Genomic DNA, 72,089 nt, shown 5'->3' with positions numbered 1-72,089 from the left:
TTTGCTGTCTTCCTGATATTTCAGTGTAGTTTACAAACAGTATATCACAAGATCTGTAAAGCCACCTTTTCTCTGGCCCTCTATGTTTTAGCAAAGAATATAGGATGGTGCACATGAACACATGATGCCATCAACAGCAACATGCCTGGAGGTTTCCAATGGTTTCGGCATGATGGCATTTTCCTTTGGCATCTGATGGTTTTGGAGCTTGGTCATTGGCAGTTCGGGTGAGCAGGTTGGTCACCTTCTGCCCACTACCTAGTGTGTGCTCCAGGTTGGTGTGCATTGTTCTATATGCATGTGGGGCAAGCAGTTGGCTTGGGTATGGTGAAGAAGAGCGAGACAGGGTGGAAGTTCGTGGCATGTCGGTGATTAAGGAGGCTGCCTTGCTTGCTTTGCGGTGATGTGTTCATCATTGTTTCAGTACTTGCTTTGGTATTTCTAATGCTGCCATCAAGATTGGAGTTGTTTGATGCATCCTGCCCGTTTGAGCTTGCTTCGTGAGCAATCTCAGCACTTGTGTTTTGGTTCTTGTGAACGAGGAGAAAATTATACCAAATTTTGTATGTTTCCAATGCATTCATGTCCATTAAATAACAGTATTGACGAGTAAAATGGAAGCAATCATCAGTGTGGCTGGAGGAATATGGATACACAGCGAGGAGCAGTATCATATAGCTTTCTTTCTGTAGACCTGTGACCTGGAAGGCTGGAACTAGAATCTCATGGCTGTAAAGTACGGCTCAAGCTCAACTTGAAGCAATCATGGAGTTCAGACCAGCCCAGCTCAGTGAAGCATCTCCCTACACTGTTGAAGATTCACTTTTGTGATAATAATGCAGAAGCAGCTGACCAAAATTCTGATCATGTTGTGAGACAAAAATTTGCAGAGAAACTCGTGGCCACATTCTAGAACTGAAGTACTGAACTCGTGGCAAATTTGCACTATACTTTAAGCAATGAAAAATCGAAGGTATCATCTGTTCTCAAAGGGATGAATGAAAACTAGGATCAGCTTCCCATTTTCCAGCTTGGAAAATGCTTAGGACTGAATTGCAGTGAGGAACTAATCACACAAAAGAAGTGCTCACATTCAGTTCTTTTAGATGTCACATTTCAGTAAGGAACTAATCACACTCCAAAAGAAATAAAAGGAAGAAGAAACGAAGATCTCTATACACAGAGCAAATATAAGTCTGCATCAATGCACAGCACCGACTGGAGCGGCGTCAATGCTCCTCTGTCCCGGGAGCGCGAGCATGGCGGTGTGGTCGAGGAAGTCCTTGAGCTTGGCGACGGCCTCGATGACCGCCCTGAGCTCCTCGGCGCGCGCGAACCCGCGGGCTCCCGCGGTCCGGACGGCGTAGACGTAGAAGGTGACGCAGCCCTTGCGGAACTTGAAGCGCGCCATCTCCGGCGCGCCCGGGGCGGCGCGGAGGAGGCGCTTGCCGACGTCCCCGAGCGGCAGGACCTGCGGCCAGGCGGCGTCGGCGGCGGCCTTCATGGCGGCGGACTCGAAGACGAAGACGGCGGCCTTGGAGTTCTTGGTGCCGAGGCCGAGCGTGAGGGTGTGCCACGCGTGGTGCGCCAGGATGGCGAAGTTGGTCGGGATGTACGCCGTCGTGGTCGGCGCGAACGACAGCTGCGGCCGCGGCTTGCTCTTGTGCTGCTGCTTCTGCTCGGCGTCGGGGACGGCGACGCGGAGCAGGTGCGGCAGCTCGAGCGGCGCGGCGCGGCGCACGGTGAGCGCGCGCGTGACGAGCTGCGCGCCGAAGCGGAGGCCCGTCACGTCCGCGCACGGCTTGAAGTGCGCGTCCAGCGACGGCGCGGCGGGCGCGGCCGTGGCGTCGGCCTTCGCCTTGGCCGCCTTCTTGGTGGACGCGTCGTCGTTGGCCTGGTGTTTCTTGGACTTGGACGACTTGCTCTTGCCAGTCTTTGGCTCCGCCATTGCTGACGATTGCCAAGGAGAGAGGGAGAGAGGGGTTTTGCCCGCGCTTAGGAAGATCAGTGAGGACGACGAGGAGGAGATGGAAGGAGGTTTGGGGTTGGTCAGAGTTTCAGCGAGGAGTTGAGGACAGGGCATGGCACCATTTCTTGTCTCTTTTATTCCATCTCCTGTGATTCTCCCAATTTTTTATATCTGATGTGATCATATCGTGTGAGCTGTTTGTTACAATTCTTTATACTTTTGTCTTTGCTATTTCTGGTAGAATCGAATTCGAGTGTGCAGTGAAAAGGGTGGCTGGAGATTCCAACTACGACAAGTTTTTCTTTCTTGTCGGCGACCTGGCGGCTTTGGTGGGCCACCGTGTGTGGCAGGTTGCCATCGCTGGCACCTGCAACCATGGTAGGGGTGTGCCATGGCGTTTGGACGGTGGCGCGGCGGCGCCGCTCTTCTGGTGGTCGGGTTGCTGTCCGGCGCCCCGCGGCGGGTGACGAGTCGACATGAGGTGTTTGCTCTGCTGCTGCGCGTGAAGGCAGGAGCGGCGGCTCCGGGACATGGAGGTTCTGCCCTGGCCGTGCGGGCGGCAGGGCACGACTGCGTGGCGGCCGTGCGTCGCGTCCTGGAGCACCGTGGCTTTGTGGCACGGTTGGCTTCGTGTGGCGGCGGCGAGCTGCGACGCGGGCGCTTTTTCTTCGTCTTCGTGGATAGGCTTCTATGACTTGGGTTTTGGTGAACTCCGCGCGAAAGCACTGCATCCACTTCGGTTGCTGCCGGTGATGTCGGCGTCCTCGGACGTCGTTCCCCTCGTTGGAGGCATTGTCGAGGAGCTCCTTCACCTCCCTCGTCGTGTGAAGTTTCATACTCTCCGGGTGAAAACCCGAGCTTTGGCTTCCGCTAGAGTGGGCATCGGCGGCGTCATCGTCATCTCCCCCTTGGGGGCGATGTCTTGGAGGTATGGTACTCCGCTAGGCAAGTTTTGGTTTGCTTTGCGTGGCAGCTGCTTCGCCGGCCAGGCGGGTGCGCGGTCTCGGGACCGGTATGGACGTCGGAGTGGCGGCTTCGAAACTTCTGTGTCTTTGAGTGTTGTCCCTTCTTGCGTGGGCTGAAGTGTCGTCGGCTCGTAGCGTGTGCGGCCTCGGGGCCGGTGTGTTGTGTTTTGGGTTGTTTTTCCGGTTGTCGCCAGTGTGCGCGGTCTCGGGACCGGTGTGGATGTCGGAGCGGCGGCTCCGAGAGCTTTATGTTTTGAGTGATGCCTCTTGCTAGGGCGGAAGTGTCGTCGGCTCGTGTTGTGCGCGGCCTCGGGGCCGGCGTGTGGAGTTTGAGTTGTACGGTTTTCGGTCAGTTTCCCTTATAAACTGACCAAATTTTCCTCTTTTTAATGAATCGGCAGTGCTCCTGCCGGTTGCTCAAAAAAAAGTTTTTCTTTCTTTCTGAGGGAATATAAACATCTTCTTCTTTGGAATGGAAAAGAAACATCTTCTTTCGTATAATTCCAAGTCTCTGAACAATCTGAATTTCCATCCGAAGTTCAGTACTTGCTCGAAATTAGAATTGGTAATATCCCTTTCCCTACACCTGTGGATCACCACGACGATCAGTCGAGCCATGCATTTCACGAAGCTTCAGTCGTCCCTGTGGGTGATCACGGTAGCAACCAGATCTGGAAGGGACGTGCAGATTCGCAATGCCAGAGAAGATGGCTGAACTGCATGGGAGGATCGAGCTGGTGGGTAGCACCAGTATACAGGACAGGGATTCAGTGACATTACAACAGCATGGCACGCTGTGCCATGATCTCCCATCCACCCTACACTTTCCATCTAACGGCTGTAATCAAGCGATCAGAAATTTTGCTAAATTTGTTTTTTTTGCTGCATTCAAAATACAAAGTATTTTCGATTGAAACTTTCCGTACTTACAACATGATTCGTTGGCAACATGTACATTTTTTGTTTTGAATTTTTTGTTGGCGGCGCTTCTATTGGGCTTGAAACTGCGCCTACGCTTTTTGGGGCGCGATGGTGTGAGCCTATTTTCGATGTGTCCCCAAAATGCTATCGAGGCGCCGATGAAGATGCTCTTAGTTAAGTCATATACCATTTAATTGCATCGTGATTTGTGCATATGAGTTGTAAGTTGGGTTGTAATTGAGTTTCTTTCGGTTGCAAGTGCAGTTGCAGCTGAGACTTTTTCACCTACAAGTGGAGATACAACTAAAAAAAAATCCAGACAATTACATTAGATTGGTGATTCGTGCTAGTTATTAGTTACAAGATAAAATCATGTAATTGAGAATGAAATTAATTTTTGATCGACTGAGAAATAGCCTCACTCTTTTTCTTTAAAGTTTGGTCAAATTTTACTTACCTCTAACCTTGATTTTAAAAACAAGCTTTATTAATTGTAACGGAGGAAGTACACTAAAAAGAAATAAGACGCTCTAGGCCTTGTGATCCGCAAACAAATTATGGGCGCGCACATGACGGCGGCAGCCAAGCTCGAGCAGTGGCACATGGGGACGAAGGCGCACATGAAACCGCACTGATTAACGCAACGCAACGCCACCACGGGTAGGGCATCTCGTGGATTATCATACTGCTGCCACTGTAATGTCACTGAATCCCTGTCCTGTATACTGCCACCACGGGTAGGGCCTCGATAGCATTTTGGGGGCACATCGAAAATAGGCTCACACCATCGCGCCCCAAAAAGCGTAGGCGCAGTTTCAAGCCCAATAGAAGCGCCGCCAACCCCGTGTCGGCCCCTTCACAACAGGCGCGAATCAGGCGCGCCAGCGCCTCACGCAACAAATAATATTGGGCGTGGAAATCGCCTGTCAGCCACACATCCCAAAAGTATACATCCTTTCCCTCAAAACCTCTTCCCTACCGCCGCTCATTTCTCCCGCCCGCCGCTCCATCTCCCATCCAGACTCCAACCCGAAAAACCCTCGCCGCCGCAACTGCCGAAGAAAAAGGCTCCGGTGAAGGCAGCGAAGGCGCCGCCGAAGCTAGGCATCGTGGCGCCGAAGATGAAGCCGACGAACATGTCGTAGGAGGCATGGGAGGAGGAGAAACGCCGCTGCTCCACGATGATGGCCGACCATAAAAGGCGCCGCATCGCCGCTCTCGAAGCCTCGAAAGCGGCAGCTGCTGCCGAAGTGTGCTTCAGCTTGGGCGACGGTTAGCCCGAAGGGAGCCAGCAACTCGCCGGACGGCAACTTTGGCAACGGGTTATCGAGCTCACCCTCGTCGCCGGGGTACTACGCGGAGGGGCCGGTGCTCTTGCAGATGCATCTGTCGCAGATAGACGGTCGCGCCCGCTACTCCCCCACGTACGCCGACAGTGACATGACCTTCGACCCCAACACGTCGTTCTCGCCGGATTCAGCACCGAGGGGAAGCAGCGCCTTTCGCTTCCCCGTCGACCTGAACTCGTCGCCTGATCTGTGCCACCCTGGAAGCATCGATGGCCATGTGACTACGGTGTTAGACTTTGTATAGCTGCTCTTGTATTATACGTGTATATGTACGTTGTACCCCTGTATATATATGAGATATGCCACCCCTAGAGGGTTGAGCAAGTTCCCCATAAACATTGTTTTACATGGTATCAGCCTAACTCCCGATCCGCCTACCCTAACCCTAGCCGCGCCGCGCCGCCAGCCCTAACCCTAGCGCCGCGCCACCGCCTCTCCCACCATGACCGCTTCCGCCTCGGGCACCACCAGCTCCGGGATCCTTCCCGCGTCGCTTGCTGCCCTCCTCAACGCACCACCATCCCCGCTTGCTCCTCAGATGCCGCAGTTTTTCGGCACCACCGCCGTCGGTTCCATGTACTCGGCTCCGCCTCCACCGCCGAGCACTGCCACGGCCACTCTCCTCGCCGCGCTACCTGCGGCCACCACGGTGTCCCACGATGTCGCCTCGGCGGGCTCACCCACCTCTACTCTCTCCGTCGTCACAACGGTCTCGGGGGAAACCACTGCCTCGGTCACGCCCATGGTGCAGCCTCCCCCACCCACGCCCGTGGCCTTGGCGCCGGCTGCAATGGCCCCTGCCCTGCCCGCGGTCCCTTCATCCGCTGCGGTGGTGGCGGCGGCACCGTTCCACTTCGCCAATCAGATCACGATCCGCCTCACCCCGGACAACTATCACGTTGCGGCGCGCTAAGGTGTTGCCGTTGCTACGTAGCCATGAGCTTCTTGGGTATGTTGATGGTTCTCTTCCATGTCCTCCTCAGGTGATCATGACAATGTAAGGACCGGCCATCAATCCGGAACACCGCGTGTGGGTGCAGCAGGATCAGGCGATCCTTTCGGCCATCCAGGGCTCCCTAGGTGAGGGTGTCGCTGGCCTCGTCCTCTTCGCCGCCACCTCCATGGACGCGTGGACAACCCTGGAGCATGCTTTTACCACCGTCTCCACCTCTCGCACCATGGCCCTCCGTCGGCAACTTGGCGAGATCAAGAAGCTCGACTCCTCCGCCTCCACCTACTTCAACAAGATCAAGGTGGTGGCGGACACGCTGGCCTCCCTTGGTCAGCCGCTCCGCGATGAGGAGTTCGCCGGCTTCATCCTCCAGGGGCTGGACTCCGACTACGACAACCTGGCTGAGGCTGTCAATGGCGCCACAATGCCAATGCCTCCCCACGAGCTTTACTCGCGCCTCCAGTTCACGGAGCAGCGTGTCGAGGCCCGCCGCGCCACCGGCGTCATCACCGACCAGGCTGCGGCGCACTGGGCCAGCCGTGGCCAGCGCCCGCCCGCACCCCCCGGCGCTGTCTCGGCGCCACCGGCGCCCAAACCCGCCTCACCCTCTACACCGACCACGGGTGGCGGGCGTGCTGGCAACACCCGCGTCTGCCAGCTGTGCGGCCGCCCGGGGCACCTCGCCTCGAAGTGTCACCGTCGCTTTCAGCGCAGCTTCTTGGGCATCGGCAACAACGGGCAGGGCAATGAATGCCAAGCCCAGCTCGCCGACTTTCGTCCGCCTCCAGCTGCTCCTGCTGCCTTCGCCTTCGCCGCGGCCAAGGGCAAGGAGACTGTCCAGGGGTCTACTCCGTCTTACCCCATCGATCCTGCATGGTACATGGATACTGGCGCCACGGATCATCTGACCAGTGAGCTTCACAAGCTTACCACCCACCAGCCCTACTATGGGCACGATAAGGTTCACACCGCCAATGGTGCAGGTATGCCCATCTCTCATATTGGCCAAGCATCTCTCTTGACTAGTCATCCTAGTAGGCAGCTTCATCTTCGTAATATTTTACGTGTTCCCTCGGTCACTCGTAATTTGTTATCCTGTTCCGAAACTTACACTTGATAATAATGTCCTATGTGAATTTCACCCGTTTGATCTTCTTATTAAGGACCGAGCCACCCGGGACGTTACGCTTAGTGGTCGCCTCGGCCAAGGTCCGTACCGCCTGGAGGATCCTACACTCTCTCGTGTCTTCAGCGGGATTCGGGTGTCGTCTTCACAGTGGCACTCTCGCCTTGGTCACCCTGCCACTCCCATAGTCCGCCATGTTCTCCACCGTCATGAGCTGCCACTAGAGTCCAGCAATAAAGAGTTAAGTGTTTGTGATGCCTGTCAGTGATACGTCCAATTTGCATCACTATTTTATATCATAATTTGCTGTTATTCATTGATATATTTCATACTGGGACACAATACTTATGTTATTTCATCTATTTTGCATGTTTCATCATTATTGGAGGATCGAACACCGGAGCCGGATTCTCGCTGGAAAAAGCACCGTCAGAACGCAATATTTCGGAAGATCAACTGTGGAAGGAAATTATACCAAAAATCCTATTTTTCAAGATGACGAAGGAAGCCAGGAGGAGGAGCCAGGGTGGGCCCACACCCTAGGGCGGCGCGGCCCAGGCCCTGGCCGCGCCGCCATGTGGTGTGAGGGGCCCACGACCCCTTTCGCCTCCTTTTCTTCGCGAAACCCTTCGTCCCGAAGACCTAAGCCACGAGGGGTACCTCACGAAGAGTTACAGCCGCCTCTGCGGGGCGGAGAACACCGAGAGAGAAAGAGCTCTCCGGCGGGCAGGAATCCGCCGGGGAAATTCCCTCCGGGAGGGGAAATCGACGCCATCGTCACCGTCATCGAGCTGGACATCATCTCCATCACCATCATCATCATCTCCACCATCATCACCGCCATCTCCTCCGCAGCACCTCGTCACCGCCGTAGCAATTTGGGTTTGATCTTGATTGTTTGATAGGGGAAACTCTCCCGGTATCTATTCATACTTGTTGTTGATGCTATCGAGTGAAACCATTGAACCAAGTTTATGTTCAGATTGTTATTCATCATCATATCCCCTATGATCATGTTCCATATGATGTCTCGTGAGTAGTTCGTTTAGTTCTTGAGGACATGGGTGAAGTCTAAATGTTAGTAGTGAACTATGGTTGAGTAATATTCAATGGTGTGATATTTAAGTTGTGGTGTTATTCTTCTAGTGGTGTCATGTGAACGTCGACTACATGACACTTCACCATTTATGGGCCTAGGGGAATGCATCTTGTATTCGTTTGCTAATTGCGGGGTTGCCGGAGTGACAGAAACCTAAACCCCCGTTGGTATATCGATGCAGGAGGGATCGCGGGATCTCAGAGTTTAAGGCTGTGGTTAGATTTATTCTTAATTACTTTCTTGTAGTTGCGGATGCTTGCAAGGGGTATAATCACAAGTATGTATTTAGTCCTAGGAAGGGCGGTACATTAGCATAGGTTCACCCACACAACACTTATCATAACAATGAAGATTATTTAGCCGTATGTAGCGAAAGCACTAGACTAAAATCCCATGTGTCCTCGAGAACGTTTGGTCATTATAAGTAAACAAACCGGCTTGTCCTTTGTGCTAAAAAGGATTGGGCCACTCGCTGCAATTATTTCTCTCGTACTTTACATACTCGTACTTTATTCAACTGTTACATCAAAACCCCCTGAATACTTGTCTGTGAGCATTTACAGTGAATCCTTCATCGAAACTGCTTGTCAACACCTTCTGCTCCTCGTTGGGATCGACATTCTTACTTATCGAAGATACTACGATACACCCCCTATACTTGTGGGTCATCAGTCAGCAAGGCAAGAGTCATCAGCTCCCATTTGTTTCCTCTACTAGAGAAGTAAAGCATCCTCTTGAGATTGTGTTTTCAGATGTATGGGGCCCTGCCCAAACCTCTGTTAGTGGTCACAACTATTATGTGAGTTTCATTGATGCATATAGTCGATTTACTTGGCTTTATCTCATTAAGCGTAAGTCTGATGTGTTTGATATATTTGTTCAGTTTCAAAAGCATGTCGAACGCCTTCTCCAGCATAAAATCATTCATGTTCAGTCCGATTGGGGGGGGGGGGTGAATACCGCAACCTCAATACATTCTTTAATAAGCTTGGAGTATCTCATCGCTTGTCCTGCCCACATACACATCAGCAGAACGGTGCCGTTGAGCGTAAACATCGGCACATAGTTGAGACTGGACTCACTCTTCTTGCTCATGCCTCTGTATCTTTTCGGTTTTGGAGTGATGCATTTGCTACCGCATGCTTTCGTATTAACCGTCTACCTACACGAGTGCTTCATATGAAAACTCCTATTGAGCTTCTCTTGCATGAAATTCCTGACTACACTTTTCTCAAAGTGTTTGGGTGTGCTTGTTGGCCTCATCTTTGCCCCTACAATAGTCGCAAACTTGAGTTTCGGTCTAAAAAATGTGTATTCCTTGGGTATAGTTTTCTTCACAAAGGTTATAAGTGCCTTCATGTACCAAAAAATCGTGTCTACATATCGCGTGATGTTGTTTTTGATGAGAACAGCTTCCCATTCTCTACCATGCCACAACCATCTACCAGTGATCCACCATTGCATTCATCTTCCATTCTGCCTGGCCAATTTGAAGATGTTGCATATGCGCCTGTATTGTTGCCTAATCATGGTGCAGGTATTGGTCGCGGTGCCCGCCTTGAGCTTCTCCCGGACAGCGCCCCCACGCCGGCGTCTCACGTCGATCCGGCCATGCATGTGCATGCCCCGGGATCTGTGCCTGACGTGGCGCGCTCGCCTCCTGCCGACTCTCCGCCGGTCACGCCCACGGCCTCGGCACGCACGGCCAGGCCCGTATCGCCCCCGGCCCGCGTCGCCTCTGCATCGCCTGGGTCGTCCCCGGCCTCTTCGTCGCCCGAGCCTCGCTCGCCTGGGTCTGGGCGCTCGTCGCCTTAGACGTCCACACCGCCTGCATCGCCCAGGTCTGCGACGCCTGGGCATTCCACCTCGCCGCCTCCCACTGCGCCGGGCTCCACGTCGGCGTCTTCACCACCGGCTGCTCCGCCTCCGCCCGTACCTGCTGCTTCGCGTCCTCATACACGCAGTCGCAGTGGCATTGTTTGCCCTAAGGAGCGCACCGACGGCACCGTTGCTTGGCTGGCAGCTTGCATGGCCCATGCTGTGGATGATCCCACTACTGAACCTCGCAGTTATCAAGCCACCATGACCATCCCACATTGGCGGGCTGCTATGGAGCAGGAGTATCAGGCTCTTCTCCAGAATGAGAGCAGGAGTATCATTGACTCGAAGTGGATCTTCAAGGTGAAGAAACATGCTGACGGCTCTATCGAGCGCTACAAAGCTCGTCTTGTCGCCAAGGGGTTCAAACAGCGTCATGGGCTTGACTATGAGGACACCTTCAGTCCTGTTATCAAGCCTACCACCATTCGGCTCCTTCTGTCTTTGGCGGTCTCCCGAGGTTGGTGTCTTCGACAGCTGGATGTCCAGAATGCATTCCTTCATGGTCTTCTCGAGGAAGAGGTCTACATGCGGCAGCCCCCAGGATTTGTTAGTCCTGATCAGCCACATCATCTGTGTCGACTGACTAAGGCTCTGTATGGATTGAAGCAAGCACCGCGTGCTTGGCATGCTCGTCTGGCTTCTGCTCTTCATACTCATGGCTTCATCCCCTCGAAGGCCGACACATCGCTGTTTCTGTTTCAGCGATCCCGTGTGACTATGTACCCTGCTGGTCTATGTCGATGATATTATCTTGGTCGGTTCTTCACCGACAGTGCTACTCGCTCTCATTTCTCGCTCTTGGTGCTGATTTTGCTTTGTCAAAGATTTGGGTCGGTTGCACTTCTTCTTGGGTATTAAGGTTGCTCATCGGTCTACGGTCCGGCTCTCACTCGGAAGAAGTATTCTCTGGATCTCTTGCGCCGTGCTCGGTATGCTCAAGTGCATGATGTCGCCCACACCCATGTCCTCTACCGACAAACTCTCGACCAGCGATGGTGTTCTCTTATCTTCCGAGGATGCAACGGAGTATCGCAGTATTGTTGGTGGCTTGCGGTACTCGACCATCACACGTCCGGACTTGTCCTATGCTCGTCAACGAGTGTGCCGGTATTTTCATGCTCCCACCGATGTACATTGGACTGCTGTCAAACGCATCTTGCGTTATGTCGATCCACACGTCATCGTTTGGTCTTCATCTCCGGGCTAGTTCATCGAGTGTTACGTCCGCGTTCTCTGATGCTGATTGGGCTGGGTGTCCAGACGACAGGCGATCCACGAGGGGTTATGTTGTGTTCCTAGGTCCTAATTTGATCGCCTGGAGAGCACGCAAGCAAGCCACCGTTTCTCGCAGCAGTACCGAAGCCGAATATAAGGCTGTTGCCGATGCCACTGCTGAGCTCATATGGGTTGAGTCCCTTCTTCAGGAATTGGGTATCTCTCAACCTCGTCCACCGGTCCTTTGGTGTGACAACATCGGTGCCATGTTTCTTTCATCTAATCCGGTGTTTCATGCACGGACCAAGCACATAGAAATTGATTTTCATTTTGTGAGGGAACGTGTCTCGAAGAAGCTACTACAAATCAAGTTCATCTCTTCAAAGGATCAACTTGCAGACATCTTCACCAAGCCTCTACCTTTGCCTATGTTTGAGGTCTGTAGGCGCAATCTCAACCTTCATGCTACACCAGGAGTGAGTTGAGATTGAGGGGGGGTGTTAGACTTTGTATAGCTGCTCTTGTATTATACGTGTATATGTACGTTGTACCCCTATATATATATGAGATATGCCACCCCTAGAGGGTTGAGCAAGTTCCCCATAAACATTGTTTTACATACGGCACCGGCCTCCCCCGCACCCTCTTCATCGATGAGAGCCGGGGCGCCCACCAGGTGTTCGATAGTGCGTCCGGCGTGTCCATGGGCGATGACATCGTGAGTTTTACTTCTTTTTATGTGTTATGTGCATGGTAGACACCGTTGTGGGTGGGGAGCCCCTTGGACCTGGTATTTATGAGGTTATTGTGAATGTTGCCATTAAAAGGGATACTATTCTGCCATATCAGTACGAGGATTTACTATACATTAGCTATGATGTCACAAGGTCCATTGCATGGCTATCTAGCAAGGTAATTACCATACATGCTTGTGTGTTTTATGCACATCCTTAGTTGTTTCTGTTATGCTCACTTGTGATAGTTTTGGTAGATGAAGCCCTACAAACCAGCTGTGTCTGGCTCATCTCGCCACTGAGATTTTTCAGTTCAAAATCAGTTTCGAAGATATCAACTGAAGATGATGTGAGTAAAACTTATATACTTGTGTTCTTTATTCTCATCCGGCCTGTAGTATTAGTTTAACAACATAGCATTTTTAAAAATGAAGATACACTGCTGAAAACTGAAGTTGTAGCCTAAGCTATCATCACATCTAATCTATACTGGTATTACTTTATTTTTCCATTCAACCGCTACCATCACATCTAATCTATACTGGTATTACTTTATTTTTCAATTCAACCGCTGCCATCACTAATGCATGAAGAAAATTAAGTCACTGTACCAAGTAAAAGTACTACTTGGTAAACCCACTACCTGAATCTTAAACAGATATGTACTTTGAACAAAACTTATGCACATGTGTGGGTGCAATAGTATTTTGATGGCCGAGCCTTTCGTTTTTTATTTTCAATTCAAAGTAAGAAGAGATGAAGATTAAAGAAAACATACTACTATCCTTTTCTTTAATGTAAGAAAACATACATACAATATTTCACCTCTTTGCTTTGTAACTGCGATTTATCATGTATCAAGTAGCGATGGGACCATTGTGAGTAGATCAGCCTCCTTATTCTTCAGAGAAAGCTGAGTCTCCGTTACTCGCTAACGATTATACCTTGCAATGGATATTGTTTGGTGGGTATTGCCGTATACCTGATGAGAATGAGTCCCTGTTTTGCGTATACCTAATGAGAATGAGTCTCTATTTTGCCTTGATAAACTAGCAGCTGCTATTATTGGTCATTTTCGATGGTGGACGTTATTCTGTTTTCAGATTAATTAATGTGGCTCTGCGGGGAAAACACACAATTCTACATCCTTTTGTTCTCAAAAACGTTATTCAGCCAATGGTGTTATAAGGAATGATAAAAATTGTCACTTCTTCCAACTTTTTGTCTTTTTTTTTGTCATTTGAGAGTTGTCTTCTTTGATCGCCCCCGTAAACAATTTTCCTGCCGCCGCCGTTGGCTGCTGGCCATGTAGCTGTTCTGTGATGCCGTCCATTGTCTGTCTTCTAGTGCCTGCTAATTTTGGGTCGAACATATGGCTAAGAGTAGGGTGCCTGCTTGTATTTGTTTTTGCACCCTATCTATTTGTACTAGTTTTTCCAAACTGAGAATGTATGTAACAACGTAATCTTATATGTTTGTACTTGTTTGTGTAGGTATCCCCTTCAAATATGAATTATCATGCTAAACATTTCCCGTGGACCACCAAGTACCTGGATGTTTCCCATCAACAGAATGAATTGTGTAATGGAGCAAACTTGGTCATTGGTAGTCATTGGCTTCCATTTTGTAAACCTGCTTATATGCGGTGAAAACTTATCTATGTTATGTTGACTATGTTTTAATCATATGAGAACATATGAACAATCGGTATTGTAAGAGTTGAATCCATATCAGAGTCATGTGTACTATTATTTCTGTGATATGCATTTATGATTGTGTGGAATATGGGAATATAGTGAATCTTTCCATTCATATATCTAAACTACTGAAGTGTTGGTCAGCAGAAGAAACACCGACTGACTGCTAGAAAGGAGCATTCTCTGGTACGTGCCAACGGAAAGTTGGTCGGTAAAACTTACCTCGTCCGAAGTTCGGTCGGGAAACCATTGTCGATCGGGAAAGTTGGGGGAATGGTGTTGAACCGTCGGTCGGCAAACCTATGTTGGTCGGGACAGGCCTTTGCCGACCGGACTTACGGGTCGGTCGATAAAACTAATCCCCGATCGACTTTCTGACCAACTTAACGGTTGGGGTTCTAGTGTTGTGGTGTAGGGTGAAGTGTTGACGGTGCATGCTGTCGTCACATGGGCGTGGGATTCAGAAGGGTGGATTCCCGCTTGTTTTTTTTTTGTTGCATTCGAGGTTCAAGGTAGGTATGTGCTATACGAATTAATGATCTCGTTTTGTTAGGTTTGGTTGAAACTTGACGCGAGCTGCTCAAATGGAGCTTCTAGGGGCTCGCATGGAGTACTGAGTAGGTGAAGTGCAGGGTTTATGGTTGGCTGTCGGTCCCAAATGTATGCGCACTACTCCATCCAAACCTTAACTTAGACAACAAATTTATAGGCCCTTTTGATTGGTTGATTGGAGTAGTGAAGCGTGTAGGAATAAGAAAACAGTGAGGGCTCCTTTGATTTGAAGGATAGGAAAAACATAGGAATAGGAAAGGTATAGGATTGGAATGGCATGTCTACTTGAATCCTATAGGAAGATGAAGTTTGTTTGATTGTAGCAAAGGAATTTTTCCATGAGGTATGAGCTAATGTTTTTTTCCTATAGGAATTACACTACAAGATTCCTATAGGAATTTTTCCTATAGGCTATGTTCCTATGAATCAAACAACATGTATAGGAAATTTTCCCATAGGAACCAAATCCTACACAATTCCTATGCAAATCCTTTGAATCAAAGGAGCCCTGAAGTTTGATAGAAAACAGAAATGCAAAGTATGGATAAATTACAGCAACAGTCGGTCGATAGAATATATACACCTGAAGAAAAGCCCTCAACAAGTTGAAGCCCATTTTCTTTTTCTTTTGCAGTAGCTATTTTATCATGCCCTTCGATGCACTTCGTGGCATGCAGGCGTACGTGTGTCATTTTCCTGGAGCATGCAAAATGACAGGTTCAAAATTGTGCATCCGATCGATCACCCACCTTTTGGTAGGCGATGGACGCCCCCCTGCCCCAGCTGCACCGCTTCGTTCTTGGAGCAAACTTTGTAAACACGATTCTTTTTCTGGTGCAGTATATATAAACAAGCACGCACCGATCGAGGACCGAGCAGCAGCATATATACACACGCACGGTAGCACAATGCACGAGATCAGGCCGGCTGGTGTGCTCATCCTCCTCCTCGCCGATCTTCTCCTCGCGGCGTCCGCCTCTCTGGACGTCGGTGCGTACAGCGGGCGGGTCGTCATCAGCAACGCCGCGGCGAAGGGAACGAGGGCTCGCGCTCGTCTCCATACGGATACGGCGTCGGCGACGCAGACGATGCGGCTTGAGGACGAGGTGGCGCCGGAGCTGAGCTGGGCTGCCAGCGACCTGGGGGCAGGCGGCGGTGGTCTCGGTTACGGTGCCCTAGAACCGAACAAGCAAGTGTGCCCGCGGAACGGCCCATGCACCCCGCCAGGAGGCTCCTACGTCCGCCAGTGCATTTACAAGGACCTCTGCCGTGGCAAAGGACCATGAACGCTGTGTGTGCCAGCCGATTATATGGAGGCGACACAAATGGGTTGTGAATAAGCGGAAGATTCATCACTGTAGTGCAATGCAAGTGTTATCCCTGAATGGAATGCGATCAAAGTGTGCCACCCCTGTAACTTGTCAGCACAATCTTCGCACAAGCATACTCAAGTACTATTAAGAATGCAAGTGCAACATTATTATTTGAGTGGACCAAAGGACGTCGGTTGATGACACTCAATTTTCAGTCAACTAAAATTATACAATCAGTTTTTTTCATAATGAATTATGATCATCATGCATCTCTTGGCTCTTGGTAAAGATTATATCTATCTAGAATCTAAGGTTCGAAACTAGTATCCGGTGGAACAAGATCCACAAACTTTGCTTCAACGTATCTATGCAAATGCACACAGTGACATGAAGCTAAAAAGTTGTGAACTGTGCCAATGCCGGCATGGCAGAGATCCCTTGACATAGTGTACGCACTAATAGAAAACAGGCCTTTCGTTTGGGCCTTTAGTCCCGGCCGTGTCCTGGACTGGGATAATGGTAAGACACGTCGCACCGAAACCGTTCCATGGTGCGGTAAGCATTAATCCCGGTTTGTATGGGTCTTTAGTCCCGTCCGGTGACACGAGCCGGGACTAAAGCCCCTGCGCCTACTGGCACCCCCTTTAGTACCGGCTGGTGACACGAGCAGGGACTGAAGTCAAACTGTTCGGTTCCCGCGTGGAAACCGATCGTCGTCACCATTACTGAGACGCGTGGAATCGATCGTCGCACGCCGGCCGGCCACGAGAATTTGCATCGCTGGCGCCGGCGGCCGACCACGGGAATGGATCACCCCGTGGCAGGCCCGTTCACCTCCCTCACCTATATATGCATCTTCATATTTTCCATTTGCCACATATTCACATCCTCCATTGGCCATCTCTCTCAAAAAGCTCTCTCCCATCCCAGCCCCAATGGAGCAGCTTGCGTGCGCCCCGGCTCCTCGATCTCGGGTGTACTACCTCACGACCGAAGGGATGCACTTCAAGATCACAGTCACTCTCAGTTTATCAAGGGTGGAGAGGTGGATCCATGCCGTCAAGAAGCATTTTCTCGACGCCGCACCAATCAAGTGTGTGGGCTTGGACTGCGAGTTCACCAACACTCGCGAGGGTAGATATAATCAGCGCGCCGCCGTCCTTCAACTCTTGGTGGCGACCGAGAGTTTGGTCTTCCAAATTTGTTGGGCTGATGATGTGCCACAACTTCTCAAGGATTTCTTGCAGGATAAGACCATCAGATTCTGCGGCGCGGCTATCGGAAAAGATGTGGAAATGCTGAGTTCCTACGGGATTGATATTCCGTTTGCGTTCGACCTCCAAAAGATAATCCCGAACCCCACCAAAAATCTCATTCCGAGTCTATATGATCTGGCAAATTATACTATTGGGACAAAACTTGGGAAGAAGAAGAGGAAGAGGGATAAGAAGAGGAACAAGAACAAAGACGACGAGGAAGAAGAAGAAGAAGAACTGATTTTTGGATGGGGCAATGTTCAATTGAGCTATGAGCAAGTGCATTATGTCGCTCTAGACGCTCTCCTGGGTTTCGAGATGCCTAGGAGGTATTGGAGGCTATACTTGGCTATAACAACCAGGTTGATCGTCTCAATATTATTGATGATGAGTAGATGGTGGTGTGGTGTGTGGTGTGTGCCTTCTATATTTGTATGAACCTATGAATCGTCTCGATATATCGAATATTTCTATTGTTATTCAAATTCATTCAATAATGGATATATTATTTCATATTCAAATTTCTCACATTTTTCTAAAAATAATGGATATATTATTTGTCCAATTGCGATTTACAGATTTAAAGATATTAATTATGCCATATTCTATGAATAATGCATATATTATTTGATAGTAATAAAAATGAATAAAAACAAAAATTATTTCATATTAAAATTCCTCACATTTGTCTAATAATAATGGATATATTATTTTTCCAATTGAGATTTACAGGTTTAAAGATATTAATTATTTGGCCATATTATACGAATAATGCATATATTATTTGATAATAATAATAAAAATGAATAAAACAAAATTATTTTATATTAAAATTCCTCACATTTGTCTAATAATAATTGATATATTATTTTTCCAATTGAGATTTACAGGTTTAAAGATATTAATTATTTGGTCATATCATATGAATAATGCATATATTATTTAATATAATAATAAATTACTTTTATTACTTATTTTATTTTAATTGGAATTCAATATTATTATCTTATTCATTGTTGTTTACTTAAATAATTGTTTTTGGTTTTAAAAAATATAGAAATGTGACACAATGATATAAGAGTTAATAGGATTGATATGGTAGTATTTACAACAAGGTACATTCACATTCGCGGGAGCACACCGACCGAGATGTGACCAAATCTTAAATTTGACTAAAGATTAAGTGTAATTAGTGTTAAATATGGTCTAAGTGAGAGAGTAACGAGTCAAACAATTAGGAAAATGAAAAATGAAATTAGAAAAAAGAAAAACAATTTTGGAAAATGATATCTAGTCCCGGTTGGCATATGAGCCGGGACTAAATGTGCTCTAGCCCAAACGCTGTATCGCAGCCACGTGGAGGGACATTTATCCCGACTGTTAACCGGATCGAGACTAAGGGTTCGCCTTTAGTCCCGCCTGGCTGGTCCTGGTTAGCCAACCGAGACTAAAACCCCTCATCGACCGAGACAGAAGGGCCTGTCTCCACTAGTGACGTGACGTGACTTGCTGACCCGTGGGTCTGCCAGAAGTGGGGCCCACATGCCAGCTACACCACACCACAGTGTAGTATGTTATAGGACACATGTCTACGCCTAGATGGTAGAACAATGATGCATGATACTCCGGCAGATTGGATCTTGAAATTGACGAAGTCACCACAGGCGCCTCGTTGTCGACGGGAACATCGCCTCCTACTGAATAAATAAGCCGTCTTTATGAGACACACAGATGTCAAATCTGGAATTTAAACTTTGATGGACTGGGGATACAACCATCGTCCTAACCACCCAACCTCAAGTTTGTTCTCTGGCAAGACGTTTTCAAACACTATACACTGGAACATCTTAAGTCCGTGCATTCGCAATTCCTTGCTTTTCAAATACTATACATTGGACGTGAGATCAACTGCCATGCTCGGTGACAGCTAGTGCCATTTTGTCATGTCTCGGTTAAATCGGAGCATGCAAACGGCCAGTCTTGTTTTTCTTTTCTTTTGGGAGGGATAGGTGTGATTATAACCAGAGTGTGGAGATGATTTCCCCTCTCTGGTGAGCTTTGTGAAACGGCGTTTTTCTAGCGCACACGAATGGTGGCCTAGGGGCTGGTGACGCACACGTGGATCCGCGATCTTTGAGCTGGACTATCGATGTCGTCCATGGTCCAATATCTTGAGCTTTGGAACACAATTTCTGCAATCCAACTCTTTGACAAGGTGGTAGAATCTTTGGAGTTGATTTGGTGGAAAGTGTTAGAGATAGAGTTGTAATAGGTTTTGATTAGGAAACCTAGTTGCATACGATGTAAATAACACCGCCTTGTACTACTATATAAAGAACAGAACCAGGGCACGGAGATTATCCGAGTAGCCTGTATCTACCTGATCAATAAACAGTATCAATCTATCTTGTTTTACATGGTATCAAGCCGGCTCTTCCGCCGATAAACCCTAGCGAGACAAGCTCCGTCGCCGCCGTCGACCTTCTGTCGGACATGGCGTCTTCTTCGTCCAATACTGCGCAGATCAACCTTGGTCTGCCGCCGCGCGAGCTCCTCACGCGCGACAACTACCCGCTATGGCGCTCGCAAGTACTGCCCGCGATTCGCGGTGCTCAACTCCTCGGTCTCCTCGACGGAACCGACAGCGCCCCTCCGTCCCAGATCGTCGATGTCGAAGCTGACAAGACCACGGACACACCGGCAAAGATGAAGGCCAATCCCGACTACGCGGAGTGGCTCTCGCGTGACCAGATCGTCTTGGCCTACCTCTTTCAGTCGCTCTCCCGGGAGATCCTTCCCCATGTGCATCGACTTGAGACGTCTGCCGGTGTCTGGCGCGCCGTAGATGAGATGTTCGCCGCCCAGAGCGAGGCGAAAGTCACAAACCTCCTGATCGCCCTTGCCAGTACCAAGAAATTGCAGCCGACCACCTCTGAGTTCTTGTCCAAGATGCAGGGCCTCGCTGATGATCTGATCGCTGCTGGCCATCCCCTGCTTGACAAACAGCTAGTCTCATATATTTTGGCTGGTCTTGGCTCTGACTACAACGCTCTCGTGGCTGCCCTTGGCGTGGTGACCACGCCAATCTCTCTCGCCCAGCTGTACTCTCACATATATGCCTACGACCAGCGCCAACTCATGCTGCAAGGTCCGCCTGCTCCAGAATTTGAGACCTCTGCCAACGCTGCTTCCCGACAGTGGCGTTCCCGTGCTACTTCTGATGGCAACTACGGGCGCAACCGCGGTGACCGTGGTGATCGCGGTGACCGCCGTGACGAGCGCCGTGATGGGTGCCGTGATGATCGCTCGTTCTACCAGGGACGTGGTGGCGGTCGTGGCAATCAAGCTGGTGGCCGTGGCCGTGGGCGTGGCCGTCGCCGCACCACCCCGTGGGTTGATGCAACCTGCCAGATTTGCAACAAGGAGGGGCACTATGCCAAGGATTGCTGGTCCAGATACTCCAATGATGATGATTATGGTGACAAGGAGGTGCATGCCGTGTATGGTGTTGATACCAATTGGTACCAAGATTCTGGTGCTACACACCACATTACTGGAGAACTCAACAATCTGACGATGCGGGATGCGTACAAGGGGCATGACAAGGTTAACACCGCTAATGGGCAAGGTATGGGTATTTCACATATTGGTCACTCTATAATTCGTAGCCCTTCTAAAATTTTTGAACTCCGTAATGTTCTTCATGTTCCCAATGCATCCAAGAATTTGCTTTCCGTTCATCGCTTCACATACGATAACCATGTCTTCATAGAGTTTCACCCCTTTTTCTTTTTGATCAAGGATCAGGTCACCCGGAGAATCATTCATAGAGGGCGGTGTGTTGGCGGCCTTTATCCCTTGATTTCATCCTTGGCATCCTCAAGGTCCCTGAAGCATGCCTTCCTCGCCGCCAAGCCGTCCCAGTTCCAATGGCACAGTCGTTTAGGACATCCCTCTCTAGTTATTGTTAGGCAAATTATTAGCAAAAATAAACTTCCCTGTATTAGGGATGATAGCAGTACATCAGTTTGTGATCCGTGTCAACAGGCTAAGAGTCATCAGCTTCCCTATCCTATCTCCACCAGTGTTTCTACAGTTCCCCTACAATTAGTGTTTTCTGATGTGTGGGGTCCTGCACCTACCTCTGTTGGTCGTCATGATTATTATATAAGCTTCATTGATGATTATAGTAAATTTACCTGGATCTACTTACTTAAGAAAAAGTCTGATGCCTTTGATGCCTTTGTTAACTTTCAAAAACTAGTTGAACGCAAGTTTGACAGGAAAATTCTTACTGTGCAATCTGACTGGGGAGGTGAATATGTCAAATTAAATTCTCTTTTTCAAACACAAGGGATATCTCATCATGTCTCCTGTCCACATGCTCATCAACAAAACGGCTCTGCTGAACGTAAACATCGTCACATTGTTGAAGTTGGTCTTGCTCTTCTTGCACATGCTGGTATGCCATTGAAATTTTGGGATGAAGCGTTTCTTACAGCCACATATCTCATTAATATGCTTCCTACTCCTATCCTTAACAATGACACTCCTGTTCATCGTCTTCTTGGCACTCGTCCAAACTACTCCTCTCTTCGTGTTTTTGGCTGTGCATGTTGGCCTAATCTTCGCCCATACAACAAACGCAAACTTGCTTTCCGCTCCAAACAATGTGTCTTTCTTGGTTATAGCCCACGTCACAAAGGTGTTAAGTGTCTTGAAGTTGCCACTGGTCGAGTCTATATCTCTCGTGACGTTGTTTTTGATGAAGCTGTGTTTCCCTTTAAACATCTACATCCCAATGCTGGTGCTCTCCTTCGCCAACAAATTCTTCTTCTTGATCCTTCTCTTCAGAATTTTCATGAAGGGGACGAATTTTATAGTGATTCTAATATGCAAACTACCCGTACTACTAACCCGTTTGTCAGCCCTGTTCCTCAGGTTGTGCAAGGTGCAGGACAACAAAACATTGCAGCTGGCGAAAATTTCAGTCCAAATGCTGCTTCGAGCCGTTCTGGGGGCTCATTTTCGTTTTCAGGTGGAAACAGCAGAGGCGCGGCGTCCCAGACGGATTCTCTGGCTGGATCTCCCTCGGGATCGGCTCCGGATCACTTGGATCGCGCGCAGTCAGCGCAGTCTGGCGCGGCGTCAGGCGCACACGCGCGGGAGACTGACTCCCCGATCAGTGCGCGGTCCCCTCGATCCTCTGCGGGCGTGACGCCGCCTGGAGCCTCTACCTCCACGCCTTCGGCCACATCGTCGGCCACACCGGCGCAGTCGGATCCGCTGCACCATACCACTCCATCGACAGCAGCGTCAGGTGCGGCTGACAGCATCAGCGCAGCATCTGGATCCTCTCCACCGCGCAACTCTGCGGCTCCTCCTGTGCCCTCTCCGCCGCGTACACGCGCTTCTCGTGGAATTGTTAAACCGCGGGAATACAAAGACGGCACTGTCCGCTGGCTTCTGTCGTGCACCACTTCTGCAGAACCCAAGAACCTTTCCTCAGCATTGACTGATCCGAATTGGAAGGGAGCAATGGATGAAGAGTTTGGTGCCCTCATGCAAAATAAAACATGGAGATTGGTTCCACCACACCGAGGTAAAAATGTGATTGACTGTCGTTGGATATACAAAGTTAAGCGCAAGTCCGATGTGTCTATTGACAGATATAAAGCTCGTTTAGTGGCCAAAGGATTCAAGCAACGATATGGGATTGACTATGAGGATACCTTTAGTCCAGTTGTCAAAATTGCTACTGTTCGTCTTGTTTTGGCGCTTTCTGTTTCCAGAGGATGGAGCTTGCGACAGCTAGATGTAAAGAACGCGTTTCTTCATGGCGTTCTGGAAGAGGAGGTCTATATGAGACAACCACCTGGGTATGAAGATCCAACTCAACCAAACTATATTTGCAAACTTGATAAGGCGTTATATGGTCTCAAACAGGCTCCAAGAGCATGGTATTCTCGGTTGAGTTCTAAATTGATGACTATTGGTTTTGTTCCTTCCAAGTCAGATACTTCATTGTTCGTTTATCGGAGGTCCCATATCACCATCTATATGCTCATTTATGTGGATGATATTATTGTTGCTAGTTCATCTCAAGAAGCTACTGATGCTCTGCTGAAGGATTTAAGTCATGAGTTTGCCTTGAAGGATCTTGGCGATCTTCACTACTTCTTAGGCGTGGAAGTGAATAAGGTGGACAATGGTATTGTTCTTAGTCAAGCAAAGTATGCTCAGGACATCTTGACACGTGTTGGTATGGTCAATTGTACAGGAGTTGCTACTCCATTGTCTGCTTCGGAAAAACTTACTGCACATCAGGGTGACTTGTTGGGTCTTGAAGATAGTACCAACTACATGAGTATGGTGGGAGCTTTACCGTATCTTACTCTTACTCGTCCAGACATCTCATATGCAGTCAACAAAGTTTGTCAGTATTTACATGCTCCTACTACTGTACATTGGACTGCAGCCAAGCATATTCTGAGGTATGTCAAGCATACAAGGACGGTTGGACTCACTTTTCTGAAGTCATCCTCTACACTTGTCAGTGCCTTCTCCGATGCAGACTGGGCAGGATGTGTTGATGATCGTCGGTCCACGGGGGGATTTGCAGTATTCTTTGGACTGAACTTAATTTCTTGGAGTGCTAAAAAGCAAGATACAGTTTCTAGATCAAGTACAAAAGCGGAGTACAAATCTGTAGCAAATGCAACAGCTGAAGTCATCTGGGTACAATCTTTACTCTCAGAGTTGGGAGTTCGGTTGAGGCAACCACCTTGTTTGTGGTGTGATAATATGGGAGCTACATATCTATCAGCAAACCCAGTCTTCCATGCTAGAGCAAAGCACATTGAGATTGATTTTCATTTTGTGCGCGAACGGGTGATGAAGAAGCAACTAGAGGTCCGGTTCATTCCTTCCAAGGATCAAGTTGCAGACGGATTTACTAAGCCCTTGTCTGTTAGAGCTTTTGAAGAATTTAAGCATAATCTCAATTTGATAAAGTTGTGATTAAGGGAGGGTGTTAGAGATAGAGTTGTAATAGGTTTTGATTAGGAAACCTAGTTGCATACGATGTAAATAACACCGCCTTGTACTACTATATAAAGAACAGAACCAGGGCACGGAGATTATCCGAGTAGCCTGTATCTACCTGATCAATAAACAGTATCAATCTATCTTGTTTTACGGAAAGTAGTGGTGTTTTTGTGAGCAGTCTGCATTTCTATTGCCGGCTTTTGTTGGCCTTGTTGTTTTATTTGCTGTGGATATATGTACTTGGTTTTACTCATATCTATAATGAAACATTCCGGCGCGTTCCCCCAAAAAAGTACTATATATATGTTGTAATTTTCCAACAATTGCAAGATAAGAGAGCTGATATATTTTTTGTAAAAATGGACAATCATGAGACAAAATCACAAAAATAGGCACTGCACATGCAATTTAAACCACACTATTCGGTTATCTGCCAAATCTCATCACTGTTACAAAGGCATCCACATCAACAAATATAGGTGAGACAAGCATGGTGAAAATATTTAATTTACTTAAACTTCATGATGAGAAAATTCACATCACTGCGGTACAGTACGATTTGGATGCACTTCCTGGCAGCAGCCATCTGTCTTTTTCATGGAGAATGATTGATTGGTATTTCTTGCGTTGAAGTGTGCTTAAATATACTTGCTCCACACTTTCTTGGTACGCGAGGAACCATATATACTAGTGCACGCCAAAATATGCTTCAAGTATGCTTGCTCCCTGTGGGCACCACTTCTTGGAGCAAACTTTACGCACACGATTTGTTTTGGCGTATATCAAGCACGCACCGATCGTGCACCAAACATTGCATGCGCATCGATCTCGCCCGAGACCAGCATACACACACGGTAGGACAATGCACGGGATCCTCCTCCTCGCCGCCCATCTCCTCGCGGCATCGGCCAAGGCGGCCGGCGGTGCGTGCGGCGGGCGGGTCGTCATCAGCCACGCCGCAGCGGAGAGGACGAGGGCTAGCGCTCGCCTTCACACGGCGTCGACGACGCTGACAGGCCAGCTGGAGGACGAGGTGCCGCCGGAGCTGAGCTGGGATAGCCGCCTTGGGGCGAGCCACATCAGCCCCCTCCACGAGGACAGGCCGCAGTGCATAAACCAATGCGCTGCCAAAGGACCAGGGGATGGATATATCGCACCACGAGGGTGCAAGTACATTGACAAGTGCCGTACCGGCCCGACCTGACGGATCATGAACCCAGCGTACCAGCCTAGATGGATCGGCGACACCAACGAGTTCTGCATAAGGCTCCTTAGAGCAAGTTTAATAGTATAGCCAGCTGCTGGCTATAAGCCATGTGCCATGCCATTTGTAGCTAACATAGAGTCAACATGTACAATAGTGAGCTATAATCATGTACTACTTTATCAATGGATGATCCACATTTCACTCACACAAAATGCTTAGGAGCACGTGCTAGAGCTGGCTCTTGCATGAGAGCCCACTCATCTTCTCTCTCGTCCTCTCTCTCCTCCAACTAAGCATGAATATATTATTTTAACTCTTATAGCCAGCTGATTAGGACTTATTATACTTGCTCTTATAGTGGGTGTAGTATCTTGGGATGTATGATGTTATGGTAACATAGCTAGTTACCACATCTTTCTCTATTTTCATTTATTGCTATGCCATGTCACCAAAATACCTTGAAGTACATTGACAAGTTACTCCCACTATGAGCAGTCTAAGCTAGCTGAAGATGTGTTGCCGAGGCACCCGTGGCAAAACGGATTAACCACACCTGTGCATGTATTACAACGCAATTATACTCAACCCGGATGGAAAACATTGTTCGGAAATAATAGAATTATTATAAGCTCTTTAATTCACTGACGGCCGATCGATCAATGATTGATCGACCAGGCAACCGTACGTCGGTGTAGCACGGTCAAAACATTGTTCATGCACGCGGCGAGCGGGTGTGTCTATGTCTAAGTTGACTGAGATTTTCTTAAGTCTCGGTCAACTCAGAAAAGTGCAACTGCAGTTTAAAAAAAAGTGCAACTCGGTTCAGTTGCACATTTCTGGCAGAAAAGTGCAATTGCACTTTTTTAACAGAAAAATGCAACTCAAGCACTTTTTTGTAATTGACTTAGACTTAAGAAAATCTCAGTTGACTGAGACATAGCAAAACCGATGATCAATCGGTGTAGCCCGTGGAGCCTTTGTATCCTTCGGCAGCGTTTCGATCAATTCGATGGCGAGTTTGATTTTCCTCATTATTTTCTTTATCTTTGATCTGCTTTACAAAGGGATCTTCTCATATCTTCGTATCGGTTCAGCCTATTTGGCTTTATTTAGGGAAATGTTTATTTTAAACCTTGTATTCGTAGTGGTTTGGCGGTTTAAACACCAACCTCGAAATCCCTGTCGAACCATCAGCTCTCAAATCGGTGCAGGGAGCGCTGAGATAGGTTAGATTAGACCGTGATTTGATAGTTGAGAGTTCGAACGACATACATCACTAGTATTTTTATCGTCTATGTGCTCACCATGGTTCTCATCATTATCAAATTCATCGTACACAATCTGAATAAATTATGATAGGAGGAACCATATATTATTTGATGATGCTGGTAATCTAAATGAAAAATAATGCACCAAGAAATATAGTAATGTGGCTCACGTCAAACTCGTCTTCGCTCCAGCTGGCTTCGTGCTGCAAATTCTGCTCCATTGACATGTGATCGGAATCATCGCCGACGTACTCGTTTTGTTCCTCAGTCGTACCAGACATAGAGTTCTCCATCTTCTCTAGTATTGGCCCATAATAATTAAAATCAACAATATTGCGTCCTCTTGACTATACTAGTAGTTGAAGTCATGGGTCCGTAAAATTACCTCAAATTAGAATTGGAAAGAAGCCGTCGCGGTTTATATAGAAACCCTAGCGAGGAAGATGCCGAGCCGGTGGCGCGCCTTTCCACGGTCGTCGATCTGCGGGGGCTTCAGGTCGGCGGCGTTGAGATGCGCAAAGCGATGAGGCTCTGAGCAGATCCGAGCGCCGATGGACGGGCCGGCAACCAACGTCGGCGTTTTACCCAGCGGCGGCGTGAAACAGCGGCCTCGGATCTTTAGCTCCGATGAAAAACAATGCATGCACGGACATGGGAGCTAATCACGGTGATTAGTTTAGCACGTGGGACCCACGTGGGGTCATGCTGTATAGATACGTACCTACTGGGTTTGGATATGGATTTCGGCCGGCAGCAGAAAAAAAAATCAGAACCAACATACCCCTTCGGCGACGAGTTGCGAGTTTGGAGCACACCTCTCTTGTACGTAGAAAACTTAGCGGATAAATTACAGCAATAGAAAGTGATGGACAGGGACGACAAAATAAAATGTCTTGATTCAACGCGTGTGAATGCAAATCCTGAATAGAAGCCTACAATAAGTAGAAACATGTATTTTGTGGCATGCAGAGCATAATAATTAAAATACAACACCGGCAAACATATGCTAAATGACAGGTTCAAAATTGTGCTCCCCCAAGTTTTGGTTGGCGACCCCCTGCACCACTTCAGTTCTTGGAGCAAACTCTGTAGTATACACATACGGTAGCACAATGCACGGGAACTGGCCAGCCGGCGTGATCCTCCTCTTCTTCGTCGCCCTTCTCCTCGCGGCGTCCGCCTCTGCAGCCGTCGGCGCGTACGGCGGACGGTCCTTCATCACCCTCGCCACGGCGAAGGGGCCGAGGGCAGGCGCTCGTCTACATACGGATACTGCGTCGGCGACGCTGACGATGCGGTTTGAGGACGAGGTGGCGCCGGAGCTGAGCTGGGCAGCCAGCGACCTGGGGGCAGTAGGCGGCCAGCGACGCGTTTACAACAGCCTCGAAAAGGGCAACCCGGCCGTGTGCCCGTCGACGCCGTGCGCAGCCAAACCAGGAAAGCCCTACACCCCCTCCCCACGGCCGTGCTATAAGGATCTCTACCGATGCTGATAGATCCCATCGATATCTCACTAATAATTGATGCTTGAGCTTCCACGCATCTGTGTGTTGTGTTTCACAACGATTCACGATACATCCTTTTTGGCCTAATGTCTAGTTGACCATACCACTTTACTTAATTTGAGGATCCTTAATTTAAAGCTCAAATCTAGTGAGTGTGGCAAGATGTGTTCGAATGCTATACATTGGAGCATCGATCTTAAGTTCGTGCATTCACAATTCCTTGCTTTTCAAATACTATACATTGGACGTGCGATCAACTGCCATGCTCGATGACGGCTAGTGCTAGTTTTCATGTCTCGGTTTAATCGGAGCATGCAAATGGGCAATGGTGATACATATAGAGCAATAATGCTATACTTACGGAACAAATTGTTACGGAATTAATTTACGCGCTGATGTGTCAATCCGGTTGCTGCTGCGTGAAAATTTGGTGGACCCAAAGTGCACTCGTTCAGTCCAATCATGTTGCTGCACAATGAGTCCGTAAGCAAATTCCGTATGAGTTGTCCGTACGTCTAGCATTGTTGCATATAGAGTGTGGAGATAATTGCCCATCTCCTGCATACATTTTTGGACCGGCGTTTCTAGCGCATGCGAATGGTGGCCTAGGGGCCCGTGACACACAGGATCCGCGATCTTTCAGATGGGCTATCGATGTTGGCCATGGTCCAATATCTTGAGCTTTGGAACACAATTTCTGCAATACAACTCTTGACAAGGTGGGTGACTCTTTTGAGTTGATTTGGACCGCCTCCAAGTGATTCATGGTGAAGTCCGCTTATATGGTCTTCTTTGAAGGGCGTACCTTATGGCTGTGGTATGATCCAATTTGGAAATGTAAATCTCCCCTCAAATTCAAACTCTTTGCTTAGAAAGTGGCGTGGACATGTGGTGGATGGGCGATCAACGGCTCCATTATGGTCTAAGGACTGATGACTCTTGCACTTTCTGCTTGCAAGAATCCGAGACAATTAACCCCTCCTCATTTGGTACTCATTTTCTTGGGTCATTTGGTTTGAAGTCCTAAGTGGATTGGGCCGCCCCTTCTTTGACTCCTTCATCGTTGGACTACCTCCTCCAATGGTGGCCTCGTGTGATTGACTCCTGGATGGCCAACCTGAAGCTCCAAGTGCGCTCTCTCTTCCTTCTGGTGCTTGGGTCTATATGGATATAGAGCGGAACGACATGATTTGCATGAACAAGCGGAAGACGGAAATGCTTGTGCTGGATGCCATTGTAGAGGCCGGAGGCTGATAGGTGGAAAGTAGTGGGGTTTTTGTGAGCAGTCCGCATTTCTACTGCTGGCTCTGTTGGCCCAATTGTTGTATTTGTTGTGGATGTTTGTACTTGGTTCTTCTCCTATCTACAGTGAAATGGCCGTGCATTCTGGCACGTTCCCCAAAAAAGTACTATATATGTTGTAATTTTCCCACAATTGAAAGCTAAGAGAGCTGCTATATTTTCTTTTTTATAAAATTGTACAATCATGGGACATAAATAGGCACTGCACATGAGATTTAAACCACACGAGTCGGTTATCAGCCAAATCTCACCAGTGTGACAAATGAATCCACATCAACAAATATAAGTGAGACATCCTTGGTGAAAAATTAATATGCAATTTACTTAAACTTCATGATGTGAAAATTTGCTTCGCTGTGATACAGTACGATTGTGATGCACTTGGAGTATCTTTTTCATGGGGAATGATTGGTTGGGTTTCTTGCGTTCAAGTATGCTAAAATATGGTAAGCGAGGGACCGCTGCACCACTTCTTGGAGCAAACTGTACGCACACGATTTGGTTCGGTGTGCACTAGTATATATATGAAGCACGCACCGAGCACCAACATTGCCCGTCAACCTCGAAACCAGCAGTTCAGCACACACACACGGTAGCACAATGCAAGGGATCAGGCCAGCCTACATGCTCCTGCTCCTCGCCGGCGCCGCCCTTCTCCTTGCGGCGTCCGCCACTCTGGCCGTCGGCGCGTACGGCGGCCTGGACAGCCGCGTCGTCATCAGCTACGCCACGGCGGAGGAGGGGGCAAGGGCTAGCCCTCTCCTCCACTCGGCGGCGGCGACGCTGACGAGACAGCTGGAGGACGAGGTGGCGCCGGAGCTGAGCTGGGCCGGCCGCCTTGGGGAAAGCCACATCAGCCCTTACCACGCGAGCAGGCCGCAGTGTATAAACAACTAGTGGTTGGGGCGCCCCATGGGGCGCCTCCTGGCTAGAGCTGTGCGTCCCAATTCTGAGCATGTTCCTTGATATTTAGCACCATGACAAACAATCAATGGATACAGCTGCATGTTTATTTATTTATTTATTATACTTAGCTCCGCTTCCACAGTAACTGTCCAGAGTTGTGTTCTGGGCCAAAGCAGCAGACAATGTTTACTGAACACCACAAACTTAACATTCAATTTTGCAAGGCAATACCATGAAGAATGCTTCCAAACTCATGGTGATTTGAAGCATTACCTAGGCAAAACATGTTTGCATGAAAGAAATTCAAAAGGATAGCTCGACTGAGTTTTGAACTAATCTTGTCTAGCATATATACATATCTTTCTGTTGTAATCCTAATTAAATAGGCCTTTCGTAGCAGTGGTCGATGAAGCACATCACCAGGAAAACCAAAATGTATGAGTGTCTTGCACATGGATAGCAGCACTTCTGATTTAACATACATCAAATATCTCAATAGAGTTGTACAGCTCTCGATACAACCTTCTCAAGCAGAAAAAAAATATAAATGCTATAAATTCCAGAGAATAACACGGCAGGTACAATTAAAATAGGCAATTAGTAAACTTACTTCTCTCTGAAATATAAGAAAGTTACCTATTGAAGTTATTAAGATTTAGTTATATGCAGTTCCATAAAAGGGATTCACTGAAGAAGCGATCCTAGTTAATGGCCATGAATCATTCCTTTGTTACTGAATGATTATTTTATCCTGAGCCCCACATGGTTCAGCGTAATCACTCCAAATAGGACATCTAGGCATAGATGATAATTATAACAGCAATCTAAATTGGGCTAGAAGCAACATTTTTTTTCCTGTAACACACTATTAAAAGTGCCCTATAATTTGACATTGACAAAGGACTTGGAAACGCTATGTTTGTACATGAAGGTCCAAACTAAACACAAACAATATTTCATTTCGGAAAAGAAAAATAGCACAACAGAGCCTCTTGACATATCCTGATATCATGTCATGGTAGAGTAGATATCACTATGTAGAACAAGTACTCCGAGGAGGAAAAGTTTCAGTGGGATGATAGCACAGGGTAGGAAAATTGAGTTCACCACGCTTTAGCCTCCAACAGAACACAAGTCTGAACCCGAAAGCACATGACATCCTCCCTACTAAAAAATAAAATCTTAAACATTACGCTGCTAGCTTCGCTTATTCTCGATTTATATCATCATTGCATCACCTCCTCATCAAGACCTCTAGCGCCAATGGTGTGAGCAAAATATATGAACATTTACATAAGAAAATATAGCTCATACCTTCTTACTTATGAGTTTGCCTCTGAAAATTGAACTTAGAATTGTATGATCGCAGACAATCAATGCAGCCTTGCTAGACTGCACAAAGACACAACTGGTTACAAAGTTACATTAGCCTCCTAGCTGCAGTAAATAATGCCAATGACAACATCAGAAATTTAAACAAATGGCAGCAAGAACCAACAAACGGCAGCAGTAACATGGACAACCAAAGTGTTACAAGCACCATCATGTGAATAGAAACTAAACGAGTTACATAAGTAATTCTTTCAAACCATTTGCTTTGAAGGAACTGACAAACCAACGAACTAACAAAATATATACATATTCGAAGAAAGCTCTACACAGTTTGTGATGCAGACCTAAGCATATCCAACTACTGAGCATAAGCGCAAGAATTGTTATTCAGTCACGTTTGAATACCTAAAGGGACGAGATAAATTCCTTTATCTACATAACTTTGGTACACATACAAGTCACACTACGGGAATGGTGTTTTGGCACCCGGGAGCATATGCTCCCGGTTGTTAAACTTCATTTTAAATACACTTTCAAAATGTTGAAAAATTCAAACATAAAATTTAGTGGGTACATTTCGAAATTCTACACGTTCACAAAGTGGTTTCACAGAAAACCGACATTTTGAGTGTCATTTGTAAAAAAGACAAATTTTGATGTAGGAAAAGGTTGTGTACGAGACGTTTTGTTTCTCTTTTTCATACAAGTCACAAAAAATGTCGGTTTTTCGTAAAACTTGATGTGCGCACGTAAAATGTCGATACGTAAGCGAGAAATTTTTTGTACGAATTTTTTCGACATTTCAAAATTGTTTTTCGGGTGGCAGGAGCATATGCTCCCATGTGCCGAATTGAATTTCTGTCACACTACCAAATAAATAAGAGGTAGAGCTGAACAATTAATAAACACAGAGGAATCACACAATGTCCCAAACAGAATAAAAAGAACCTAGGCAGATGGACTAATAACAGGCCTAAAAATTAACAACCATGTAGAAATTTAATCTATCACATGCAAATGCAGGACAGGGAACCCAGTGGGAACGAAGACTGAATAAAACCCGGGCATCCTTTTGATTATGTTCTCATGTAGCAGGAGAAACTTCATATTATCCTGTGGCACTGAATGGAACAGATAATAAGATATGTACATTATGCATAAGGTGGCATGTCATAGAAACACAAATATCTGAAAAGTAGTAGCGCTAAACACCAAAAAAATATAGATTAATACAGTATATTCATTTTCTAGTGAATCAGAGTAAACTGAACATGATCTCATACATGAAGATAAAACTGAAGAGATTTGAGTAAAATCTAATCCTCTCCGGGAACAACTGGACTGCACATATCAATTATGGATGTATTTTGATAATATCATCGATATGTGCAACCAATTGATTAACCATCACCTCCATTCATTGAGCATACAACGCAATTTTGTTCTTTGCGAGAAAATAACAGCTATAACCTACATGTTCCATATTTTGCTTTGGCTTACCCACAATAAAGGCTCGGATCACTGGAATAGGTTGTTTTGTCAACTTGATATTATTCACTGATAAAACAATGAAAATAAGATAGTGCTACATTAGCCTTGTCCAGAGCACAACATGCACAATGAATGATGTTTACATACTGTTTATAGGTAATATTCATGGAAACTATGTTAGCGATAGAGATACTTATGGTACCAACAATAGCCATGAGAGCAGCTAAATCACAAAGCGTAAGAAATATATTTACTACAACTTTCATTAGATGGTTGAAATTCAAGACACGTCATATAGATGTATGCACCAGTAGCATGGCAAGTGACAAAACAAATCATGAAAGCGTCTATCTGAGTAGAAACCACATCCGGAGTCATAGTTTCAGGAGAAATAGAAACAATCTCGCCTGCCACTCAAAAGAGTGCAGAGGTGCGGTAGGAGAAATTCCACAAGTGATACAAACTGTTCAGTAGGTGTGTGCCTCATGGTCTATACCAGCAATTTTATTTATGCTAGAAGGTATTTCTACAAATATCAGGTTTGCTAACAGATTAGTAAATTTGTCTCAGTCAGGGAAACCATAACAGAAAATCCTGATTTGCCTTGCTCTTCTCGTTTTATAGGCATTTAGTCAAAAGATTGATGATAATTAAATCGGAAACAAACTTTCACTGATTAGGAATTATAGCTACCTGCAAATAAAAGACCCACTTTATCATCATCTACAAACGGAAATAAAAAAATGGACAATCAGAGAAGCAGGAAAGCTGACCTTCTTGAGTTATGGATTTCAAGGTAGGATACCTGAACTCCAATATGGCCGAGCCAATCCTTTAGCCTGTAGAAAGGGCTTTAATTGTTATAATATGCCCATGTAGACTGTAAGAACTGTGGCAATACGCGAAATAAGTACCTTGTGATGCATTAGTTCTAAGCGTGAAGCCTCATCAACATTGGCTCAAGCCGCTTCATGGCGTTGGCATCCTCTCTATCAGTCGCAGGAGTTCTTGTTCTCCCTGTCCCGCATCGGCCTCTTCACTTCATGCTACCATCGGCAACAAGCCAATCCTTGATCATTCGAGGCACATTGACCAATCCTAGATACATCACCATAGCCTATTTAGATTAGTATAGTAGTACCTTGTTGTCGACCAGCAAAGAGACCACCGTACACCTCATTTGTCGCGAGAACTGTTGTATAGTATCTTTTCTTGTCCTCCTACAACAAAATATTTTAGAAATAATTATAAAGGCGACAAGAAACCTCCAACTTATGATTTACCAACAAGTAAGAAAAATGTTAACCCAAAGAGAGATTTGTACCACCATGCTGTAACGGTAGGTTGCTGCTGGGATTCGTCTTGGTCTCCAGCTCAGTCCTCTGTCACAATTATGTGCTCCTTCAGAGATGGAGAGGGGTCAGAATCAACTGCAGCAGAGAGATTGCAAATGAATATTCACTTAAGAAGAAAACTATAAGAAGTGCAGGAGTACAAGATGGTGACAGAGACATCACACCCCTGCCATCATGGCTTGACATTCTCATGCCTCAATGCTCTCGGTTATAGATCCAATTTGGCTAACCCACAATGTAAACCAGATAAAGATTCTTTAGCAGACAAAGGATTTAGCTACAATAAAAAAAAATCAAGGATCTAAAACCATACACACCTTGAGGAGAAGAGCAGTAGCCATCGACCGCCCAATACTGCGAAATCCCATGAGTCGGGGTTTGCTGCAACCGCCCTGATTTGTCCTGTACTGAGAGAAACAAGCGAATGGACAAGGTCATAACCACAATAGACGAGCAACACGGCGCACACATGAGAGCGAGAGAGACCAGGAGCAGAAGGGGAGAAAGGATTGGAAGAAGCATCACCTTGGCGGCATCTGCATCGGCTGCGGTCATCGCTGGACGGCGGCGAGGGCCGACATGGCAACATCGCCCAAGCCTCCAGGGCCGCGCCGGCCGCCGTCGCTCTGGCCGTCGATCCCTCCGCGGTTGAGGTGCTTCCGCCTGCTTCCACCACGGGCTGATGCCTTAGATGAAGGCGTGGTGGTGGAGGAGGTCAGGAACCATCCGGATCGGGTGAGGAAGAAGATGAGGGCGTGAGGGGGAGCCGCCGCCGCTGGGACATGAGAGATGGGGAGGTTGCGTGCGGGGAGAAGAAGCGTGCCTCTCTGGCTCTCTTGAGTAATCCAACTGACCTTTATTTCCCTCACTCGTCCAGCCTTTTTTTTTTTGGCTCTCTCGATCGCCAGCCCTCGCGCCACAGGTGGTATCGTGGATAGCCCCAGAGTGCTCCCTAGTACCACGCACTTGCTTGTTCTCAATTGCGCGGCCAAAGGACCAGGAGATTCCTATACACGAGGGTGCAAATACGATCACCAATGCGGCCAAGGAACCCTGTGAGCCAGCGGCCAGCCTATGTGGAACGGCGCCACCAAAGAGTTCTAAATAAGCGGAAGATGCACGTAATTAACGTACGTGTGCATGTATTACAACACAATTATTTTTTCATAGAGTAAGAGGCCAAGATGCTATCATACAACACGCTATGGAACAGAGGCCATGAGCACGAAAAACCCACGCCGTCAAAAAGTAGCCCACACTCTCTAGCCAACTACTCGCGATTACTCCACATGTCCACTAGTGCAAGGCTGCCACGCGAAACAGCCCTGCAATACGCCAGAACTCTGCGTCGTCGGCTATTAACCTCATTAGATTTTAATGTGCGCCTTGGCGCACGATCCCGTGAAATTCGTGTATAAGTGAAAATATGATAATAATGTTTGTAGGTCTTAGAAAACATAAAACATAGTGAATACAGAAAATTACAAAGAAAGTAATAAACATTTTTTTATAAAACCAGAAAATGAAAGATATATTATAGCAACTAACATTAGTTGATTGTATTCATCTTCATCTAAACTGTATCAACCGGGCTTCCCCATTAGAGTGTTTAAGATGCACTATATTCGGTATTTGTACAGAAAACCAGGACATGTTTGATAGCAAGAAAACTTTCTCCCAAGTGACCCCATCTTTATAATTAGAAAAAGACTATATTAAGCATCAATATAAATCGGTGATCATCTAAAAAAAATCGGTGATTAGTCAGCGAAAGTAGGTGCATATTACACTGCATTAAAGTTTTCTCGCTCCCATTTTTGTTGTCAAGCTCGTAGTAGCTATAATCTCTGATTATTTGTAATCATTAGTATCTTATTCAGTAAAAAGTTCCATTTGATAGCCCGATATTAAAATATTGTATTAAATATTGATATAATTCGGTGCCAAGTAGAAAGCTAAAAGGAGATGTATATTACAGAGCAGCAAAGTTTCCTCACGCCCCTTTTTGATGTCAAGCTCGTAGTAGCTGTAACCTTTGAGTATTTATAATCATTCAGTATATTTTATTTGCGTCCTCCAAACTGTCCATAGTACTTCTATACAGTGAAAGACTCCCATAAGCAGGCTAACGATGGTGAATTGACAGGTAGAACATGATGGTGGGTACTATTTTGCCTCCTCAGCCATGTGAGCCGTGTACTTGTGGTTGGGCTTCAGTATCGCCTCAAGCATGATAATTGTTAGAACCTCAACAACCTGCATGATACGACTGTGAATCATACGAGAAGGCAAACACATGTATGAGAATGAAAATTCAAAGTTGAATGAGCAGTCTACAACAGCCAAAAAGCAGAGAGATTCTCCAACTACGAAACTATAGGGAATATATGAAGCAAGAGGTAAAATTATATAATCCAGGCATCAGAACATTGCACGCCCTAGAAAGTTTTTATTGAAATAGTTGAGTTTTTTTTACCACAAACACTCAATGGATAAAATAGATTACTCGCTTGCCAAGCACACATAGATAACAGAAGGAAATATATTACACATACCAACGACTGCTTAGGTTAGATCAAAAGCACATAGCTCCTACATACACAAGGTCTTCGTACACGAGGTGTTTCAGAGTTAATCGGTCCAGCACTATAACATGTCTAGAGGAACATGTAACCTATAGTTGACAGCAAGGAAGATAGCTGAGTACATCACAGCATCAAACATAGGTGGCATAGGCATGGAAGGAAATAGATATACCTAGTGTCATATAAGCACATACAAGCATACATATACTACCACGAAGGTATAGACTAACCGGATAATACGTATGGGTAGGCGCACCGAGATACACAAGTGTGACCGCCAAGATGTAGCACTATTGATTATTATTTCTGAAAGGCGAGTTGGTAAAGGTCAACCCAAAGATTGGAGTTAGTATTATTATCCAGCCGACATGATCCAATGGTGTAACCTTTTTCAGGTATTTAGTACGCCTTGTCATTCACTACAGAGACATCTACTATGGAATCATTCTAGGGTTTGCTAAGCTCTATAATCTGAACGTCTTTCTCGCTAATTAGCGCTCTATTCTTCCTTTCCTTCTTAATTGTTTGCCTGGAAAGTTAATCCGTAGATTGTTTCTTCTTACAAAGCTCATTAAAACTATAATCTTTCATCATCTTATAATCCGACAGTGGTTACAATCTCAACAACTTCCATGTGAACTGCTCATAAGTAACAACCAAAATAATTATGTGATAGCATTTGGTACTTCAGAGCGGCACAACACGGTGTCACGTGGATAAAAATTATGGCTGACAACAGACTATTGTACACGAGGAAAGGAAGACAAATAAGGATGTTTTAATGATGTTTTACTAACTTAGTTATTTTCTCAGGAAAAGACACTTCATATGCCAGGTAAAGGGTAGTAGGATTAAAATTGCTATACTTAGATACATGAGGCTAGACAACGGCTTGTAGTTATGTCTAGGACAGTAAAGCTGCTCCTTCAATGAGACAAATCATTGAGAAACCAAGGATTTTTTTTTCACCGTCACAGAAGATTTATTCTGAATTTTTCAGGCCTAACATGTATAGTTTTCTCCTTTAAGGTTTTTTTTAAAGGTGGGCCTACTATTTCATTTCAGGAAAATAAGACACAAGGTAGTGACTCATCAGCTTGTAGTAATTTTAGGGAACCTCAAAATTGGTGCTTGCCTTATTGTGGGTGTTCAAGTTACAGTCCAACTAAAGCCGACTATTAGGCCTTGCATATGAACCCAGCACAAGATAAGGTCGTTGTTTTCATAACAGTACAGACGAAGGAAGTAATGAAGTTTCACAAAATCTATGCATCCAGTGTACACAGAATATGTAAATCACATTTTGTGTGGATTAAAGGATACCCTCACTAATAATCGGAATGGCTAATTTTTTTTTCTTTTGAAGATGTTTTTCTAAGCATATGCTTGAACGCCTGAGTCCCTGAGTTGTTCCATAAATATACTGGGAAGAGTTGTATTCTGAACTTCATCCATCGTAGTTTGGCGAAGAGAAGTTATCAGTTGTATGTTTCCTATTTGTTGAGAGAAGGAACTCACATACCTGCCAGCTGCATCCTAGTGGTAGTTCGTCCTCCCCAGTCTGCAATTCCTATTTTCTCACTTTACCTGGAACAAGGCCAAAGCCTGGTTGAAAGCTAGAGAACTGCTGCACAAAGGAAAAAAAAATAGTGTGAATCTAAGCAATTGTTGCACATGAAAGCTTGATGGTATTGAGGTTTTTACTAAATAGGAAAATCTGCCCAAAATTTGAATTCTTATTAAAAAAAGAAATCAATTATGTTATTCAGACATTGGTTGAGCAATTTTCCGTCTTGAAGAGACCTGAGCCTAGAAAAATCTTTTTCAAATGACCACTTGACCAGAAATAACAAGAAAAGACATAGAAACAAGACGAAACCAGAATAAGACATGTTCATTGATTAAAAACATATTTGGAGCTATAAACATTAATTAGAAACATAATTGGAAGCTACAAGTAGAAACCCCAAGAATGAGAGCCCATGGAACACTCATGTCGCATACCATGAGGCCATGTGATATGGAACTCACGAGAGAGGTTTAATTAGAGGCTCCAATTGTGTGATGGGTCTATAGACCGGTCATTGCTTTCTACATCTCGGCCTATCAATATAAAATTCATAATAAGAAAAAATCTCAATGGAGTCAAGGTATAGGAAAAGAAAAGACATCAGGCAACTGCTACTCAGGAATCAGGAAAGCATGCAGATTATGACACAAAAAAATGTGAAGTGTCTATAAGTGGTGGAGGATCATTTGTGCTAAAAAAACTCAATAAATCAAAGAAATCATCTTCATAGCAGGTCTCAATTCCGAGGTCCTAAGCTTGAATCTAGTGTCCTTGGTTAATGCATGCACTGAAGAGTGAAGACAATACCTTACCTAGTAAGGGAACATCAGAAATATATGCAGAAACAAAGTGAAAAGAGAACATACAGTACTTGTGTTTCATCAAATAGCTAGTGCACACTGAACATGTCCCTCTTGCCTTGGTCACATCTCATCGAATAAAAAAGGCGATGATATTTTTTGATGGGAGGGAAATATACCATCAATGTAGCACAGGGTCAAGTAGTCACAAAATTAGTCATAGTAATATACTTTATTTTTTACAAAAAAAACTTCTTATAATTGTTTCATCAAAATAGAATGCACAAAAAACTTGATAGAACAAATTCATCTCTCTTTCTACCATCAGTCAGTAATCTCACCCTTTAATATTAAAGTGGTACATATGTTTTAGATGTACTCAAAGCACAGGCTCTACACTGAGATGGATTTGTCATATGCTAAATCATCTTGGGGAAATAATTCATTGTTCCTCCCGGCGACAAGACGGCACGCAGCGGCGGTTCGAGCTAGGGGTGGTGCTGCTCCCGCTGGCCACCCTGAGTGAGAGAGTTTCTACATCTAACAGTAAGTAGTTAGATATGTTCCTTTCTTCACTTAAGAGACCCGATGTCAGTTTTTTTGTTACTTTTAAGTGCACATAATCAACAGAAGAACTGAAAAATACTATAACTTTCATACATCCGAGAATTTAAACATCGGATGAGACAAGTGCGCCATATAGAGATTTAAATATATTTTTTTTGAAGCTCGTGACCGTAGGGGAAGCCCCTACGGTGTGTATTTTCGAGATTTAAATATTTCTCAAAATAAAATATGTATTCTATTACAGATGCCCTCGTGAAGCTATCGTTAATCTAATTTAGCTAGAATATTTTTATTAATTTTTTAAAACCCAGATATGAATATTACTCACAGAATTAGACAATACACAGTAACTGAGATAATTACACGACGAAGATCCAATACAGGTCCACAAATCCTACAACACCACACTTAATTCAGTAGGAGTATATAAATTGCTTTGGAGAAACGTTAGGAAATGGATTAGAGGAAATTAAAAACATGAGAAGAATTGGGTGTGATCTTGGCTACTGACCGCTCCTCAGCCCCTCCTTGTCGTTCGTTACAGTATGTGATGTCCCTTGGATTACAGCTAGCCACGTAGGCTAAGGGCTCCCTCAACACAGTCGGCAGAATTGGGGTTCTTGTCGGCATACTTACCGACCTGGTACAACACCCTGACAATCTTGTTGCTGCCTATAGATGTCTGCAAAACGAAAGACAGAAATCATAACAGGGCATCGTCAGAGCTCCATCTACTAACTGTATTACTTCAGCAAACGAAATTTGTGATAAAATCACGAAAGTCAGACTGGATTAGCCATCATATTTCACAGGAAAAACTTCATGCAAAATGCAGGCCATACGCGTAAACCCCTAGTCTACTAATGATGAGCTCTTGACCAAATTGCCAAAATGATTATTTAATGGAGAGCAGAACTCCAAAACAAGAAATAAAATTTAAGAGGGAAAACACAATTAGTTTCCATGTTTAATTAGTCGCTCCTATGCTACAATGTTGAGACTTTCCCTCAAGGCATTATTTTCCAAGCCTAGCAACATATTTTGTTGAGTAAGAAGTCCATTTCAGCAGACATTTGTATCGTTTCAGACTGCATTATTCAGATATTAATATGATTTTTTTCTGAATATAACAGAAATCAATAGCCATGATTGCCATGAGAACATGTAATGGTTCCCTGCAAAAAAGAATCACGTGCTGGTTAGACTTTACTCCACGGCTCTTCAATATACTGGCCTTCATGATTAACAAGAGAAAAAGCTAAATGCCTAATGTCACAATTTGAGAAACACATATTAACAGCTAGTATATTTTGCCATAACCGAATTTACTTAGTAAGGAAGTAAACAAGCAACTAATCATAGGACTGGTAGATGTCATAGAAATTTCATAGCACAGAAGCATCATAATTATTCTTAACTTGTTCCACAGAGAGTGACAATCTGATCTTCAAATTGCACGTTGACATGGACAACCAAACCCGGGAGAACACCATGGCACTTCATGAATTTTAGCCAACCTTAGCTCTTTGCACCCTCAAGAGATAATAACACACTGAGATGAATGCCAAACTGCTAAGCTGAGGAGAGAGGAAGAGAGATGGAGCGGTGAACTGCTAAAGAAGCCTCTTATTTGGTTTCCTCGCCTTATTCCTTTGTCCGTACATCAATAGATGCAAAGAAAGCCACAAATAGCAGGCAGTACTGGCAAAATACAAGTGCTCTCAGAATGGTCTCTGAACAATAATAGCATGTGCAGATATTTCATAGAGTAGAGGGCAGTAAGTGGTGCATGTGTTAGCCCAGCAGATCATACCATGAGTCAAATTCTTGATGGCATGTGCTAGGTTATTCTGAAGAGGTGTTCCAGTCAAAAGGAGCTTGTTATCCATTGGAATGCGCCTAAATCCCCTCAATAATTATTACTTTGTATTTTTCAACCGATGCCCCTGAAAAGAAAAGCATCAGGATGTCAGATAAATACATAGGGAAGGGGGAGAAACATGCAAGGACAATAGTTCAGAGTATGCTGTTCCATCGACGCAGCGAAGGTACAACTCTCATCTCGCATCGCACCAAAAATGTTAAATGACACTTCATAAATGGCCAAGAGTGGGAAAATTTCAAGGAAAATGCAAACTAATTCAACATTTATGTTATAAAAAATTCCGATTATGTAAACCTCCGGGTGTGGATTACTCAGTAACCTAAACCCCCTTATTATTATCCAGTAGAGAAAGAATAGATCAAGAATTCAAGATGTCCAAGATGACATCACAGATTTATTTATAACCATTAGTAAGACCATAGAAATATATCAATCAAATCATTTCTTGCTTGTCCAATTTAAATGCAATGAACAGCTAAGATTTTGGCACCTTGGAGAAAAGTAAAACAAATGGAACAAAGCAGTTTACCAGGATATAAAAAGTGACCTGGTCTGATTCCATTTTTAGATCAAGGCATTGATTAGATAAACAAATCATGAATGTCCAAATCCAGCTTCCATTACACAAACAAATTAAGGAGGACATGGGAGATATGGAGGAAAGAGAGATACTACCAGTGCAGGGTGAATGTGACTCTTCAGATGGACGAACCACCGGGCATCACATCGAGGTTGGGAGAGGCAGTGACTCCTTCAACTGAATAATGTCGTCCCCATGTGTGCCCCATTGCTGCAGTTACAATAGTTCAAGGGAGGAGGAAATAGAGAAGGCAGGTGGCAGCCCATAATTCATTCCTTCAAATTCCACACACCTCGGCCAATACCTGAAAAAGAACAACCATGTCACAAAATCGAATCTCACGAACAAAGGTATAAGCATAGGGATCCATCTCGTATGGGAGCACATAATTTTTGAAGTACCTCACAAGGAACACCTGAAAAGGAAAAGTATCATACACCTGGAAGATGAAAACCATGCCAGGACGCGCTCTTCCGTCTCCGTGTCGCCGCCTTCTTGCTGCTTGCATGCCGCAGCTTTCTCCCTTGGTCTGGAACTTTCTAGAGCAGGTCATGGCGTCCAGCCGCCGCCGTCGCTCGAGCCCTCCGTGCAGCCACCGCTGCCGTGTCCAGCCATCGCGGTTGGCCGGAGCTTGCTGCTACCGCCGCTGCCGTGTCCAGCCGCCGATGTCGCTCGGGCCATACAATCTTCAGTTGGCCAAATATCTACACAGATGCACGACATACACACATTGGGCTAGTTAGCGAATATCATTTCCAAATATTATGTCGATTTTATGTTATTTGCAAGTGATATGAGTAGATAACATTATAGGACATAAACAAGCAGTATTGCACATACTTAAGCAATAGAGATTTCATCTGGTTTTGTTCCTTGAGCCAATCCAAGTGGTCTTTGCTTGAGGATAAGGCTCTCTGAAACACTGAAGGGAGCGGAGAAGGACCAACTGGTCACTGTCGGCATGCAGTTTCAGAGGACAGAAACCCAGTTCTGTTGTCATGCTGCAAGTAAGTTTTCGGTATGTACTGCATGAAAAATAGTTCAGCGTCTGTATACTTGGCCATATTGATGCCTCGCTCATTTGTGTAAAGATTATTTCAAAAATTGATCTAGCAAAAGGATAGTCCTGTACTTTGAAGGGAACAACAATATGAACAATGTTAAAACTGAACTATTTCTTTATCTTACCCTCTAAATTTGAGGCCAGCTTGCCAAACCTTTATGAAGACACCTTAATCTTGCTCTTGAAATTTTGAAGCCCATTTTAAAACCAGTTCCAACTAAATCTTCCTTGTCTCCTGTTTTCTGTAAAATTGTAAAATATTATGCACTTAGTCAGACTAATTATTGCTAACTTGCAAACAAACGGATTAGTATCCTAAAAACATGTATTCTATGCATCATTTAACTAAAGGGATCTTCATACTGCTAATTATTGCTTGCTTTTTTATGTTGACATGTTCAACATGACTACAGTAGTATACAACAGTAGTATACAGCTGCAACAATGACCTTTGAAGCAGTAAGATATTGCTAAGAATAAAAAAAAAGAACTTTGCATGGCTCAATGGCTTAAATACAACATTTTTTTACTATGCTATGTTCCTATGGAAAATCTGAAATCATTAATTCTTAGAATTATCCCACATGATTGAGTGGCTTAAATACAACAAAACCAGATATGTACATTCTGTTATTATCTTGTATTTTCTTTATATGAAAGCATCTTTAATTCCACTTTCTTATATTATATATCTCTATCAGCAAGTAATCGTAAGAAATAAAATAAGAACAAACTACTTGAATCACAACAAAATCTATAAGAATATCTGCTCTAAGCTCAACCCATCCAAGTGGATTTTAAATCTGTAAAGTGGCAACTACTGATTTGTGCATGACTAACAATAACTAAGTGATTATCCACTTCAGTGTGTGTGCATGCTGTGCTACCTGTGCAACCCTGCTCTCATTGATCGAAAAGTAGGCGGACATACCCTGAGATAAAACATTATTATCAAGAAACTATTGGGATCATCATACAGTTGGCTTGCATAATTTCTCTACACCAAAACTTACAAACCCCCGATAACCTGCAAAACAAACCCCCGAAAAGCAATTGCATTCCACATAGACAGATCATCATACATTTGGGTTGCATAATTTCTCTACACCAAAACTTACAAACGGGGAGAAAGAGAGAAGATTAACCTCCCCAATGAAGATAATGTGTAGAACAGCAGGCCTATGCACTGCCAGTTGGTGTCAGCTCGTGCACGCTTCTTCCTGGCGTGACCATGCCTCCCGCGCCGCCGCCGCCACCCTTGGGGTTGGGGAACGCAGCGGCCCTAGAGGAGGCATCGAGGTGCGGGTGGAGGGTGGCGAGGCCGACGTCGTCCGCCGCGTCCATGGCGGCAGAGCTCAGCGTTGCGGCGGTCGTGTTCCGTGCACCTCCTGCCGTCCAGGACGAGGGACGTGGCAGAGGAGACGGAGCTCGGCGAAGGAGCTGGAGAGGAGGCGGCGAATCGGCGGCCGTCGTGCGCGAGGAAGAAGGCGAAGGTGAGAGCAGGCACGGCAGGGCGTCGTCTTTGTGGAGAGCGCCGGCGGCAGATCGAGAGAGGAGGTGAGGGGCAGGTGAGATGCGGGAGGGGATTGGATGAAGGAGATATTTTCTCAGCTGAGCCAACCAGCTACGGACACGTGGACCAACGGATGAAGGAGAAATGAGGCCAGCGGCCAGCACTCCCACGACGCGCGGCATGCGTGGATCGCTGTGAGGCCCCCGTGGGGGGCATCATATATACCTTCAGATTACCGTTGCCTGGGGGTGTGGCACGCTCAAAAACACGTCATTACGATGCCACCATAGACACCAGCAAGTGAGCGTCACACATGTACATATGTTTCGGTCTGATCCTGAACCACCATGCATCTCCTTGCTGCAGCCATCTGACGAAGTTGGTGTCAGGTAGCAGCATCCATTGCAGCTTGTTTCACCAGCGCAAGCAACTCGCCAGGACATCATAGGACAAGACACACGGCATGAGAAGGTGGTTAAGAGCATCTCCAGTCTCATTCCCCAAAGTAATTTGGGGCGCGCCGGACCAAAAAACGATTCCAGCCGCATCCACCAAAGCCCATTTTTGTCCGGCGCGCACCGATACGGTGTCCGGCGCCCCGAGCCCATTCCCGCCCCACAGGGGACGCACCGGGACGCCGGACACACCGAAAAGCGAGGCGGGGAGTGGCGGGACCGACCCGTCAGCGGCACAATAAATTTTAACCTAACCGTCGCCTACCTGGCCACGGAAGTTATTGGCGCGCAGCGACGGTGCAGTTCCCGCAGAGGCGCAGCGACGCGTCTCGTCGCGCCTAGCTCTACGTGCCGTCGTTAATGAGCGCCACCGCTCCCCCGTCTCCCTTCGGCCTATAAAAAGGGCCGCCTCTCGTCGTCCCTCTCACACACAAACCCCAACGCCTTTCTCCCCAACCCTAGCCGCCACCATCTCAACAAGAGACGACGCCATGTCTGGTAGAGGCGGAGGCCGATCTCGCGGCCGTGGTCGTGGCCGTGGTCATGGTCGTGGCCGCGGCAGAGCGTCACGCTCGCCGTCACCTGCCACGCCGTCATCTTCACCGTCGGAGATGCATGTGGAGCCGGGCGTGTTGTTCGAGTTCGTCCTCGTCCTCAAGGGCGACCCACGCGGCATCCAGAGGCTGCCGGACTCCTTCGTCGAGTACGTCGCCGGCGACGACCGCCCGCGCACGATGCATCTGCGGGAGGCTGCGTGCGGCTACTACCGATGGATCGTCGACGTGATCTACGACGCGCGCAGCAAGATGTACCTCAACATCGGCTGGGAGAAGTTCGCGCGCCACCACAGCCTCGAAGCCGGCTTCATCCTCCTGTTCTCCTACTTCGGCGACAGGGACATGAGCGTCAAGGTCTTCGACGAGACGCGCTGCCGCCGGGACTACCACGGCGACAACACCGACGAGGAGGACGACTGATGATGAAGAGTGTTGTTTCTTCGCAGCGAATACGTGCACGGAAGTTTCTGGATGTTCGCCTCATCGGTAGAACCAACAAGGGCACCATCCTCCCGCTGGATTTTCCAGTTTGGGTGACTGGGTGTGCCCTCGAGTGTTCTTTCTTAGCAGCGAACACATGAAACCTTCGATGCACGGCCTAGTTAGGTTTAGTTTTTTTGCAAAATTTTATATTTGTGTCCACCATGGTTCAAACTATGTATTAGTTTGTGGAAAACCATGTTCCAAACTGTGTCTTCATGTAAACCACGTTCTCAATTATGTATTAGTTTGTGGAAATTGAAATAAAATGTCAAAAATAAGTATTTTTAATGTTTGGGGGCGGCGTTTGGGAGACACGGCTGGAGAGCGACGTCTCCAAACGCGGTACGAACAAAACGCGTTCCCAAACGCTCAATCCGGCGCGGTTTGAGGGATGCGACTGGAGATGCTCTAAGTGTCTCATCATCCTGATCGCGAAACATGCAAGCCACTGGATGAGGCAATCCACGCCAACCAGACATGTTAGCTGAAGTGATGTTCGACTGTCGACAGCCGGTTACATCCAATAAATATATACTCATGTTGATCCTCCAGGAGTAGGCAGGCTCATTGTTGCATCCGATGTGCAGTTTGATAGATAACATGCAAAAAATTATGACACTTTGGTTTGTCAAACACAATATTATTTCTGCTGGTCCAAATGGACAAACACGCAGCTGAGACACCAATACATATCCTAGTTTATCTTTCTTATTCACTCCATTACACAATTACCTAACATATTAGTAATATTAGTTGGAGGCGGTATATTATATGTAAAATAAATCATACGCCAAATAATACGGGAAAAGGAAATGAGAGAAACAAATGTTGTACATTCTCGGTTGAGTCCACAGAAGAAACACTACACCCATACCATTTCGGTTTAGCAAGGTTATCCTTTGTTAACACCACTTTATTATTTAGAAACCTCATGCATTTTTTATTATCTTAAAAGGGATTTTAACTTTCCAAAGATACTTATGTAAGAACCTAGTATGATCATTCATCAAGTCCAAATACATAGATTTTACCGTAAATAATCCTAAATCAGTAAGTTTCTATTTGAAAGTGTCCTGAATTTGAGAGAGTTGAATTGTCAAGAGCCTGTGACATAAGTGTAACCAATCATTCCATGTATTGTCATTTAGTTGCCTCCTAAAACCAATATTCAAAGGTGTTTGAGAAAGCACAATAGCCACTAACATATTTTTTTCCTCTGAACAATGTTATATAACATCGGATATTGTTGTGCAAGAGGTGAATCACCTAACCAAATATCCTCCCAAAAGCAAACAGTTGATCCATTACCTAACTCAAAATAACCTCTCAAAAAAATCATTCTTAACCCACATAAGCCCCTTTCAAAAAGGAGAATGCGTCGGTTTTACTTCTACTTGTGATAGGTTTAATTAGTAAGATACATGTTTTTAACAATTATTGCCACATTCTTTCTTCATTGAGAAATTTAAACAACCATTTACTTAGCAAGAATTTGCTTTTCAATTCGAGCACCTCAATTCCTAGCCATGCCTGATCCTTTTTCTACAAATAATATTCCATCTCGTTAGCCTATAATTTTTCGTATTCTCATCAGATTGCCAAAATAACCTAGACAGGATATAGTCCAAACGCTTTCTTACCCTAACATGTATTTCAAGAAACGAAAGCATGAACATGGGTAGACTAGTTAAAAATGAATTAATAAGAACAAGACGATCTCCATACAAGAGTAGCTTGCTTTCCCAGCATACTAATTTTGTTATGAAATGACCCTCTACCAGATTCCATCCTTAGGTACAAAGTCTTCTGTAGTGAATAGGTACTCCCAAATACATAAAGGGTAGAGATCTAGGCTTGGCATCCAATTATTTGCTTATACTAATGTTCCATATCTTTCGCTTTACCAAAGCTGAAAAATTTTCTTTTACGAAAGTTGTTTTAATCCTAAAAATTGCTCAAAAAAACACATAGTATTGATTTCATGTTTAGCACTTTTTAATGTTGTTCTCCATGAATATAATTGTATCATCCGCATATTGTAATATGGAAACCCCTACCTCCACCAAATGAGGTACGAGGGTCCGACCCGACCATCCACTTTCCCATGTGCAATAAGAATTACGAACAAACTGGCTATACTATTAAAAAGGATAGGGGACAACGGATAACCTTGTCCCAACATTTCCTTGTTTGGATATTATGGTCAACATCATCATTAACCCTAATTCTCACACTACCTCCTTGCACAATTTTTTTTATTCCACTCGCACCATTTAGGGTCGAAACCCTTCATGCATAAGACTTGTTACAAGAAAGACCACTTCACTTTATCATACAAGTCTTTTCAAACTCAACTTTAGAAAGAATTACGTCAAGTTTCTTTAGGTGAAGCTCATGTATAGTTTCATGAAGCACAACTACCCCTTCTAGGATATGACGACCAGACATGAACGCAATCTGAGTCAGCCTCGCCACTTCGTGTGCCAACTAAGAGATGCCTAGTAGCTACCTTTGTAAATATTTTGAAACTAACACTCAGAAGACAAAGCAGTTGGTATTGCTGAATTTGCATCATTTTTTTCCTTTTAAGGAAGTAGAGTGATAACTACGAAGTTCAACTTAAGTAGAGGTATCTCATCATTTTGAAAATCACGGAACAAGGCCATGAGGTCCACTTTAATCACTTTCCAAAATTGTTGATAAAACTCCGCCGAAACCTATCTAAACCTAAAGCTTTATTATGCTCCATCTGAGAAATAGCATCATGAAATTTTTCCTCCGCGAAATGTGATGTTAAAATATGCTTGCTCTACATTTTTTTTGGGTACGCGAGGAAGCACATATACTAGTGCACGCCAAAATATGCTTGCTCCGTTCACCACTTCTTGGAACAAACTGCCTGCGCAGGCGTGCACTAGTATATATCTTTTTTTTTTTGAGAAACACACTAGTATATATCGATCAAGCACACTTCAAGTATGCTAAAATATGCTTGCTCCCTGTCGGCACAGCTTGTTGCAGCAAACTGTCGGCACACGAATTGTTTTGGCGCGCACTAGTATATATCAAGCACGCACCGATCGAGCACCAAACATTGCGCCTCGATCTGGCCGGAGACCAGCATACACACACAGTAGGACAATGTACGGGATCAGGCCGGCCGGCGTGCTCCTCCTCCTCGCCGCCCATCTCCTCGCGGCGTCCGCCGCCGGCGCGTACGCCACCGCGGAGAGCACGGGGGCTAGCGCTCGTATTCACACGGCGTCAGCGTCGCCGGGGCATCTGGAGGACGAGGTGCCGCCGGAGCTGAGTTGGGCGCCCAGCCTCATGGAAGGGATCAGCACCGGCGCCCTCGACCCGAAAAGGCCGACGTGCCCGAGGAACGGCCCGTGCTCCGACCCAGGAGCACCGTACATCGGCCGGGATTGCAAAGCTGTATACGATTGCTCGAAGGGCGGAGAGGACGAGGTGCCGCCGGAGAGCCGCATCAGCCCCCTCCAAGCGGGCAGGCAGCACTGCACAGACCAATGCGCTGCCGAAGGACCAGGAGATCGAAATATCCCACCACGACCGTGCAACTACATTGACCAGTGCCGGAGTGCCGGACCGTCCTGACGGGCCATGAACCCAGAACCCAGAATGCCAGCCTAGATGGATCAGCGACACCAATGAGTTCGGCATAAGCTAGCTGAAGATGTGTTGCCGAGGCGCGCCAGCGGCGACACAAGCACTTAACCCGGATGGAAAACATTGTTCATAAATAAATAATAGAATTTATGTATTATAAGCTCTTCAATCCGCTGACGGCCGAGCGATTAATGATCGACCAGGCTGTCTATGTTTGGTCGGAACGATGCCTCGTCATGGTCTCGGTTACGTGTTTATATAGTGTCAAGAAAAGCCCCCGATATGGTGTATATGGTGGAGTATATAGATTGGTGTACACCGTATCCTATACACATTAGGGTATTAATTACATAGTATAACAGCCCCTGTTAATCTTAGCCTTAAGAAAGGACAAGATTGCGCTTAAACTTATCTAAATTCTTAATAAGAAGAGCTTTTGTAAAACTATCAGCTATCTGATGTTTGCTTGAAATAAATTTGATACTCCCTCCGGTTCATATTAATTGACTCTAATATGGATGTATCTAGACATATTTTAGTTCTAGATACATCTATATTGAAGTCAATTAATATGAATCAATCTCAATATGCCATCCTTTCCCGCACAAAGTGATAATCAATCTCAATATGCTTAGTGCGGGCATGAAAAACTTGGTTTGAAGACAAGTATGTAGCACCTAAGTTATCACACCATAAAAGGCTTGTTCTTGAGTTTGACACCGAGTTCAATAAGAAGGGCTTCAACCCCTTATATTCAGCCTCATTACTTGACCGAGACACTCTGCCTTGCTTTCTAGAACTCGAGGAGACTAAACTGGAGACAAGAAAAATAGCAATGCCCAAATCAAGATCTGGACAGCTTCAAGGTATTCTCGACATAGCGAAGAATTCTCTTTGCAGTTGTCCCATGCGATGTACTAGGTGCATGAAGACACTAACAAACCTTGCTAACATAAAATACCAAATATGGGTGTGTCAGAGTGAGATATTTGAGAGCATCTACGATGTTGCGGTATTGAGAGATGTCATCCGGACCAAAAGGGGTGACATCATAAGACAACAGTTATGTAAGGGACAAAGGCGTGGGAGCACCCTTACATCCAATCATCCCAACTCTGGTAAGAAGATCATTAGCATTTTTTTCCTCTGTCAAAACCAAGCCATTGGGAATATTTTTCACCTCAATACCAAGTAAGAAGTGCAGCTCTCCTAAATTTTCGATAGCGAAGTTGCCATTGAGATCTTTGAGCAAGGTAGAAATAGCTTGATCAGATGAGCTTGTCACAATAATATCATCAACATAAATAAGGACAAACATAGTGATACTTGACTTATTGTATAAGAACAAAGAGGTATTAGACTGATGCTGCAAAACCAAGGGTATGTAACTTTGTACTGAGACGAGAATACGAGGCACAAGGTACTTGTTTTAATCCATAGAGACCTTTATCAAGTTTACAAATGTGATGGGGAGCATCATGATGCTCAAAATCTAGGGGTTGTTTCATATAAACTTCTTTCAAAACACCATGTAAAACCATATTCTTGACATCTAGATATCTCATTTCTTCCTGCTCCCCTCTGAAATTTGGCATTGATTTTACATGGGAAATCTCTCCGGTGAAGTTACTTCCTTCCAAAAAACGAACTTTCTTTCTAAAATCTTTCCGGCCATGAAATTCATTTCTAAAATAATAAAAACCTGACCCAGACGAGTCTATATATTCTTCCTACAAAGATACTGTATGAAAGAAATAATGGTTGCAGGTGTGTAACAGTATTTTTTATGGATTTAAATTATGAATGTCAAATAAACTTTTAATCGGCTGTATTAGTTGTCACATATTTTAAATTTTGTATTGTAGTTTCTGCAGCATATTTCCTTTTTCAAAACATTTTTTAAAACATTTTACACATATTCAACCACAAATCATTTGTATATAGTTGAAGCTAGAGTACGTAGGTTTATTCTAAACGGGGCAGCTAAGTTCCTTCTGAGATAAGTCTTGGAAATAAAATAATAAGAGTAGTTTTATCTTCACACGTTTTTAGACGGTACAATTTTTTCTTTAAAACTGTCCAACCGGTTACGATTATTTATTTTCTAAGTTCAGCTAGCGCGCCCCATTAAAATCATACTACATCTGATGTATATAAGGCTCCTAACAATTACCAAAATTCCAGCCATAATAACACCCATCAGTTTTGGAACTTCTTTCAGTTACGTATCAGCTTTAGACCTCCTAGCACACATACCCGTGCGTTGCAACGGGGCCTTTTTATCGCAGAAAAGAACGATGCAACCCAAAATTTGCCCAAAAATCGATCAACCAGCCTAAAACTATCCTAACCGTGTTTCGTTGTTTATTTATTTTTTTATCTTCATATTCGATCTACCGTGTTATTCTTAATTTCTACTTTGTTCCATAAAAAAATCAGTGTTTGCACTACGTGAACTTAAATGGAGCTATTAATTATTGGTTGAATAGAAATTTACATATGTTTTAATGCTTGTGACTCCTTGGGCTCTCTTCTTGGCTTTGCCCAGCAATCACTCGAAGTATACATGAACAAAGATAATTAAAAAGTACATTAACGAAGGAGTGAAGGAGAGTAGTATACCTCTTGGAAGGTACCGATTGCTCAGACTAATTGATTGTGCACATTCAAACAGAAAATCAGGGAATTGCATCAAAATTTGTAAAGCAACCACCTATCAATAAAGTCTCTTTTGCACAGACATGAGCAGTACATTTCGCGTGACTCTCAAGCTGTTCATTTTCATTCACGGATTCATGAACGATTGATACCCTGTATTCATAAGCAAAGTATGATCAGGGTGGCCGCCGAAAAACGTGTGTTTTTTCCTAGCCTGATTCAGATGCGGTGAAGGTGCTCATGGTGCCATGATGCTGAAAACAGCGGCGGTCGCCATGTTGCTATGGTGCTCGTCGGTTTCGACCTTGCTGGGGGAGCAGCTGGCCGAAGTTTGTCAGAGTTTCCAAGTATGATGTCGAGCCACAAGACATGCACCTCCACGCCACCCCCTAGGCCCTAGCATCGATAGCTGCATGCCTGCATCTGTATTCAGTTTCATCCATCCAATTTCAGGAAGAGGCCATCTAGAATTATGGATACAGAAACCTGCACATCACCCTGATCATGTCCCGAAATCTCGAACGAACAAATTCATCACCAAACACCAGGGATCTGTGTGAGTTGGTATTGGATTAGTCAGCAGGTAGCATCAAACAAGCTGAATTCCAGCGTGTGGAGCCACAATTGAAGACCTGATGAAAAATTCCCAGCAGCATAAAATTGCATACGCCAAAAGCAGCGACCAAATCGGTGGCCGCGGCATCCGCCACCGGCCGTGCTGGAAGGCAGCGACCAAGTCGGTGGCCGCGGCATCCGCCACCGGCCGTGCTGGGAGGCTGCTCCTTACGCGTGCTCTATCCCACAATGATCTGGCGCATCATTGGTCATGATTCCCGTGAGCGTTGCCGCCGGTCACAACAACACGCCTAGAACAGGCCCGCAGTTCAAATAGCGCACCATCACCGCTTGTTCCTAGAAGACAGCGGCAGCTCACGCGTGCTCCGACGAGACTGAGACGATGCAAACGACTTCGGCTAGAGTGCGCTCGATTCCTTAGGTGGGAACAATCATCAGTTCGTCACGGCGGAGCGGACGTGTTTGGCGAAGTGGCGGAGGTTGTTGGCAGCTCCCGCTACAGTCTCGATGACGGCCTCGACAACGGCGGCTAGGGCTAATGGAGACAGTTCTCGTGGAAGGGGAATCACATTTTTTTTTTTTTTTGAACTTAAGGCAACTTTATTAAACAATAAGAACACGGTCTTCTACAATTACAGGAATGAGAAAGGAGGGAGGATCATCAAACCAAAAGACCCTAGCTCCATGTGCAGAACCGTGGCGAGCAAGCTCATGGGCGGCACCATTTGCTTCTCTCGGACGATGCTTGTAAGGTTGCCATGCCAAGCATCATAAGGAGATGCCTGCAATCGTCGATCACCACCGCACTTGCCCCTCTGAAATCTTCTGGATCAGTCACAGCCTTAACTACCTCCAAACAATCAGATTCAACCGCCAGCGATTGGGCACCAAACTGCTCCGCAAGTTTTAGCCCTGACAGTAGTGCTGACGCCTCCATTGATACCGCATCAATCGCATGATCAGTATAGTCACACGCAGCAGCCACAAAATTCCCTCCTGCATCTCTGATGATTGCACCTGAGGCACCACGTCCTGAGTCAACATCACATGCGGCATCCACATTCAGCTTATAAACCCCATTAGCAGGTTTAGTCCACCCTGTTCTGCGGATAACATTACCAGCACCTCTAACCTTCACACTGTTAGCCAAGATACCAAAAATATTAATGACTGATCTCGCTGGTGTAGGTACTGGTTCCTTGTTCTTAATTTGTCTTCTCGACCACCACAGATACCAGCAGGTAATCATCACCAATTCAGTTAGGTGATCCATATCACATGTGACTCCACCTGGTGTTGGTGAGCACAAGAGCTCCTCCAGAATCATCGAGCCCGATGTGTCCATTCTTGAAGCCGATCTGATGACCTCCAAGAGACCCAACCCTTCCCAGATTTCCAATAGCAGAACAACATATGGCGTAAGTCTTCTGCATCAACAGTACATACCGGGCAATTCACCAATGAGCCAATATGCCGATTCGCCAAAGCACACAAACATGGAACAATCCCATGTAAAGCTCTCCATATAAAAATCTGAACTTTGCGAGATGTATTAGCCTTCCAGATTTTCACCCATACCTCATGAGGAGATGATCTATCCGATGAATCAGACCGTTCCGCCCTCCTCCAATATTCAGCACGCCACTCAATATGATATGCCGATTTAACTGAAAAACATCCATTTTTTGACGCATGCCATGCGATAAAATCTGGCTGCCAAGAATTCGGTAGTGGAATACGCAAGATGCGCTCCACATCAACCGCCCGAAAATTATCTCTAATGAGAGTTTCATCCCAAAGCCCTGAATTTGGGTCTATCAGCTCCTCAACCCGAGATAACAAACAGTTTCCTCTTGATGTAACAATCTTTCTTGTAGGACTAGACGGGATCCAGTGATCAGACCAAATATCAATTGTGTTCCCAGTTCCTGGCCGCCATATGCATCCTCTTTTGAAAGTTTTCAACCCTGACATGATGCTCTGCCAGGTATAAGACGATCCTTTCTTCAATGTTGCATTAATCAAATCTCCATCTGGATAATACTTTGCTCGGAGAACTTGAGCACACAAAGAATCCGGATCACTTAAGAGACGCCAACACTGTTTGGCCAACATAGCCTGATTAAAACAGTGTAAGTCACGGAAGCCCATACCTCCTTCATTTTTCGGTATGCTCATCTTCCACCACGCCATCCAGTGCATCTTGCGCTGAGTTTGGCTCCCACCCCACCAGAACCTTGCAATAGCGTTGCAAATCTCCTTACAAATCTGTTTCGGTATATTAAAAACCGACATAGCATATGCCGGGATGGCATGTGCAATTGCTTTTAGGAGAATTTCCTTCCCTCCCATAGACAATAACTTCTCATTCCAACCACTGATCCTCTGGCATACTCTCTCGACTAGGTGCTGAAAGCAGTCACTCCTATCAATCCCAACTAAAGTTGGTAGTCCCAGATACTTATCCGACAGAGCTTCCACCAAAATATTAAGGTGAACACATATTTCTTCCCGAATTAAAACATTAGTATTCGGGATGAAAAAGACACTAGATTTAGCATCACTTAGTAGTTGTCCCGAGCTTGCACAATACATATCCAGAGCATTACGGAGAGCCGTGGCGTTTGACATATTAGCCGACATCAGAATCAGAGAATCATCAGCAAAAAGAAGGTGTGACACTGACGGTGCATTTCTGCACACTCTGACCCCTTGAATACCACCAGTCATCTCCTCATACGCTAGAAGGCTTGTAAGCCCCTCTGCACATAGCAAGAACAGATACGGAGAAAGAGGATCTCCCTGCCTAATACACCTAGTAGGAGTAAAGGTCTCAGTCTCATCAGAGTTGAACCAAACTCTATAATTCACAGATGTGACACATGACATAATAAGATTAACCCAAGCATGGTCAAATCCTAGCTTCACCATCATATCCCGTAGAAAATTCCATTCCACGCGATCATAAGCTTTGTGCATGTCCAGTTTCACCGCACAAATACCATTAGATCCTTGTCTCTTATTCTTGATTGTATGAAAACTCTCATACGCCACCAACACGTTGTCAGTAATCAATCGACCAGGCACAAAAGCACTTTGTGTCTTTGATATTATATCAGGCAAGATGGCTTTCAATCTCTTTGCCAGAACCTTAGACACCACTTTATAAATTACGTTACAGAGACTTATAGGACGGAATTGGGTAATCAGTTCTGGGCTCTGTACTTTTGGGATAAGTACAATGGCCGTCTCGTTCCACTCATTCGGAAAACACCCAGAGTTCAGCACCTGCAGAACCTCACGGGTAACATCCTCTCCTACAACCGCCCAGAATTTTTTGTAAAACACTGCGTGTAGGCCATCGGTTCCAGGTGCTTTGTAGTCACCTATACTGAACATAGCTTCCTTCACCTCCTCGGCGGTATACGGTTTTAGTAGAGCACCATTCATCTCAGTTGTCACACGAGGCAAAACCCTATTGAGCAGCTCCTCATCAGTATGCTCAACACCCGAAGTAAACAGGGACGAGAAATAACCATGAATCAAGCCCCCCATCTCCTCATTACCTTCCACCCACTCTCCATTATTATCCTTTAGCTTAAGAATAGCGTTCCATTTCCGACGAGCTTTCGCATAATTATGAAAGAAAGTCGTATTTCTATCCCCATGCATGAGCCAGTTGGCACGGCTTCGCTGCATATAGTGCACCTCTTCTTGCTCCAAGGCGATCTCAATTTTCCTAGTAATCTCCTTCTCCCTCTGGCCTGATTCTTCATTCATAGGGCCACTGAGCACTAAATCCAATTCCTTGGTCAGATCTTTGATTTTCTTCCAAGGCGCTTTAAGCACCTTACGATCCCACTCATGTAGCTCATAGTGGACTGCCGCTAGCTTCGACATGACTGGTGCATTAGGAGGGGCATGCACCCAGGCAGTCGATACCACTTCCCCTACCTTCTCTTCCTTCAGCCATCGCCCTTCAAAACGTCGACGCTGTTTAGACGACACAACCTCAGCATAAGTCTATGTATCAACCAGGATTGGTCTATGATCTGAACCTGTCGAGGTCAAATGATGCACTCCCGAATGAGGGAATAAGTTGGACCAACCAGCATTGCCAACCGCCCTATCCAGACGCTCACGAATCTGGCCACGTTTCCATGTAAATATATTGCCAATATACCCAAGATCCTCCAGTCCACAATCAGACAAGCAATCACGAAACGCTTGCATATAAGCCATAGGCCTCGGGGCACCCCCTTCCTTTTCTGACTCTAACAAGATCTCATTCATGTCACCAAACACCAGCCAAGGTAAATTTACTTGTTGGTGTAAATCACGAAGATAACGCCAGGTACGGTGTTTATGCCGCCACACTGACTCTCCGTACAACCCGGTTAATCTCCAGTCCAAGTCCGGAGTATCACCAGATACTAACACATCAATATAATTATTGTGTTCATATTTCAACTGGATATTAACCTGTTGATCCCACAACATCATCAACCCTCCAGCTCTCCCATTACTCGGCACCACCCATTTGTGTGCATAACCAAGCTTAATTCGCAGTCTCTCACCACCTTCTCTATCAAGATGAGTCTCTGATAGAAAAAGTATCTCAGGCCTATGTTGCCTCCGGATATCCAGAAGCGATCTGTTTGTCGAGGAGTTGCCAGCCCCTCGACAATTATAACCACAGATTTTCATTGCTCCTGGCGGCCCTCCTCACGGGAGCCCGCCAATCCTTCTGCTGGGGTACCAGCTTTGTGCCTCTTCGGCACCTGCGTTTTTTGTGGGGTAGTCTCCCCCACGGTCTTTCCTTCCATACTCTCCACAACGGAAGCAACATGAGAGGATGGCATGATCGCCAACGTATTACTTTTCACATGTCCGTCCCTCACACCCAAATCCCTTTTCTTCAGCCACGCGACATCAGTATTTTTTGGGATGGTATTGGGATCATGAACATTTTCATTATGAAAGGCAGCACCAGATCTGCCCCCACGACCTCTTCCTCTACCCCTTCCACCACTTGCTTGGGGTCGAGCAACATACTCCTTCTTCGGCTGATACCAAAATTCTTCTTGTGGGACCATCATAAAGTCTCCATACTGGAACTTCTTTGGATCATGAGCTCCATCACCACACTCATCGGCTACATGGCCGATCACCCCACATTGGGCACAAAACCGAGGCATCTTCTCATAGAGAACCCTGAATTTCTGAGGTGCTTTTCCTGGATCAACACTTCCTGATACAAAGCGCAACAAAGGTTTGGAAGGGGAATCACATAATCACACGGGATCCTTTCTTTTTATCTCAAATCGTGTTTGTTTTTCTTTTTAAATGGAGACAAAAGCTTTGCCCCAATCTATTAATTAAGAAGGAGTTTTACAAGGCCGACGGCCTAAAGTTTACACGACGTGCGGATTACTCTCCCGGCATCAAATTACCCAAACATTTAGCGCCCGCCAACACCCATAAACGGGCCTCACTCTTAACCTTATCTAAAACTACCATGAAGGGTGCGTTCTTCTTACGGAAAACTCTAGCATTGCGCTCGCACCAAATCTCCCAAGAAATGAGCGAGGTTAGCGAGGCGATGCCTTTGCGTCTCGAGGAGGACCCACCCGCCATCATGAACCACCAATCCTCAATATTGATACCCGCCCAATTGTTTGGGTGAACGTCGTCCAAGCCTAACCACTCGTTGACCCGGTTCCAAATGCGCTTGGTGAAACGGCAATGGACGAAAAGGTGATCAATAGTTTCGGTCCATTGCTTGCAAAGAGGGCAAAGGCCACAGTTTGGCCAAGCGAAGAATTTGACTTTGGGAGGCGCCCAAACCTTCCAAATGCATTTGTTCATGGGAGAGGCAATAGAGCCAAGGAATTGAATTCATAAGCGGACTTGGAAGAATACTCGCCATTAGCCGTAAGCCGCCATATAATGTCATCCTGTTGATCATCATGTAGCACAATTTGCGAGAGTAGCGAGCAAAGGTCAATAAATTGGGAGAGGTGGTCCAAAGAGAAGGGTACCGTCAAGTCAATCTTGGTAATCCAATTTTGCTCATGCATGGCTTGTGCAACCTTCCAATTCTTCCTTTTGGAGGACGCATAGATGAGGGGCGCCACCTCAATCGGCTTCCGTCCATTCAACCAAGGGGCATGCCAAAAGGGTGTCTTTTTTCCATTCCCTAGGATAATGGACGTAGAGGCATAGAAGATCTCCATATCTTCACTAGTGCATGGGTTTCCAAGGCCGACCCAAATTTTGCCCGGATTCTTCCATTCAAGACAAGGCCAACGGAGTCGGAGAGCTGTCGCAAACTTGCCCATGTGAAGCATGCCAAGGCCACCAAGCTTCTTGGGGTGGCACACGGCCTCCCAATTTACCTTGCACTTTCCCCCGGTCGTAGTTTCTTTGGCGGACCAAAGGAAGGCCCTCTCAACCTTGTTGATGAATTTCATGGTCTCCGGAGGCAAGCAAAGAGGAGTAAGGTGAGTTATGGCTTGTGAGGCAATGACCGACTTGACCAAGGTTGCGCGGCCGGCCGTGGTAACGAACTTTCCGTTCCAAGTGGGGAGCTTGCCGGCGCACTTATCTTCAAGGTGTTGGAAATCCACCCTCTTGAGGCATTTGACCGATAGCGGCAAACCAAGATATCTAAGGGGGAAGGAAGTCCGGGTCGCCGGTATTCCCATAAGGACATCCTAAAGATCAACATTATCGCATCTAACAGGGACCACATAGCTCTTTTGAAAGTTGGTGCAAAGCCCCGTGACTTCACCAAAGGACTCAAGAATGTTTGCAAGGAATTGGATGTCTTCTTTGATTGGAGCTACAAAAACCGCCGCATCGTCCGCATATAGCAAAGTCCGCAAGAAAGCACCCCTTCCCCTTAGCTTGTGTAGAAGCCCAAGCGAGGTAGCCTTCTCGAGGATTTGCGCAAGGGGGTCTGATGGCGTGTATTTCACACGTTCGTTGGGAACCCCAAGAGGAAGGTATGATGCGCACAGCAGCAAGTTTTCCCTCAGAAAGAAACCAAGGTTTATCGAACCAGGAGGAGCCAAGAAGCACGTTGAAGGTTGATGGCGGCGGGATGTAGTGCGGCGCAACACCGGAGATTCCGGCACCAACGTGGAACCCGCACAACACAACCAAAGTACTTTGCCCCAACGAAACGAGTGAGGTTGTCAATCTCACCGGCTTGCTCGTAACAAAGGGTTAACCGTATTGTGTGGAAGATGATTGTTTGCGAGAGAAAACAATAAAACAAGTATTGCAGACAGATTTGTATTTCAGTATTAAAAGAATGGACCGGGGTCCACAGTTCACTAGAGGTGTCTCTCCCATAAGATAAAAGCATGTTGGGTGAACAAATTACAGTCGGGCAATTGACAAATAGAGAGGGCATAACAATGCACATACATGTCATGATAAGTACGAGTGAGATTTAATTGGGCATTACGACAAAGTACATAGACCGCCATCCAACTGCATCTATGCCTAAAAAGTCCACCTTCAGGTTATCGTCCGAACCCCCTCCAGTATTAAGTTGCTAAGCAACAGACAATTGCATTAAGCATGGTGCGTAATGTAATCAACAACTACATCCTCGGACATAGCGCCAATGTTTTATCCCTAGTGGAAACAGCGCAACACAACCTTAGAACTTTCTGTCACTGTCCCAGGTGTCAATGCAGGCATGAACCCACTATCGAGCATAAATACTCCCTCTTGGAGTTAAGAGCAAAAACTTGGCCAAAGCCTCTACTAATAACGGAGAGCATGCAAGATCATAAACAACACATATGTAATAACTTGATAATTAACATAACATGGTATTCTCTATCCATCGGATCCCGACAAACACAACATAGAGTATTACGGATAGATGATCTTGATCATGTTAGGCAGCTCACAAGATCCAACAATGAAGCACAATGAGGAGAAGACAACCATCTAGCTACTGCTATGGACCCATAGTCCAGGGGTGAACTACTCACTCATCACTCCGGAGGCGACCATGGCGGTGTAGAGTCCTCCGGGAGATGAATCCCCTCTCCGGCAGGGTGCCGGAGGATATCTCCAGAATCCCCCGAGATGGGATTGGCGGCGGCGGCGTCTCTTGAAGGTTTTCCGTATCGTGGTTTTTCGCCTCAGGGGTTTCGCGACGGAGGCTTTAAGTAGGCGGAAGGGCAGAGTCGGGGGCCGACGAGGGGCCCACACCATAGGGTGGCGCGGGCCCCCTCCGGCCGCGCGGCCCTATGGTGGCGGCGCCTCGTCGCCCCACTTCGTATCCCTTTCGGTCTTCCGGAAGGTTCGTGGCAAAATAGGACCCCGGGTCTTGATTTCGTCCAATTCCGAGAATATTTCGTTACTAGGATTTCTGAAACCAAAAACAGCAGAAAACAAGAATCGGCTCTTCGGCATCTTGTTAATAGGTTAGTTCTAGAAAATGCACGAATATGACATAAAGTGTGCATAAAACATGTAGGTATCATCAATAATATGGAATGGAACATAAAAAATTATCGATACGTCGGAGACGTATCAGCATCCCCAAGCTTAGTTCTGCTCGTCCCGAGCAGGTAAAACGATAACAAAGATAATTTCTGAAGTGACATGCCATCATAACCTTGATCATACTATTTGTAAACATATGTAGTGGATGCAGCGATCAAAACAATGGTAATGTCATGAGTAAACAAGTGAATCATAAAGCAAAGACTTTTCATGAATAGTACTTCAAGACAAGCATCAATAAGTCTTGCATAAGAGTTAACTCATAAAGCAATAAATCAAAGTAAAGGTATTGAAGCAACACAAAGGAAGATTAAGTTTCAGCGGTTGCTTTCAACTTGTAACATGTATATCTCATGGATAATTGTCAACATAGGGTAATATAACTAGTGCAATATGCAAGTATGTAGGAATCAATGCACGGTTCACACAAGTGTTTGCTTCTTGAGGTGGAGAGAAATAGGTGAACTGACTCAACATAAAAGTAAAAAAGAATGGTCCTTCAAAGAGGAAAGCATCGATTGCTATATTTGTGCTAGAGCTTTTATTTTGAAAACATGAAACAATTTTGTCAACGGTAGTAATAAAGCATATGAGTTATGAAAGTTATATCTTACAAGTTGCAAGTCTCATGCATAGTATACTAATAGTGCCCGCACCTTGTCCTAATTAGCTTGGACTACCGGATCTTTGCAATGCACATGTTTTAACCAAGTGTCACAATGGGGTACCTCCATGCCGCCTGTACAAAGGTCTAAGGAGAAAGCTCGCATTTTGGATTTCTCGCTTTTGATTATTCTCAACTTAGACATCCATACCGGGACAACATGGACAACAGATAATGGACTCCTCTTTAATGCATAAGCATGTGGCAACAATTATTATTCTCATATGAGATTGAGGATATATGTCCAAAACTGAAACTTCCACCATGATTCATGGCTTAAGTTAGCGGCCCAATGTTCTTCTCTAACAATATGCATGCTCCAACCATTAAGGTGGTAGATCTCTCTTACTTCAGACAAGACAGACATGCATAGCAACTCACATGATATTCAACAAAGAATAGTTGATGGCGTCCCCGAAACATGGTTATCGCACAACAAGCAACTTAATAAGAGATAAAGTGCATAAGTACATATTCAATACCACAATAGTTTTTAAGCTATTTGTCCCATGAGCTATATATTGCAAAGGTGAATGATGGAATTTTAAAGGTAGCACTCAAGCAATTTACTTTGGAATGGCGGATAAATACCATGTAGTAGGTAGGTATGGTGGACACAAATGGCATAGTGGTTGGCTCAAGGATTTTGGATGCATGAGAAGTATTCCCTCTCGATACAAGGTTTAGGCTAGCAAGGTTATTTGAAACAAACACAAGGATGAACGGTGCAGCAAAACTCACATAAAAGACATATTGTAAACATTATAAGACTCTACACCGTCTTCCTTGTTGTTCAAAACTCAATACTAGATATTATCTAGACTCTAGAGAAACCAAATATGTAAACCAAATTAGCAAGCTCTAAGTGTTTCTTCATTAATGGGTGCAAAGTATATGATGCAAGAGCTTAAACATGAGCACAACAATTGCCAAGTATCAAATTATCCAAGACATTTTAGAGTTACTACATGTAGCATTTTCCAATTCCATCCATATAACAATTTAACGAAGAAGAAACTTCGCCATGAATACTATGAGTAGAGCCTAAGGACATACTTGTCCATATGCTACAGCGGAGCGTGTCTCTCTCCCACAAAGTGAGTGCTAGGATCCATTTTATTCAAACAAAACAAAAAACAAAAAAAAACCGACGCTCCAAGCAAAGTGCATAAGATGTGACGGAATAAAAATATAGTTTCAGGGGAGGAACCTGATAATGTTGTCGATGAAAAAGGGGATGCCTTGGGCATCCCCAAGCTTAGACGCTTGAGTCTTCTTAGAATATGCAGGGGTGAACCACCGGGGCATCCCCAAGCTTAGAGCTTTCACTCTCCTTGATCATATTGCATCATACTCCTCTCTTGATCCTTGAAAACTTCCTCCACACCAAACTCGAAACAACTCATTAGAGGGTTAGTGCACAATAAAAATTCACATGTTCAGAGGTGACACAATCATTCTTAACACTTCTGGACATTGCATAAAGCTACTGGACATTAATGGATCAAAGAAATTCATCCAACATAGCAAAAGAGGCAATGCAAAATAAAAGGCAGAATCTGTCAAAACAGAACAGTCCGTAAAGATGGATTTTATTAGGGCACCAGACTTGCTCAAATGAAAATGTCCAAATTTAATGAAAGTTGCGTACATATCTGAGGATCATGCACGTAAATTGGCTTAATTTTCTGAGCTACCTACAGGGAGGTAGACCCAGATTCGTGACAGCAAAGAAATCTGGAACTGCGCAGTAATCCAAATCTAGTACTTACTTTACTATCAAAGACTTTACTTGGCACAACAAAACATAAAACTAAGATAAGGAGAGGTTGCTACAGTAGTAAAAAACTTCCAAGACTCAAATATAAAACAAAAATACTGTAGTAAAAACATGGATTGTCTCCCATAAGCGCTTTTCTTTAACGCCTTTCAGCTAGGCGCAGAAAGTGTGTATCAAGTAACATCAAGAGACGAAGCATCAACATCATAATTTGTTCTAATAATAGAATCATAAGGTAACTTCATTCTATTTCTAGGGAAGTGTTCCATACCTTTCTTAAGAGGAAATTCATATTTAATATTACCTTCCTTCATATCAATAGTAGCACCAACGGTTCGAAGAAAAGGTCTTCCCAATATGATGGGGCAAGATGCATTGCATTCAATATCCAAGACAACAAAATCAACGGGGACAAGGTTATTGTTAACCATAATATGAACATTATCAACTCTCCCCAAATGTTTCTTTTTAGCATTATCAGCGAGATTAACATCCAAATAACAATTTTTCAATGGTGGCAAGTCAAGCATATCAAAAACTTTCTTAGACATAACAGAAATACTTGCACCAAGATCACATAAAGCATTACAATCAAAATCTTTGACTCTCATTTTAATGATGGGCTCCCAACCATCCTCTAGCTTTCTAGGAATAGAAGTTTCAAGTTTTAGTTTCTCTTCTCTAGCTTTTATGAGAGCATTTGTAATATGTTTTGTGAAAGCCAAGTTTACAGAGCTAGCATTGGGACTCTTAGCAAGTTTTTGTAAGAACTTTATAACTTCAGAGATATGGCAATCATCAAAATCTAAATCATTACAATTTAAAGCAATGGGATTATCATCCCCAAGGTTGGAAAAAATTTCAGCAGTTTTATCACAGGGCGGTTTAGCAGTTTTAGCAGTTTCAGGTAATTTTGCGCGCTTTGCACTAGGAGTAGAAGCATTGACAACACCAATTATTTTACCATTAATAGTAGGAGGTGCAGCAACATGTGAATCATTAGCATTGCTAGTGGTGGTAATAGTCCAAACTTTAGCTACATTTTTCCCTTTAGCTAATTTTTCATTTTCTTCTCTATCCCACCTAGCACGCAGTTCAGCCATTAATCTTATATTCTCATTAATTCTAACTTGGATGGCATTTGCTGTAGTAACAATATTATTTTAAATATCCCTATTAGGCATAACTTTCGATTTCAAAAGATCAACATCAGAGGCAAGACTATCAACCTTAGAAGCAAGAATATCAATTTTATTGAGCTTTTCCTCAACAGATTTGTTAAAGGCAGTTTGTGTACTAATAAATTCTTTAAGCATAGCTTCAAGTCCAGGGGGTGTGTTCCTATTATTGTTGTAAGAATTCCCATAAGAATTAGCATAACCGTTACCATTATTATAAGGATATGGCCTATAGTTATTACTAGAATTGTTCCGATAAGCATTGTTGTTGAAATTATTATTTTTAATGAAGTTTACATCAACATGTTCTTCTTGGGAAACCAATGAAGCTAACGGAACATTATTAGGATCAACATTAGTCCTATCATTCACAAGCATAGACATAATAGCATCAACCTTATCATTCAAGGAAGAGGATTCTTCAACGAATTTACCTTCTTACCTTGTGGAGCTCTTTCCGTGTGCCATTCAGAGTAATTAACCATCATATTATCAAGGAGCTTTGTTGCTTCACCAAGAGTGATGGACATAAAGGTACCTCCAGCAGCTGAATCCAATAAATTCAGCGAAGAAAAATTTAGTCCTGCATAGAAGGTTTGGATGATCATCCAAGTAGTCAGTCCATGGGTTGGGCAATTTTTAACCAAAGATTTCATTCTTTCCCAAGCTTGAGCAACATGTTCATTATCCAATTGTTTAAAATTCATTATGCTACTCCTCAAAGATATAATTTTAGCAGGGGGATAATATCTACCAATAAAAGCATCCTTGCATTTAGTCCATGAATCAATACTATTCTTAGGCGAGAGATAGCAACCAATCTTTAGCTCTTCCTCTTAATGAGAAAGGAAACAATTTTAATTTTATAATGTCACCATCTACATCTTTATACTTTTGCATTTCACATAGTTCAACAAAATTATTGAGATGGGCAGCAGCATCATCGGAACTAACACCAGAAAATTGCTCTCGCATAACAAGATTTAGTAAAGCAGGTTTAATTTCAAAGAATTCTGCTGTAGTAGCAGGTGGAGCAATAGGTGTGCATAGGAAATCATTATTATTTGTGGTTGTGAAGTCACACAACTTAGTATTTTCAGGGGTGGCCATTTTAGCAGTGGTAAATAAAACAAACTAGATAAAGTAAATGCAAGTAAACTAATTTTTTTGTGTTTTCGATATAGCAAACAAGACAGTAAATAAAGTAAAACTAGCAACTAATTTTTTTGTGTTTTGATATAATGCAGCAAACAAAGTAGTAGATAAAATAAAGCAAGACAAAAACAAAGTAAAGAGATTGAGAAGTGGAGACTCCCCTTGCAGCGTGTCTTGATCTCCCAGGCAATGGCGCCAGAAAATATGCTTGATGGCGTGTATTTCACACGTTCGTTGGGAACCCCAAGAGGAAGGTATGATGCGCACAGCAGCAAGTTTTCCCTCAGAAAGAAACCAAGGTTTATCGAACCAGGAGGAGCCAAGAAGCACGTTGAAGGTTGATCGCGGCGGGATGTAGTGCGGCGCTGTAACGGCCCCGGGTAGTACCCCTAATAGATTCGCCTGTTCTTTTTCTTTTATGCATCATCATGCATCATGCATCATATCATATCCATGGTTTTGCCAAAATAAAATTATTATTATTTTTAATAAAATTATCTCCGTTGCTTTTCTTCTCATATGGTTCCTATATGAAACCATCCTCGATGTCTCTTCATTTAACAAAATCCTATAACACTAAACTCTTGTGAAAAGTTTTCAAATTATTTTCAAACCCTTCTTAAATGTTTTTGAAAAATGCTCACTTCTTTTCTCTATCTTTTACTCCCGTCTTTATTTTCCCTCTTTTCTTGGCTTTCTAGTAAATCTGTGACTAGACGAAGGTAGAAGAAATTGAGAAGAAAAGAAGTGAAGACAATAAGTCATTGTACAGACCAGTTCAACATCCGTGGTTTTTTTTTTTTCTGTAGTCTCCTTCAGCCATTCACACATGAAACGTGAACTCTCCCCAGTGGCCGACGCCATCCCCGACCACCCATGCCTCCTCATGCTTTTCCCTCCACAAAATCCCCATCTCAGCCCAGGGAAAACCCTACTCCTCCACCTTCCCCTCCCTGCGCCGCCGCCATCCCTTTCCTCTCTTCCACGGAATAAATCGCAAAAAATTCAGAGAACCTCGCCGGAGAGATCGCCACAGCGCCGATGTTCCTCGCCACCGTTCGCCATACTGAGCACGGGGATGGATTCCTCGTTGTCCCAGCTTCCTCCTCGCTGAAGATCTAGAGCCGGGAGCGCTCCAGGACGTCGTCAACGTCCTCGTCTTCTTCCACCTTCGCAGCTGCGTTTTCCTCTTCTTCGACAACATCGTCGCCGAGCATGCCCTCGACGTTCCCGGCCGTACCCTGCTACCCCGGCTTCCCGACCTCGGCTTCATCTTTCCGGTGACATGCTTGTCCTCCTAGACCCCTTTTATGTCCATCTCCCTCTCGCAGACGTGTTCCTGGCGTTGACAGCCGCGCTTCTCTACAGGTGCCCATCGACGGCAGCTCTCCGCCTCCGGTGAGCCTCTGTACTTCGCTCTGCAACCATCAGGCTCCCTGCTCCGGGTCGCACCTTATGCGCCAACGCTAGCGCCCAGATCTTCCTTCTTCGACCGGCCATGTTCGACTGCTCCTACGGCGCGAAGACGGACACCTTCAGTTTCGTCAGAAAAACTGACCTCCGCCTCTGAGCCTCTCTCGGCGTCTCCGACCAGGAACAGGTCGCTCTGGTGAGTTTCCGTTCCTATTCCACTACTTTCCGTCTCAATCGTGTATGATTCCTACTTTCTGCATGATCATGAAGTCGTCTTCGCCATGAACATGTAATGTCGATCTCTATCCACATGCGCACTGTTCTAGTTCTTGTTTCAGTTTTCAGTTTGTCAGACAACAGCACCCTCCTCACCTCCTCACAGATCTTTTCCACTAGCACACGCGCTACAGCCACCATAAAATTCCTCACGTTTTCTATGCTTTTGATCTAATCCAGCTCTACACGCGCCAGTATATATATCAATAAAAGGCATCAGCCAAGGCAAACACTTTTTGATCTCCGTTTTGGTTTCAGTTAAAGCTGCATGTCGTGTGAGCCTGCAGTTGTTCATAAGCTAGCAAGTAGCTAGCGACCCTTGCATCAGCCCAGGAGATACCGGTTATAACCAAGTTAAATCCGTTCCTTTTTGGCACGTCAAGGCAGGCCACTTCTCAGACCCAAGCCATCTGTCTCTCCTGTTATTTTTGCAAATTTGTCTATTTTCTATCTTCCAACCTATAGCTCTATATAAAAAGTGTTATATATAATTTTTGATCAGAAAAATGTAAGGAATTTTTTTTTCGAGGTTGTAAATGTAAGGAATATTAATATGCCATCCATATAATTGTTTGCATCCCACATCATGTTGTTCCGTTATAGTTTGCATCGCACCTAATAAATAAACGCGGAGTATTTGGAAATTACCGCCTACGGTTCCTCGCTCCGATAAATATTGAAGTAGCTCACCCCTACCATATTGTGCTATGCTAATCCACCCTTAAATTTACCGGTAGAAATGCAACTCCAATCTTAATTTGATTGTTCGGGGTTCCGACTCCGATTAATATGGATAAGTTGCATCGCATCATGTTTGCCATGCCATGCATGTTATATCATGATCATGCTGATTCTTTTGTCGTAGTAGTAAGATTTGCATCCGTTGTTTGTCCAGCATTTGCTTCTTCTCGGATAGGATCACGAAGTGTTGATGTGAGATACGACGAGTTCTCCGACAAGTTCTTCTACAGCTTTTCACAGGCGAGCCCTCCCTCTTCACCTATTTTACTCTCTCCCTCGCATTGCTATCCTTATGTTGCGCTTCTTATTGAGTCACGTGTCCTATTCCACTTGTTTACCATAATAATCCTATATGTATCATTCCTTATCCATAGCCGTTGCTTGATGTTTGAGCCTTGCGAGTCGTAGGCGTGTTTAGGCTCTGTTGTTTATCTCGATCTGTTATCGGGTTATGTTGGGTTGCTGGGAGGTTATCACATGCTATATCAATTGTTGGAGATACACATGCTTTACTTAATTGTTAACAACTAAAATTGTAAGCGAGAGGCATCCGTGAGCCCCTTTGCGAAAGCATCGGAACTTTGACTTGCTAATGTCCCCTAGGACCCGAGTTCTTGTTATACTGTTCCGAGATTGAGCGCTCTACCCATGCGTGGGGACGATTATTGGGACCCCCTCACCCATTACCTTTTCTCAAGTCGGTTGAAAAGGGGCCACAACCTTGGTTTTATTTGGCGCATGCATGTTTATATACCGTTGCCTTCGGGTGTTTACTTCTCGTTGCCTTCGGGTGTTTATATTCGTCATCGTACCCCGCGGAACGTTTAGCGAAGCGTGTGGTTTGCACGCCTAGCCGTTAACGCAAACCCCGAGTCCGCTCGGAGTACGGCGGACTTCGTCACGGGTAGCTTAGTCGGGTGGCCCCCCTAGACTTTCTTGTTGAACTCGGGAACGGTCTTGTTGTGAGACATCCACTCGTCAAGTGGGTCGAGCATGCGTATGGTTACATTTGGGCAACCCCTGCAGGGTGTACATCTTATCGATAAGCCGTGTCCGCGGTTATGGACGACTTGGAATTGTATGACTTGATCATAGAACAACTTACACCTTATACTTGTTGTTAATAATTTGACAATAACTTGCGTAGTAATATAGCATTACTACAATCGATACCTAATAAAACTTGTCCACCGTTGAGTGCCTTTTACATTGCCTCTTCGCAATTGTTGAAGGGGATATGTGTAATCGGCTGGGTTATATTTGTGTAGTATTTATCTGTTACCTTGTGCGCTCTCTTATCTCCTCTAAGTAGACGGATGTTGTAGCGTGTCTCTATTGGTTATAGTTTTGCTGCCGCTAAACCTACCATATAGCCCCGAGCGATATATATTTATACTCGCTCGGCGAGCATAGCCATTTCCAGTCTCGCTAAGTACGTGCCGGAGTTCGTTCCTTGGTACTTACTCTCGCCTTTTCCCTTTTTCTTTTGCTTCCTCCCTTTTGTTGGCAACCGATGGCCCGACTTTGGCAGGTACGAGATGACGACGTTAGCAAGGTTACCCTTCCGGCTTGGCCTCGGGCGGGGTTATGGACGCCATCGGTTATCTTCGGGACTCTTAGTCCAATTTGTATCTTGTCCGTACTCGGACGTATTTGATCTTCTCGTATGATTTGGATCTTTGTATTGTATATTTGTATCTTGACTCGTTGGAGTCGTTGTTGTAATATATGTATCTTGTGGGCTCTATGGTAATCCTGTTGTAATGTTACCGCTCGTGTTAATTCCTCTGGCATCACGTGTGTGATTCGTCGCGCACGTCGTGTCGGAGGGCGTCTCTGAATCGATATCATGCGGATTTTGGCGGGATCGCTGGAATCCTCATGGTACCGGTTCCGGGGCGTCACAGGCGCAACACCAGAGATTCCAGCGCCAACGTGGAACCTGCACAACACAACCAAAGTACTTTGCCCCAACGAAACAGTGAGGTTGTCAATCTCACCGGCTGATACGTCCAATTTGCATCACTATTTTATATCATAATTTGCTGTTATTCATTGATATATTTCATATTGGGACACAATACTTATGTTATTTCATCTATTTTGCATGTTTCATGATTATTTGGAGATCGAGCACCGGGGCCGGGATTCTGCCGGAAAAAGCACCGTCGAGATGCAATATTTCGGAAGATCAACTGTGGAAGGAAGTTTTACCAAAAATCCTATTTTTCCGGATGACGGAGGAAGCCGGAGGGGGAGCCAGCTGGACCCAAGGTGGGCCCACACCATAGGGTGGCGCGGCCCATGGCTCGGCCGCGCCACCATGTGGTGTGGGGCCCCTCGGCCTCTTTCGCCTCCTTTTCTTCGCGAAACCCTTCGTCCCGAAGACCTAAGCCACGGAGGAATCCTCACGAAGGGTTACAGCCGCCTCGCGGGGCGGAGAACACCGAGAGAAAAGAGCTCTCCGGCGGGCGGTGAATCCGCCGGGAAATTCCCTCCGGGAGGGGGAAATCGACGCCATCGTCATCGCCATCGAGCTGGACATCATCTCCATCACCATCATCATCATCTCCACCATCATCACCGCCATCTCCACCGCTGGACATCGTCACCGCCGTAGCAATTTGGGTTTGATCTTGACTGTTTGATAGGGGAAACTCTCCCGGTATCTATTTCAACTTGTTGTTGATGCTATTGAGTGAAACCATTGAACCAAGGTTTATGTTCGGATTGTTATTCATCATCATATCACCTCCGATCATGTTCCATATGATGTCTCGTGAGTAGTTCGTTTAGTTCTTGAGGACATGGGTGAAGTCTAAATGTTAGTAGTGAACTATGGTTGAGTAATATTCAATGTTATGATATTTAAGTTGTGGTGTTATTCTTCTAGTGGTGTCGTGTGAACGTCGACTACACGACACTTTACCATTTATGGGCCTAGGGAATGCATCTTGTACTCGTTTGCCAATTGCGGGGTTGCCGGAGT

General features: G+C 45.2%; 1 protein-coding gene and 3 long non-coding RNA genes across 4 annotated transcripts; all 4 read right to left on the bottom strand.

The window, feature by feature from the left end:
* Positions 1-1,201: 1,201 nt before the first annotated feature.
* Positions 1,202-2,036, bottom strand: LOC124651747. The gene is made up of 2 exons (XM_047190786.1): positions 1,700-2,036; positions 1,202-1,660 (listed from the first exon to the last, which is right to left on the bottom strand). The coding sequence occupies exons 1-2, from the start codon at positions 1,946-1,948 to the stop codon at positions 1,202-1,204; spliced, it is 708 nt and encodes a 235-aa protein (XP_047046742.1). The 5' UTR covers positions 1,949-2,036.
* A 31,495-nt stretch (positions 2,037-33,531) lies between these two features.
* Positions 33,532-34,135, bottom strand: LOC124651565. The gene is made up of 3 exons (XR_006987447.1): positions 34,002-34,135; positions 33,861-33,926; positions 33,532-33,780 (listed from the first exon to the last, which is right to left on the bottom strand). It is a non-coding gene; the product is annotated as an uncharacterized LOC124651565 (long non-coding RNA).
* Positions 34,136-36,500: 2,365 nt separating this feature from the next.
* LOC124657813 lies at positions 36,501-38,724 on the bottom strand. Its single transcript, XR_006988875.1, has 3 exons — positions 38,550-38,724; positions 36,998-37,116; positions 36,501-36,698 (listed from the first exon to the last, which is right to left on the bottom strand). It is a non-coding gene; the product is annotated as an uncharacterized LOC124657813 (long non-coding RNA).
* A 4,564-nt stretch (positions 38,725-43,288) lies between these two features.
* Positions 43,289-44,695, bottom strand: LOC124652236. The gene is made up of 3 exons (XR_006987645.1): positions 44,638-44,695; positions 43,618-43,734; positions 43,289-43,454 (listed from the first exon to the last, which is right to left on the bottom strand). It is a non-coding gene; the product is annotated as an uncharacterized LOC124652236 (long non-coding RNA).
* Between the last annotated feature and the right edge of the window lie 27,394 nt (positions 44,696-72,089).

This window comes from Lolium rigidum, chromosome 5 (assembly GCF_022539505.1).
Source record: "Lolium rigidum isolate FL_2022 chromosome 5, APGP_CSIRO_Lrig_0.1, whole genome shotgun sequence".
Taxonomy (NCBI): Eukaryota; Viridiplantae; Streptophyta; class Magnoliopsida; order Poales; family Poaceae; genus Lolium; species Lolium rigidum.
Note: the sequence above shows the minus strand (reverse complement) of the source record. Positions and strands in the feature narration are given on the sequence as shown.

Excerpts from the sequence above, each read along its gene's own strand:
- LOC124651747 (XM_047190786.1), bottom strand. The coding sequence starts at position 1,948 with ATGGCGGAGCCAAAGACTGGCAAGAGCAAGTCGTCCAAGTCCAAGAAA. Across the intron at positions 1,661-1,699 it reads AGCTGCCGCACCTGCTCCGC|AGCAAGCCGCGGCCGCAGCT; the intron begins GTCGCCGTCCCC and ends CAGCAGCACAAG.